The sequence below is a fragment of the Oryx dammah genome, unplaced genomic scaffold, assembly GCF_014754425.2.
Source record: "Oryx dammah isolate SB20612 unplaced genomic scaffold, SCBI_Odam_1.1 HiC_scaffold_11, whole genome shotgun sequence".
Classification (NCBI taxonomy): Eukaryota; Metazoa; Chordata; class Mammalia; order Artiodactyla; family Bovidae; genus Oryx; species Oryx dammah.
In genome coordinates, this window is record NW_024070195.1 from 33,041,636 (window position 1) to 33,092,666 (window position 51,031).

General features: G+C 54.0%; 3 protein-coding genes across 6 annotated transcripts; 2 read left to right on the top strand and 1 right to left on the bottom strand.

Moving 5' to 3' along the window:
• Positions 1-10,249: 10,249 nt before the first annotated feature.
• On the top strand, positions 10,250-21,728 carry AARS2 (alanyl-tRNA synthetase 2, mitochondrial). Of its 3 annotated transcripts, XM_040249552.1 has the most exons (22): positions 10,250-10,491; positions 11,155-11,346; positions 11,861-12,006; positions 12,234-12,401; positions 13,186-13,330; positions 13,912-14,057; positions 14,237-14,345; positions 14,706-14,744; positions 14,846-14,957; positions 15,373-15,506; positions 15,897-16,041; positions 16,258-16,430; positions 16,589-16,702; positions 16,804-16,944; positions 17,634-17,771; positions 17,863-17,972; positions 18,125-18,233; positions 18,526-18,648; positions 18,854-18,964; positions 19,535-19,618; positions 19,722-19,832; positions 20,269-21,728. In XM_040249552.1, exons 1-22 carry the CDS (start codon positions 10,255-10,257, stop codon positions 20,431-20,433), a joined length of 2,952 nt encoding a protein of 983 aa, XP_040105486.1. In that variant the 5' UTR covers positions 10,250-10,254; the 3' UTR covers positions 20,434-21,728. The 3 variants fall into 3 exon arrangements, with proteins under 3 accessions (XP_040105486.1, XP_040105484.1, XP_040105485.1); XM_040249550.1 differs by having other exon boundaries at positions 18,526-18,964; XM_040249551.1 differs by having other exon boundaries at positions 19,535-19,832.
• Positions 21,729-23,294: 1,566 nt separating this feature from the next.
• Positions 23,295-40,300, top strand: TCTE1 (t-complex-associated-testis-expressed 1). Of its 2 annotated transcripts, none has more exons than XM_040249554.1 (5): positions 23,295-23,327; positions 32,220-32,595; positions 34,179-34,747; positions 36,761-37,210; positions 38,745-40,300. In XM_040249554.1, the coding sequence occupies exons 2-5, from the start codon at positions 32,316-32,318 to the stop codon at positions 38,952-38,954; spliced, it is 1,509 nt and encodes a 502-aa protein (XP_040105488.1). In that variant the 5' UTR covers positions 23,295-23,327; positions 32,220-32,315; the 3' UTR covers positions 38,955-40,300. The 2 variants fall into 2 exon arrangements, with proteins under 2 accessions (XP_040105488.1, XP_040105489.1); XM_040249555.1 differs by lacking the exon at positions 23,295-23,327 and adding an exon at positions 29,524-29,893.
• Positions 39,618-46,665, bottom strand: TMEM151B (transmembrane protein 151B). Its single transcript, XM_040249553.1, has 3 exons — positions 46,540-46,665; positions 44,002-44,442; positions 39,618-43,585 (listed from the first exon to the last, which is right to left on the bottom strand). The coding sequence occupies exons 1-3, from the start codon at positions 46,663-46,665 to the stop codon at positions 42,449-42,451; spliced, it is 1,704 nt and encodes a 567-aa protein (XP_040105487.1). The 3' UTR covers positions 39,618-42,448.
• Between the last annotated feature and the right edge of the window lie 4,366 nt (positions 46,666-51,031).

Below are 51,031 nucleotides of genomic sequence, written 5' to 3' on the forward strand. Positions count from 1 at the left end.
TCGACCCAGGGATTGAACCTGCATCTCTATGTCTCCTGCGTTGGCAGGCAGGTTCTTTGCCACTAGCCATCACCTGAGAAGCCTGTAATAAATTGTGCTTTTTTAAAAAATCAGTGTCTTATTGATGGTGTTCTGTTACACATGACCTGCAACTTTTGAGTCCTTTTCCCCACTGTCTAAAATAAATGCCTTTAAAGTCATTCTTTTTTTATTTTTTGCCAGGCTTCACAGTTTACTGGATCTTATTTCCCCGACCAGCAATTGAACCCATGTCCTCAGCAGTGAAAGCATGGAGTCCTAACCACTGGACCACCAGGGAATTCCCTCATCCTATTTCTGATGCATTTCACAGTCAGTTGCAGATATCAGAACACTTTACCCCAACAGTTCAGTATTCATATCAACTAGATTCAAATTGCTTTAGTTTTTTTTATTATAAACCATACAATTTTTAACTGAAGCATAGTTAAATCGATATAAAATGTTGTGCTAATTCCTGCTCTACAGCAGAGTGATTCAGTTGTACATATATATATTCTTTTTCATATTCTTTTCCATGACAGTTTATCACAGGATGCTGAATATAGTTCCCTGTGCTATACAGTAGGAGCATGTAGTTTATCCATTCTCTATACAGTAGTTGGCCTCTGCCAATTCCAACCTCCCCAACCCATCCCTTCCCTAATCCCCTCCCTCTTTGCAACCACAAGTCTGTTCTCTGTACCTGTGAGTCTGTTTCTGTTCACCATGAAATGTTTTGACATGAGTCTCGACAAACACTTACAATACCTCAGTACACCAAGATAGTGATGTTGTGCTCTTTCTACCTGCCAATCAGGTAAAGACTGCTCTGCTAGGGGCTGCAGCTGAGAGGATGAGCGAAGAGCCCAGAAGACTCAACGTTAGAGGTCCTGCTTCCACTTAAGGATGCACTGTAGGACAGAGTGCACAGGAAAATGCCATGCCCCGAGCTATCAAAAGTCCAGCTGGGAAGGGCAAATGGGAGACATGACAAACTCACAGGATTAAAACCCAAACAGACCCACAGAGACCAGAAACCCTGAAAAGGGTCTGAATTAAAGTCTGAGTGCTTAACTGGCTGTTTACCTCTATCATCACCTTTTCTGCTTTCTTAGTACCTCCTGCCCCCAATCACAGGTCATTTTATGTACCTCTGACTCTTGCTACAGGTGGCATGCAAAGGTGTGGCTAAGAAGTCATGGAAGGGCTTCCCTGGTAGCTCAGTGGTGAAGAATCTGTCTGCCAGTGCAGGAGACACGGGTTTGATCCCTGGTCAGGGAAGATCCCAGATGCTGCAGAGCAGCTAAGCCCCTGTGCCACAACTTCTGAGCCCATGTGCCCTAGATCCGATGCGCTGCAACAAGAGAAGCCACTTCAATGAGAAGCCTCAGCACCAAACTAGAGAGTAACCCCTGCTCGCTGCAACTTGAGAAAAGCCTGTGCAGCAACAAAAACCCAGCACAGCCAAAAATAAATAATTTTTTTAAAAAATAGGAAGTCATGGAAAATAGCCATGGGAAAACTGACTCGAGATGTCGCAACCTAATTCATTGTGTCATGTGAAGAAAAGATCTGTCAGCAGAAGACGCATGGAGTCTAAAAGCATGGGGTCCGCAAAGGAGAAGACCAAGGACCAAGAACGCAAGAGTGTGTCTTCAGCCCTTTCCAGGGGAGAGTATATGCTAAGTCTGGCCAAGGTGAATATTCCAGTTGGATTTGCAGGCATGCATCTGCCACCCTAAGTCAGTGATGTCAGCCATGCACTCCCCTTGTTACCTTCTTCTGCTCATCAAAGACGCTTCAAAGACATTTATTTCTCATGATCCTGGGAGACAGGATGCAACGGCTGAGTGTCTGATCCATCTGGCACTTTCAAGTCTCCTCATTCTGGTTTGTGTACTAATCACCTGTGAAGAGGGCTAGCATGATCTGGGCACAGTGGGCCACTCATATTTACTTATTTTTATGATGTTTATTGATTTATGGCTGCACTGGCTCTTCATTATCGTGCACAGGCTTTCTCTAGATGCGGCGACTGGGGGCTACTCTCTGCTACTCTCGTCCAGGCTTCTCGTTGCAGTGGCTTCTCTTGTTGTGGAGCACGGGCTCGAGGGAGTGTGGGCTTCAGCAGTTGGGCTATTCCCAGACCAGGAATGCACCCCATGTCCCCTGCATTGGCAGGTAGATTCTTAACCACTGGACTACCAAGGAAGTTATTTATTTATGTATTATTTTTGGCCAAACCACATGGCTTTTGGGATCTCAGTTTGACCAAGGATCAAGTCTGACAGTTAAAGTGTCAAGTCCTAACTACTGGACCACCAGGGAATTCCCACACTCTCTTTTTGTCTTTATCCTTAGAAGATATTTACTTGAAGTACTGTTCCATCAAAAAAAGAAAAAAGGTTTTTACTGGTTGGATATGGAATTCTGGGCTGACAAGGTGTTTTGTTTTGTTTTTTAACTTTAAAAATGCCTTTCCACTGTCTTCTGGCTTCTATTGTAGCTATCTAATATAATTTTAAAATATTATAGACACCGACTCAATGGATATGAATTTGAGCAAACTCCAGGAAATAGTGGAGAACAGAGGAGCCTGGCATGCTACAGACCATGGGGTCACAAAAAGTCGGACATGACTTAGCAACTGAAAAACAGCAAGCTAAACTTGTCTCTTTTCTCCACCTTAAAACATCAAGCTTCCAAAGGAGGGAGGGAGGGGGGCCACATATATATATCAATATGTTTTTGTTTAAGGTTTGTGTTTTAAGATTTGAGACATGAGACTAACTAAGACTATTAGATGAGATAAGGGCCTAGATGGATTGCCTTTAGAGCTCAAATACAGCCCAAGTTTCAGGATTTCAACCATTTCCCTGCAAATGACCTTACTCACGCCAGCCCCCTCCCTCCATCGCACTCAGACAGCAGAATCCCAGCCCTAACTACACCCAGCAATCTACGGGCTCTGTGCATGCACCTGAGCAGCTAAGCATGGATGGAGAAAATCCCATTGTGCTGATCAGTCTCAGTTTAAATCAAAGACCTCAAATCTTAAATGAGCCGCCAACTCTGCCATCTAATCCTACCACACTTCCTTAGTAAATCTTCTCTCTTTCCAGGTGGCAATTTCACCTCTTCACCTCACTGCATACTGACGAGGAAATAGTTGTCTGAGGATGAGTCCTCTCTGGATTTTCCAGCCCTAGATCCACTGACCTACTGCGTTTGTATCCACATTCCTCCTCTTACTGTAACGGAAGGAGTGTCCTTGCTTGTGGCTACACTGTGTACTGAACTTTTCAATCCCCTCAAGTACTTAAAAACTTGGCTACTACAATAATACTCTCATTCTCTTGCTTTGTCAGTTTCTTCTCGGTACTGGATCACACCGATGTGCATACAAAGACTCAATGTTGCTGTTCTTAAAAATAAATACATTTCCTAGAGCCCATAGCCCCTTCCAGACTCTTTTTTCCCTGCTTCTCTTTTTCTGCAAACTCACTCCCAAGTTGTCTCTATTTCCTTTCTCTGCCTTCTCATCTCCCCTTCTCACTCACTCCAATTGGCCTTTCCATCCCTCCATCCCACTGAAAGTTCTCCCACTTTGCCCAATCCATTCATTAGGTCTCTGCTCTCATCTTGCTCAGCCATCAGCAGCACTTGATGCAACCCGCCACTCCCTCCTACCGGAATATCATCTTCTCTTCTCCAGGCTTTGGTAACGCCTCACTTCTTCCAGTTTTCCTCCTGACTGTCATCACTTTCTCAAGTTTCCCTCCAGCACCTCAGAATACCAGGCCAGGACAGAACTCTCGCCTCTTCTCTTCCATCCTGCTCTTCCAATAGGTGATCTTAACTTATCCAGGAGCACCCGTGTACTAGCTAAGTCACTTCAGTCGTGTCCGACTCTGTGCAACCCCATAGACGGCAGCCCACCAGGCTCCGCCGTCCCTAGGATTCTCCAGGCAAGAACACTGGAGTGGGTTGCCATTTCCTTCTCCTAGTGACTCCCAAATCTATAGCCACAGCCCCGATCTTCTTCTGCGCTTTTGACTTTTATATCCACTGAGTGACGTCTCTACTTGGATGTCTAAAGTTAAATTTATTATGTCCAAAGCTAACTCTTGACTTCCCTTCCACAGACCTGCTTCTTCCTCAGGCTTTCGGAGGTCAGTGAATTGGCAACACTAGCTATCTAGCGGCAGGTCAGAAACTTAGAAGTCAGTCTTTTCTTTCCCTGGTGGCTCAGTGGGGAAGATCCCCTGGAGAAGAAAATAGCAACCAACTCCAGTATTCTTGCCTGGGAAGTCTCATGGATGGAGGAGCCTGGCAGTGACTTAGTGACTAAACAACAACATACATATATATATATATATATATATGTAAAATCTCCACGTTTAGCCTGAATCCAACCACTTTTGAGCTCCTGTCCATCACTTCTTTCCTGAACAACAAGGTTCTAACAGGTATTCCTGCTTCCCCTTTTGCCCCCACAGTTCATTCTCTCCCATTACAATGATCTTTCAAAAGTGTAAACCAGGGAGTTCCCTGCTGGTCCAGTTGTTGAGAGTCCACCTTGCAGCACAGGGAACCCAGGTTCGATTCCTGGTGCGGGAACTAAGATACCACATGCTGCAGGGCAACTAAGCCAGCCGAGCAACAACCAGAGTCCGAGCAAAACCACGAAGTTCCCACATGACTCAATGAAGATGCCTTGTGCCCCACCTAAGACCCTACACATCCAAATAATTTTTTTAAGTGTGAATTAGATGTTGCTCCTCTGCTTAAAAACTGTCTCACGGAACATTTTATCTGTACATATATATATATTCTCCCCATCTCTGGCCTCTATAAAAACCGAGAAACAAAGATCAACCCAGTAGCAATGAGCATCCCCAGCACCTAATTAGTAGTGCTGAACTATCATTTCTCACTAAAAGTAACTATGATTTTTCGAAGTGGCTGATTACAAGACTGGGGTAAGAAATGTCTGGGATCGGCAAACTTTTTTCAAAGAGCCAGGCAGTCTTTTAGATTTTGCTGGCCAAGAGGCAAAATCAAGGAGATTATGGAGGTCCTTACGTTACCATCTAAAACGTAACCATTTGAAAATACACAAGGACAAACGCGAGCATTTGGACGCCACTAAAGCTTGGATTCCCCATCCCAGGCGGCTCCGACCCTTCCAGCCCCGCCATCAGCGACCCCAGCCCTAGCCAGCTCCCCAGAGCTTTGAGTGGCCGCTGGGATCCGCAGCCTCTGGTCCGCGCAGCCTCCGCGTCTCCTAGCAACAGGCAGACACAACTTCATCCCCGCTAGGACTCCCGGAAGGCAGCTGGGAGCGAGCATGTATGCGCACACGGAGCTGCCAGCCTCACACACCCCACTTTGGAAGAAAGGGGGGATCCCCGGAACGCCCAGTCCCAAGCAAGTCTGTCCTCGCTATTCCCACAAGTCCTCTCCCACACCCCTGTTACTCGACCTGTGGTCCAGGAGACCATGAGTAGCAACAGCACTACTTAGGAACCTGTCGGAAACACAGAATTTCAACGTCATCGTAGACCTACCTAATCATTGTCTACAGGTTGAACAAGATCCCAGGAGATCCCTACGCATATTAACACTTGACAGTGTAGCTTTCACAATCCAGATAAGGCAAAGCCATAAAAAAAAAATCAACATAGGAACACCTCTTATAAATTGAACTTTTAACCTAGACACTAAAACACAGCCTTTACGATTTACAGGCAGAAGTTCCCAGAGCCGAGTTCCTTCTGCTTAGTAAGGGTGAAAATCCCCTCCTGTCTCCTCTGACCATCGGTCTAGGATGGACTGCATCACTGACCTCAGGTTCCTGCTCTCGGAGTCAATGGAGGAATCGGGAAGGACAATTTCCATTCCCAGAATAAGGGCGTTGCTTCTCATGAATAAGGCGGAAAGAGAAGGTTCAAACATAGGCGCCCTTGGCCTTGCCGAGGTCAGTCAGACAGCAACATAGGGCAATCCCTTCCCCAGGGAAGACCTTGCCCAAACCCAGCTAAAGAGCTCCCAGGAGACAGACATCGTTTGTATTCTAAACCTGAAGTGAAATTCCTATGAGTATTAAGGCAGTGGATGAGAACTCCTGAGAGAAGTTCCAGGGCCAGTAACGTCCCAGTCTGGCACATTCTCTCCTGTATTCATCTATCCTGAGAAACTGCAGACCATAAATTTAACTTCCTCATCTGACGACAGGGGCAAGTCAGAATAAGCACAGCCCAATCCTACAAGAACCACGTGGCTTGACTGGGAAATATTAAAAAGAGACTGATTTACCAGAGGATATGATATTCAAAAAAAGCACTTTCAATGGCAAGGACAAAACAATAAGATGGGGAGAAAACCGTTTTTCAAACAGAAAACAACCCAAAATAAAATCCATGATACATACTACCACATGGATAAGCCTTGAAAACATTATGCTAAGTGAAAGAAGTCAGTCACAAAGACCATATATTTTGTATGATTCAGTTTATAGGAAATGTTCAGAATAGGCAAATCGTTAGCGACAGAAAGTAGTGATTGCCTAGGGCTGGGAGGGATGGGGTAACTGGGGGTTAACAGGTAAAAGGTATGGGGTTCCTTTCGGAAGTGATGAAAATGATCTAGATAGTCTAAAATATAAACAGCTAACAACTCTGTGAATGTACTAAAAGCCATTTGAATTGTACCCTTTAAGTAGGTGAATTGTGTGGTATGTGAACTATATCTCATTAAAGCTGTTTGGGAAAAAAAAATTCGTGGCTCCACTCTAGATCCACAATAGTCTAAAAATAAGGAGTTCCTACTATAACGCAGACTTTCTGGGCAAAATCTGAAGGGAAAAAAAAAAGTTGACGTCAGTCCTGAGGAGCAGCCCTAGCTAGATTTCTCTAGCAAAATACTCCCATTTCAATTTGAGGAAGAATTTCACAGGTTTGTCTCAAGACCATGAATCTCACAGAAATCCCCATCTGGCTTTAGGTTCCTGTTCCAAAAACACTGGAAAAACAACATAGGCAAAACACACTTTCAAAACAACACCTTTCATCTGCGTGGGCAAGGAGACAGGGAGCAAGGAAAGAAACAGGATGTCTTGGGTTCCGTCAGAATACAAAGCTGAGAACTCAGTGTCACTATAGAAACTCAAGTCCAAAAAAAGACCACACATTTCCCAAGGCTAACTCTCTTCAAAGTCCCTAAATAACATAACTCACAAAGAATGGAGGCCAGAAGAACCTACTGGTTAGCTGAAGCCTTGGAGACGATCACATTAACCTCAGTGCTGTTTAGTCTTTAACTGAGGCAAATTCTCTTCTTGACTTGGTTAATTTCCCAAACCAAGAGCAGAGGGAATCAGGAGAAGCCTGGTGAAGACCCTAGTTCTACCTACAAGTGCCCGTGTTGGCCTCATAGTCCAAGTTGTTACCATGGAAAGACAGAAAGGGAGGCGGAAAGGGTATCTCTCCTATCCTGATGCAAAAACACACAAAAGCCTAGGGCACTGGGAGACTGAGAGAAAGAGAAATCTCAGCAGCTATCAGCCAACAGCTTCATCCTGCCCTGACAACTCGGATTCCCTCTAATCCCCAGGCAAATTAAAAGACCAAATGTTATTAAGCAATTAATAATGGAACAGCTGCTGCTTGGCTTCTGTGCCTCCACTAAACTTCTGCTTCAACCCCTAAGAACAAAATGACCATTTCCAATGCCAAGGGCAAAGGAAAATGAGAAGTTCCCAGCACAGTGCCTGACACATACTATTTAGGTATCAATAAATAGTTGTTAGGGCTTCCCTGGTAGCTCAGATGGTAAAGTGTGTGCCTACAATGTGGGAGACCCGGGTTCAATCCCTGGATTGGGAAGATCCCCTGGAGAAGGAAATGGCAACCCACTCCAGTATTTTTTCCGGGAAAATCCCATGGACTGAGGAGCCGGGTAGGCTACAGTCCATGAGGTCAAGAAGAGTCGGACACAACTGAGCGACTTCACTTTCTTTTCTTTTCACTTTCAAGTATCTGTTGAATGACTATTGAATGAATGTTCACCTCCCTTAGCCATCTCTGCCTTCTTCTCTCAGCCTGGAAATACACACAGGTAGACACCAGGGCTTCCCACGTGGCTCAGTGATAAAGAATCCACTTGTCAATGTAGGAGGCATAGGAGATGGGGGTTGATCCCTGGGTCAGGAAGATCCCCTGGCGGAGGAAATGGCAACCCACTCCAGTGTTCCTGCCGGGAACATTCTATGGACAGAGGAGGGTGGCCAGCTACACCGCATGAGGTAACAAAGATTCGGACATGATCCAGGGACTGAGCACGCACACACACACACCACACAGAATCCACACCTGTTCTCTACAACTCCATTTGTGACCTTGCAAAATCAATGAACGTAAGAATTACTAGTATAACACAGATTTCTAGAGGGTAGGGACTATTTAAATTTTTTTTTTCTTAGCTGCGGGGCATGGCAGGTAGGAGTTCAGTTCTCTCACCAGGGATGGAACCCAGGCCCCCTACATTGGAAGCACAAAGTCTGAACCACTGGACCACCAGGAAAGTCCCCAGAGGTCTGGGATTTTTGTCAGTTTCATTACTGATGTACCTTAAGCACCTAAAAAATGCCTGGCACACAACAGGCTCTCAATGAATATTTGTTGAATCCCAGAATTAAGGGCCTACTAGGTCAGTTTTCATTCCAATCCCAAAGAAAGGCAATGCCAAAGAATGCTCAAACTACCACACAATTGCACTCATCTCACACACTAGTAAAGCAATGCTCAAAATTCTCCAAGCTAGGCTTCAGCAATACGTGAACTGTGAACTTCCAGATGTTCAAGCTGGTTTTAGAAAAGGCAGAGGAACCAGAGATCAAATTGTCAACATCCTCTGAATCATGGAAAAAGCAAGAGAGTTCCAGAAAAACATCTATTTCTGCTTTATTGACTAAAGCCAAAGCCTTTAACTGTGTGGATCACAATAAACTGTGAAAAATTCTGAAAGAGATGGGCATACCAGACTACCTGACCTGCCTCTTGAGAAACCTATTTGCAGGTCAGGAAGCAACAGTTAGAACTGGACATGGAACAACAGACTGGTTCCAAACAGGAAAATGAGTACATCAAGGCTGTACATTGTCACCCTGCTTATTTAACTTATATGCAGAGTACATCATGAGAAATGCTGGGCTAGAAGAAGCACAAGCTGGAATCAAGATTGCCGGGAGAAATATCAATAACCTCAGATATGCAGATGACACCACCCTTATGGCAGAAAGTGAAGAGGAACTAAAAAGCCTCTTGATGAAAGTGAAAGAGGAAAGTGAGAAAGTTGGCTTAAAGCTCAACATTCAGAAAACGAAGATCATGGCATGCGGTCCCATCACTTCATGGGAAATACATGGGTTAACAGTGGAAACAGTGTCAGACTTTATTTTGGGGGGCTCCAAAATCACTGCAGATGGTGACTGCAAGCCATGAAATTAAAAGATGCTTACTCCTTGGAAGGAAAGTTATGAGCAACCGAGATAGCATGTTCAAAAGCAGAGACATTACTTTGCCAACAAAGGTCCGTCTAGTCAAGGCTAGTTTTTCCAGTGGTCATGTATGGATGTGAGAGTTGGACTGTGAAGAAGGCTGAGTGCCGAAGAATTGATACTTTTGAACAGTGGTGTTGGAGAAGACTCTTGAGAGTCCCTTGGACTGCAAGGAGATCCAACCAGTCCATTCTAAAGGAGATCAGCCCTGGGTGTTCTTTGGAAGGAATGATGCTAAAGCTGAAACTTCAGTACTTTGGCCACCTCATGCAAAGAGTTGACTCATTGGAAAAGACTCTGATGCTGCGAGGGATTGGGGGCAGGAGGAGAAGGGGACCACAGAGGATGAGATGGCTGGATGGCATCACCGACTCGATAGACATGAGTTTGTGTTGGTGATGGACAGGGAGGCCTGGCGTGCGGCAATTCATGGGATCGCAAAGAGTCGGACACGACTGAGCGACTGAACTGAACTGAACGCGCCAGGCCGCTTGTGTTATTAAGTTAGGTGGACTCCTGCAGGCGCCTTCTTGCCAATCACTTCTACCGTGAGCCAGAAGCGGTCCTGAGTCCTCCTGCCGCCAGGGGTCGCTGTAGGAAACGCCGGGGCCTCCTCTCGTTACTTCTATCCCTGCGATACCCTTTGACCTCGTGAAGTATTGCCCCCAGTTAAGATGGCGGCGTCGGTGGCAGCCGCAGCGGGGCGACTTCGGCGGGCCATTCGAAGGTCGCCCTCATGGCGGGGCCTTCGGGCGCTCTCATCGGAGGTCCCTCCAACCCAGGCCGCGGCCGTGCGGGACGCCTTCCTGAGCTTCTTTCGGGACCGCCATGGCCACCGCTTGGTGCCCTCCGCATCCGTGAGGCCCCGCGGCGACCCCAGTTTGCTTTTCGTCAATGCAGGCATGAACCAGGTAGAGGCTGAACCACGCAGGTCTGGGCGGAGTTTGCAGTTTTTTTCTTAGAGAAAGGCGTTGCGGGATTGGGCAAGAGACGCAAAGGGCGGAGCTCCTACCTTTCGGGGAAAGAGAGCTTGTGCGTGATTGGGCAGAGTTTGGGGTGCAAATTAGGGCTTGGGGAGAACTCATTCGGAAACTTCTGAGTTAAGGTTGAGTTTTAGTTCCAGGAATGGCGGGTGAAGGTTGACTTTTAGTTCCTGGAATGGCAAGTGTGGAGTCCCATGGGGGCAGACTGGTGGGGGAAGTCTGGCTTCATTTATGTTTTTTTTTTAAATAAAGGTATCATTCATTAAAATAAATGTTTGTTGAGTACATGCTACTGTGCTAGCCTGTGTGCTCTAAGCTTTCGACTTTGAGCACCACTTACCCTCTGTAGACTGGCCCTGTTTCTAGCCACCAACACATTCGTTCTCATTTTACTAGCAGAGTCTTTCATGATTTGTCTGCTCAGACACCACCAGAGATGGGTGCTCCCAAGTTGCCCCCCCGCCCCCGGCCAAGACTTCACTGTACTCTCAGGGGCCATGGACAGCCCTCAATCCGAATCACCATTTCTATGCCCACTCCCTACGTTTCCCTTCTATTAGGATATCTCTCTCTCCCTTCCTGTGTTTCCAGTTCAAGCCAATCTTCCTGGGCACTGTGGATCCACGAAGCGAGATGGCAGGCTTCCGGCGGGTAGCCAACAGCCAGAAATGTGTGAGGGCTGGAGGACGCCACAGCGACCTGGAGGATGTGGGCCGAGACCTTTCCCATCATACTTTCTTTGAGATGCTGGGCAATTGGGCCTTTGGGGGTGAATATTTTAAGGTGAGTCCCCAGGAAGCCCTGGAGCTAGGAAAGGGTCAGTGGTCAGCCAAGAAAGGAGTCAAGGTTAATCCTGTCTCTACTGTTAGAGTTGGCTTAAGCAGGGCCTTATACCAGACACAGTACTCAATGGACACATATAATAGAAATGTGTCTCGCTTTCTTGGTTGGGCTGTAAATTCCTTGAGGACCAGGACTATGCCTCATGCCTAATGGCTGAATAATAATTATTGTAAATAAATGGTCCAAATGCAGGAGTTAAAAGTCCTCTCAGGCTGAGGTGGGTAGGGGATTTCATGGAGAAGGTGGTGCCTGAAAGAAAATTGGATTTAGAAGCAAGGACACTGTCTATGGAGGAAAATCTCAGAAGCAGAAAGAGTCATGGCTTGTTCTGGAAACCAGGTGGGCAGTGGAAATGGTCTTGTCTTAAGCTGAGGGTGGAACTCTTATGGCTTGATGGGCACGTCAGTGGGGCCTTCTCACCTGTCTTCCTTTTCCCACTGGATTTCCACTACAGGAGGAGGCTTGCAGCATGGCCTGGGAGCTGCTGACTCAGGTCTATGGGATCCCTGAGGACAGGCTCTGGGTCTCCTACTTTGGTGGTGACCCCAAGGCTGGGCTGGGCCCAGACTTGGAGAGCAGGGACATCTGGCTCAACTTAGGGTGAGTCCACCCCCACTTATGTCCCACTCCTGGAGCACAAGAAAACTGGAAAATAACCAACACCGGACCTCAGAGTCTTAGTGTATCCTGTGATACTGTAGGGTCAGCCCTGTTCCTCCTCCTGCTGAGCTTAATGGAAGGGCTCTCCTGGCAGATAGCAGGGGTGGTGTAGGGGAGTCCCCGGCTTCTGCCTTTGTCTCCCACTATCCATCTGGCTTTCTTCTCAGGGTGCCTGCCAGTCACGTGCTCTCCTTTGGGCCTGAGGAGAATTTCTGGGAGATGGGGGATACTGGGCCTTGTGGGCCCTGCACTGAGATACACTATGACCTGGCTGGTGGGGCTGGGGCCCCCCAGCTGGTGGAGCTTTGGAATCTGGTCTTCATGCAACACAACAGGTAATGGGTTGCTGGAGGAGGAGGGAAATCCCTGACTGAAAGTGAAAAAGTTGGCAGTCAGGAGACTTTGATCCATTTATGGATCAAATTTATGAAAACAAATACTTAAACGGCATTTGCAGTGTGCCAGGCCTATTTCTGGGGGCTTTCCTGGTGGCTCAGATTGTAAAGAATCTGCCTATAATGCAGGAGACCTGGGTTCATTCCCTGAGTCAGGAAGATCCCCTGGAGAAGGGAATGGCTACCCACTCCAGTATTCTGGCCTGAAGAATTCCATGGACAGAGGAGCCTGGCGGGCTACAGTCCATGGGGTGACAAAGAGTCAGACATGAGTGAGCGACTAACACTTTCAGTTTCAGGCATATTTCTAAACTCTTTTCAGATAGTAACCAATTGAGTCCTCTTCTTTGCCCATGACATTGCAACTAGACACTGTGGGTCTTTGGACTCTGCTCTCTTATCATAAGATGGAGTTGAATTTGATAATCTCTTAAGATTTTTTATACCAGCTTTGACATGCCTCTTTATAAAGCAAAGAATTGTGTCCCAGAAAGTGGAGGTCTGGGTCCAGGCGACGGCCCAGTCACCCTTTATGAGAAAGGAGAGGACCCAAGGCTATCATCGTCTGCTTTGGGGGATGAGGGGGGTGAGGTGATACTGCCCACTGGTTCCTCTTGCTGTCGGCCCCCTGAATCCCCTCCTCATCCCTTTATGCCACTTGAGCATCATGCCTGCAGTCCTGTGGGGGCCTCACCTTGCACACCTTTTCCGTACACCTGGCCAGAGAGGCAGACGGAAGCCTGCAGCCCCTGCCCCAGCGGCACGTGGACACGGGAATGGGCCTGGAAAGGCTGGTGGCCGTGCTGCAAGGCAGGCTCTCCACCTACGACACCGACCTCTTTTCCCCGCTGCTCAACGCCATACACCAGGTAAACTCGCCTCTTCCCTTCCAGAAGCCACTCTGACCTGCGGTCCTCAGGGCTCACCACCACTGGTTTCTCCCTTTATTGAGAACTCAAGAGTATTCCCGCTGCGGGGACAGTGAGCAGCCAAGAATGTGAGGCTCCAGTTCACGTTTACAGCCTGATACTGCGCCTCACTCTTTGCTCAGTAGTTGCGGTGCACGTACTTAGTGTGGCATGTGGGATCTTAGTTCCTCAACCAGGGATCGAACCCAGGCCCCTATATTGACCAGGGAATTCCCTGATTGTCACTTTTAAAAGACATTCCTGTTGCTGTGCGGAGGATGCGCTGGAGGGCAACTGGAGTAGAAGCTGAGAAATTGGGAGGCTGTTTCATAGTTCAGATAAGACAAGGTGTGGCTTAGGCTGGTAGCAGAGGAAGTGGAGAAAAGTAGATGGATTTGAAAGATCTCTGGAAGTAGATGCAAAAGCCCCTACTGATGGATTAGATGCTGAGAGCAGAGCCAAGTCAAGGCTGGCCCCCAGGTTCTTGACTTGACTAATGTGAATGGCAGGGCCAGCAGCCATGTCTCTTCTCCTGCTTCCAGGGTTGCGGGGCACCCCCTTACTCGGGCCGCGTTGGGGCAGCAGATGAGGGGCGCATAGACACAGCATACCGCGTGGTGGCTGATCACATCCGCACACTCAGTGTCTGCATCGCTGACGGTGTCTCCCCTGGGATGTCAGGCGCCCCGTGAGTCTAGAAGGGCTACAGTGAACGGCAGGGGTTGCTGCGGGCTGCAGGGGAGAGGAGGGAGGGGATGGCAGGCGGAGGAGAAAGGGAGCATACACTCTGTGTCTTGCCCTCCCTTTTCCCCTCCCTGCTGACCCAGGGCTTCTGGGGGCTCATATCTGGGCTCTGACCCCTTCTAGGCTAGTACTTCGTCGGATCCTCCGTCGAGCTGTGCGGTTCTCTACTGAGGTGTTGCAGGCACCACCTGGCTTCCTGGGCAGCCTGGTGCCTGTAGTGGTGGAGACACTGGTAAGGGCAGAGCTTCATCGCTTCCCTGGGCCTCCCAGGGGACTTGGAGAGCCTGTCACTGAACCCAGTGACCCTACCCTGGTTCCCCACCCTAAGTGTCTAACCCAGAGTCTTCTCAGTGGGCTTTCAGAAAGCAGGGAGCCTCCTTGCCCAGGCTGCTGAGCCTTTGACCTCAGGACCCCCTTCTGCCTGTATCATGCCCACCCCTCCCTAAAAAAGCTGATTACCCATTTGGACCTTCCGCCATCCATCAGCCTCTCTGAGCCCCCAAGGCAGGTGTCCCCAGAGAGGGCCAGGTTGGAGGTACACAGTGGGCCCTGTTGCCTCTGACACTGCCTCGGGCCTCTGTACTGTCCCCAGGGAGATGCTTATCCGGAATTGCGGAGGAGCTCAGCCCAGGTACTGGACTCGGGTGGGAGAGGGAAGGGCTGACGAGAGTGGTGGGGAGAGGCTCTTCCTCTTAGGAGGCCCGGCTGCAGCCCTGCCCTGCCCCTGTTCAGATAGCCAGCCTGGTGTCGGAGGATGAGGTGGCCTTCCTGGCCTCCCTGCAGCGTGGTCGGCGGGTCATCGAGAGGACCCTGAAGCGCCTGGGGCCTTCTGATGTGTTCCCAGGTGAGCAGGACGCCTGGCCGTGGTTTGAGGGCCCCACTTAGATGAGCCAAGCCCAGGCTTCACGTCCCCGGCCCGACATCTCTCTCCCCTACTCTCTCCACCACCGCCCTGCTTCTCCTCACTTCCCTACTGCCCAGGCTGGCCCCGCCTCTGGTCTCTGCTTTCCAAGGCTGGCTGCAGGCTGCGAATGCACTGCCCTCCTCTGAAATGACATTTGCCAAGGGAGGACCCTGGGCTACCCCCAGCTCTTGCTTTGGAGCCTGAAGGTGACCCTCTTCTGGGGCCTGCCCAGCGCAGGGAGAGGGCCCGTGTGCTTGGCACCTGGTAGCTTCTGTGGGCGGAAAAGCCCTGGCCCGTACTTCTCCCCACTCCCTCCCTCAATAGCCCTGATGACCATCGTCTTCCTCCCTCAAAGCCGAAGTGGCCTGGTCCCTGTCACTGTCTGGGAACCTGGGGCTCCCCCTGGACCTGGTGGAGCTGATGCTGGAGGAGAAGGGGGTACAGCTGGACACTGCTGGACTGGAGCGGCTGGCCCAGGAGGAGGCCCAGGTACTGGCTGGGCCGCCCCACCGGTTCTGTTGGGTCACAGCCCCTCCCCCAGTCCTGGGATCTTGTGGGAAGAGGGAAACAGGAGGCTGAGGTAGGGTCTGGCCCCTCGCTCAGCCCCCACCCGGAGCCCGCAGAGAGGAAGGCCAGTGCAGGGGGCACACAGAGGAGCAGAAGGGGAGAGGCTGGCACAAGTCCTCAGAGCGGCCATCAGGGGCCGCAGGGGTCCTGGTCCTGAGACCCCTGCATGAGGGAAGGTTCACCAGCCAGCCCAGGGCCTCCAGCAGCCAGCCCAGCCCGAGGGCTTATTCCAGAGGGGGTGCAGGGTGCACAAGCTGTGTCGCGGAGGCAGGTCTCCACACAACCCCTCCTGCATGCATGCCTGTCCCACAGCACCGGGCACTGCAGGCCGAGCCGGTTCAGGAGCAGGGACTGCGACTCAACGTCCACGCCCTGGGGGAGCTGCAGCGCCGAGGGGTGCCCCCAACCGATGACAGCCCCAAGTACAGCTACTCCCTGCGACCGGGCGGCGGTTACGGTGAGAGCCTGGCCTGAGGCGGGTGGCCACAGACTTGCCTGACCGCGATTGGGAGGACAGAGAGGCCACCAGGCCTGTGCCTTCCCCAGGGGAGCCGCCAGGGGTCGCTGTGGGTCCCGGCTGGAAGTGCCCCCCCCTGCCCCTGCAGACTGGCTTCAAGGGAGGCGTGGGCCCAAGCCCCTGCCTGGCACTGATAAGCAGTCTCGGCCCTGGCAGAGTTCGGCACCTGTGAGGCCCAGGTGCTCCAGCTGTATACAGAAGATGGGACAGCTGTGGCCTCCGTGGGGGACGGCCAGCGCTGTGGCCTCCTCTTGGACAAAACCAACTTCTACGCTGAACAGGGAGGCCAGGCTTCCGACCGAGGCTACCTGGTGCTGGTGGGCCAGCAGGTGAGCCCCCGCCGACCACCACCTCCCCCAACACCTGCCACAGACACACACATACACAGACACACCCACACACAGAATCCCCAGTTCTCCTGAGCCAGAAGGAGCCAGGGGAGGGAGAGGCGGCAGGCACTCAGTGCCTCGGCCCTGCCCTTCCCCAGGACGTGCTCTTCCCAGTGGCCCGAGCCCAGGTCTGCGGAGGCTTCATCCTGCATGAGGTGGCGGCCCCTGAGCGCCTCAGGGTGGGGGACCAGGTGCAGCTGCACGTAGACGAGGTGAGGACGCCACCCCCGCTGTTTGTCCTCCGCGTCCTGCAGCCCCTCCTCTCTCCCCACCCCACCCGCACCCAGGGCCCTGGGTGACAGAAGCGTTTCAGGCCTGGCGTCTGAGCTGCATGGAGAAGCACACGGCCATCCACCTGCTCAACTGGGCGCTGCGGGAGGCCCTGGGCCCCGGCACAGAGCAGCGAGGCTCCCACCTCAGTCCCGAGCGGCTGCGCTTCGACGTGGCCACGCAGGTGAGCTGGGCACGGAGAGGCAGCCTTCACACGAGGCGACTGGCTTAGAGTCTGGTGGTGTGGGAGTTTGACCAGTAAGAGGGCCGGATTCCCCTCGCTCAGTCTCTGGGGGACCTTGGGTGGGGGCGCTTCCCATCAGGCTGCTCCTGCGCCAGTGAGGGTCAGGCAAGCCGGTGTCTGGAGTCCTCTCTTGGCCTCCAGCCACCCGGCTTCCTTGTCCCTGCTGTTACCCAGGCCGCTCTTGCACAAGCTGAGCTGCCCTCTTCCTTATCTGTCATCCTGTCTCCATGTCCATCTGGGTCAAATCCTGCAGGAGGTGCGCACTGACTGAATCCCATTCTGCCTGATGACTCCCTCCTTGCTCCTGCATCTCCACCATGCTGTATTTCTCTTCCCCTGGCCACCCTCTGTTGTAAGCTCCTGAAGTACAGAGCCTCTGTCTTCTGTTTCTTTATCAACTTTCAGTGTCTAGTGAAAGGCCTGCTGCTTCCAATAGGCCCAGTTCCCGGGTAGCTTTCTAAGGAAAAGAACTGTCAGCTCCACAAACGTATTGAGTACGTGTTATGTACTAGGCACTGTTCACTAGCCCAGCCTGGGGCTAGTTCAGTGAACACTGACTGCTTCTTCATGCATCGCTCCCAGGCACGGGGCTGACTGCCTGTCGGTCTATTTCCCCCACAACCCCCCAGGCCCCATTGACCCCAGAGCAGCTCCGGGCAGTGGAGGTCACTGTGCAGAAGGCCGTGGGGCGGGATGAGGCCGTGTACATGGAGGAGGTGGCCCTGGCACGCACTGCCCACATCCCCGGGCTGCGCTCCCTGGATGAGGTGAGTTGGGGGGCCCCGTTGGTGGAGATCGTGTGAGTGACCACAGCCCCACTCACGGGCCTGTTAACAGACCTGTGCCTCTCGCTGTCAGGTATACCCAGACCCTGTGCGGGTGGTATCCGTGGGCGTGCCCGTAGCCCATGCGCTGGACCCCGCCTCCCGGGCCGCGCTGCACACCTCTGTGGAGCTATGCTGTGGGACGTGAGTCACTCCTCTCTGCCCACCCCCGCCTGGGGCCCTGGACCTCCTCCCTTCCCTCGTCCCTGGAGCCACCAGCCCCTGGTTTGGAGCTCTAGCTGCTCTTCTCTCTCCAATCATCACCCAGACTTCCTCCTCCCTCCCTCTGCCCCCAGGCACCTGCTTCGCACAGGGGCTATAAGAGACCTGGTCGTCATCGGAGAGCGCCAGCTCGTCAAGGGCGTCACCCGCCTGCTGGCCGTCACTGGGGAGCAGGCCCAGCAGGTCAGCACACCAGCGGGGCCGGGAAGCTTCTCTGGGTATGGATGGGTCAGGGAGCACACAGCTGATGCTCTCGGACCAGGGAATGCCCAGCAGCAGAACCGGGATTCATACCTGTGCACTAAGCCATACAGGCTGCTGGCAGCTGGCATCTGTTGTCATCATTCAATACCTTGATGAGTCTTGATTGTTAAATGTTTCTAACTTGTCCCTGCCCAGCAATAGGTCAAGAACCCCTGCCTTGGGGAGGGCAGGTATGCCACACTGCCCTGACCATCCTGTGCCCTCCCTACAGGCCCGAGAGGTGGGCCAGAGCCTGGCCCAGGATGTGGAAGCAGCCGCAGCTCGGCTCAGTCAGGGCAGCCAGCATGTGGCAGAGGCGCATCGGCTGTCCAAGGACATGGGGCGACTCACCGACGTGAGGGCCACCCTCCCCATGGAGCTGCCCCCTCCGCCTGGCCCTGTTCCCCTCCCCGACCCTGCCCGTCTCCCCCCAGCATCCCCAGCCCAGATGTTTGTTGTTTGTCTGGGGGGGTGTGACCTCTTCCCCGGCCCTGCTGGTCCCTGCCTCAGGGACCATGACTCAGTGGGGCCAGGGAGTGACATGCTGCTTCGGACCACAGGCCGTGGACACCGCCATGATGCCCCAGTGGCAGCGGCGGGAGCTTCAGGCCACACTGAAGGCGCTGCAGCGGCGTGCCAACACTGCCGTCCGGAAACTGGAAACGGGGCAGGTGAGGGGGGTGCGGTTGCACCCCACGGGGCAGAGGGCAGGCACACCTGGTGAGCATCAGAGATGCTCTAGCACGCACGCGGAGACACCCCAGGCCTGGCGGGGAGTGGGGGTGGGTGGCAGTTGCTGCCTCTCCTGCCACCTGGGTGCCATCACCAGGTCATTCCCACACTTCTCTCTGCCAAACTGGGTCTCTCCCCCAACTCCCAAGCCTGGCTGAGACTCTCCCTCCAGGAAGCTAACTTGATTACACCATTCAGCCCTAATTGCTCCTTGACTGTGGCTCCTCCTCCCTCCGCCCGCCCTCGCCCATCTGTGCTGCAGCCTTAGTCCCTTCACCTTCAGCGGCCCAAGTGTAGGGCCCTGGAGCTATAACGAAAAGGAGGAGAGAGGCAGGAGAGGAAGGACACAGAGGGGACCCAAAACAAGGCGGCCATTCTCGGCAGAGCCGCTGGCACCTTTGCTGGGGGACGGAGGGCGTGGGAGGGGATTTCTGGACTGGGGCTCAGTTCAGAAGTGGGGGCTGATTGCTTCCCAGCCCGACCCCTGCAGTGTTCTTCCTGCCTCCTAGGCTGCACAGAAAACCCAGGAGCTGCTCCAGCGGCACACGGAGGGCCCCCTGATTGTGGACACAGTTTCCACAGAGTCCCTCTCTGTAAGCGTTGGGTGTGGGGTGGGCCCAGGCTGTGGAGAGGGGAAAGTCCTGGCGGGGAGGAAGCTGGGAGCTGCGAGGTTGCCATCTGCCCTCCTCCACGCAGATGCTGGTGAAGGTGGTCCGACAGCTGTGCAAGCAGGCGCCCAGCACATCTGTGCTGCTCCTCAGCCCCCAGCCTCTGGGACAGGTGCTGTGTGCCTGTCAGGTGGCCCAGGTGAGTGCGGGGAGGGCAGCCCCCACCCCACTCATCTCGTAGTCCAGCTTGCTGATCCCTTGTCTTTTATTCCTCCCACCCGAGAGCCACGGCTGGGTAGAGGTGATCTCTGAGGATACCCCAGGATGGGGACAGGGCCACCTCCTTGTCCCTAACCCACGCCCTCCCACCCCACCCTCAAAGGATTCCCTCAGTTCCCACCACCCCACCCTCCAGGCTACATATTTCTTGCAAATAGGTAGCAGCCATTCATCAACCTCTATACATGCATTCCCAGCCCATCCGTCTCCTGTCTCCGCACGCACTTACCCACCCCCACCATGTGCCAGCTTGCAAGAGGGCTCTGCTCACCGTGACTCCACTCTCCAGGGTTCACTGAGTGGGAGGGGCAGGGAGGGCTGCTCTGCCTCACTGCCCCTTCTGTTTCTGTCCCCAGAGTGCCACGCCAGCCTTCACAGCAGAGGCTTGGGCGGTGGCCGTGTGCAGCCACATGGGGGGTAAAGCCTGGGGCTCTCGAGTGGTGGCCCAGGGCACTGGAAGCACTGCTGACCTGGAAGCTGCCCTCAGCGCAGCCCGAGCCTATGCCCTCAACCAGCTCTGAGCAGGCTCACGCAGGGGCTCACACACGCTGAAGAGACTGCGGCCAGGGCAGTGCCTGCAGCCCTGAAGGAGCCAGCAGAACCTCCCCGGAGGCTCAGCAGAGGACTCAAGTCTGGAGGCCAAGCAGCTGAGCCAAGAGGGTGCCCTGGGCTGGGACCTGCACAGACGCGAGAAGGGGCTGGGGAAGGCAGAAGTGAGCCTGAACATAGACCCGGCGAGGTGAAGGTGAAGACGTACATGACTGTTCTGGCTGCAATTGTTCATTAAAAAGTATTTCACAGGATAGGAAGCTCCAGAGGGCTTCCTAGGTAGCGCTAATGGTAAAGAACTCACCTGCCAACGCAGGAGATGTAAGAGGCCGAGGTTTGATCCCTGGGTCGGGAAGATCCCTAGAGAAGGGAATGGCTCTCCACTCCAGTATTCTTGCCTGGAGAATCACATGGGCGGAGCCTGGTGGGCTCTGGTCCATAGGGTTGCAAAGAGCCAGACACGACTGAAGCAACTTAGCACACACACACAGGAATCTCCAGGACATTCTTTCACCTAAAAAAAAAGCAACCTTTCCCGTCTCAGCCACCTGACATGGCTGCCCATCCCCAATTTGACCCTTCACACTGGACTGAAAGGCCACCTGGCATCCAGATCTGAACTCCCCTCATCACCACCACAAGCACTTGGCCAAGCCCGCTGTGCCAGCCTGTTCTGAGCACCCACAAAGGCCTCCCTAGCCAAGATTGAAAAGTGTCATGTGAAAGGCCTGAGAGCTGGGCAGATCCTTTCTGGTGTCACTTATTTCATTAACAATTTCTCATTTTAATGAAGGCTCTGATGATTTGTTGATAAAATGAGCCAACAGGGACTTCCCTGATGGGGCTGAGACTCCAAGCTCCCAATGCAAAGGGCTTAAGTTTGATCCCTGATCGGGGAACTACGATCCCACATGCCACACTATAAACTGAAGAACCTGCATGCTGCAACGAAGACCCTGCAGAGCCAAACAAACAACCCAACAAGGGCTGATCAGTTGCTGAGACTATGGCAAGAAACAAACAGAACTTCCTGCTCTTGTGGTGCTTTCTTCCCTTGGGGAAACAGCAATGAAGAGAAAGAAGAAGGTATCAGATGGGGATGAGGTCTATGGAGAGAGCAGACTGGGGTTGGGAGGGTGTAAGCCCCATGGACATCTGAGGGCAGAGTCAGTGCAGAGGCCTGAGGGGCAGGTGCAGGTCTTGGGGTCAGAAGGGAACAGAGCCAAAGCAAGCCTACTCTTTTTTAAACACATTTTTTAAAATGTTTTATTTATTGTTGGTTGTGCTGGGTTGTCATTGCTGCCTGCAGGCTTTCTAGTTGGGGCGAGTGGGGGCTACTCTCTGTTGCAGTGCACAGGTTTCTCATTGCGGTGGCTTCTCTTGTGGACCACGGGCTCTGGGGCACCAGGGCTTCAGTGTTGCAGAATGTGGGCTCACTCGTGGCACGCGGGCTTAGTTCTGTGATGTGTAGACCCTTCCCGGACCAGGGATTCAATCCATGCATTGGCAGGTGGATTCTCACCCACTGTACCACCAGAGCAGTCCCAAGCCTTCTCTTTTAAAACGACTTGCAAAGCACCTGCCCCAAACCTGAGCTGAAGCTGGGATTGGCAGCTCAGAGCAGGAGGAAGGTGTGGAATGAAGGGCAGTTGTCTTTCCCTCCCAAAGTGAATCCACCCAGGACCAAGCCAGACACCTGAGCTCCACCTCTGTTCGAAGATCTCTGTTGCTGGATGAAGGAAGGGGAACTCAGGGGACCCATCCCCAAGTCAGAGCCTCCCTGGCTGCGAAGTTCTGGGGGCATTTAGTCAAAATTTTAGAGCAGAGCAGGTCTTCCTGATAGCATTTCTTGCGTGATTGCTCATTCTAATTGAGGCAGTGATGATTAGTTGGTAAATCACTGATGAGGGCTTGAAAGGGGCCTGGAGCCCCTGCCCTCTGCTTGCAGTCCTGAGAGGTCGCAACTGTGGATCTTAGCTACTGTGGCAGGGGCCACTGTTCAGTACACTGACTGAAAGCCTGGATCTTAACACATAGTCACCACAGTGAGGACACTGGGGCAGGGGGGTGGGGGTGGGTGTTGATGAGTTAACTGAGCTTCTAGGGCGGTAACTTATCCAGGGTAACCCAGCTAGTAATCATCAGAACTGAAATTTAAGTTCTGCTTCTAGTGAAACTTCCAACCACCCTTGGTTGCTCTTCCCCTCTTGAAGAACAATTTCCTTTTCTATGAAAGCTAGTCATTTCACGGAAGCTGGTGATTCCTGGTGTCGGGCTTAGGGCTGTGGAGGGAGCGCTGTGGAGGCCTGGGGTCTTCCTGCCTGGTGCCAGCTCAGCCTTGCTGACAGCCTGGGGAAAGGCCGAGGGTGGCTCCAAAGGGATGCTGCAGCCGGTGGTCAGCCGAGGGCCTCAGGGGGGTTCCAAGAACTGCACGTGCCCTTCCATCGTCCTCTTCCGGAAGGGAATGGCCACTGGTGCTTTTCCTGGACCGTCTTCCCACTCGCCATCCCCACCTCCATTTCCACACAAAAGGCCCGGAGAAGGAAGAGCCCCGTAGCAGTCCAGGAGCCCTGCCGCATCCGCAGCTCCCTGCCTTTCCCTGCAGAAACCCACTGCTCCTAAACATGTCCACACGACGCATAAAGCATGTCCCGCGGCCAGAGTTCTCACCGTCCCTCTGTATTTGCATCGATCCTGGGCCAAGGCGCGTGGCGACAACCATCGAAGTCCGGCAGCCCTGCCCTCGCACAGCACATTGCAGTCAACCAGCTTGCGGGAGAACGCATGCGCACCCGCCCTTGAGGGCCCGCCCCCTAGCGACGCACGGCGTCCCTAACAACCTGCGTTCGTGGGGACCTGCGGGAAGGTGAGAGCCCAGGTCTCGGGAGCGGTGAGGTAACCTCTGGAGAGAGAACACCCGGCCCCGGTCTCCCCTAGCGGGCTGAGCTCTCTGCACCACTTCCTCCACAGGGCATGGGAGCACCCCCCGGAGTCAGCCCACTCGGCCGAAGTCTGCAGGTGACCTTGGCTCCCGTGAGAAGGAAGGGCCGGCCTGTACCTATGGGAGGCCCCCACCCCCATATGAAGTTGACCGTGCCTCCTTCCTCCCTACCTGCACTGCAAACTGGCTCTTCGAGTCAGGGGAGGGTCACCCGAGATGGAGAAGGGGAAAGTGGAATGAGAGTCGGTCATGGGAGAGAGCAGTCCCTAGTTCCGGGGCCCAAGCCTTCCTGGAAAGACAGACCTCTATTCCCAGCTCCTGGGGCTGCAGTCCTTCCCGCAGGTCTAGACGCTTCTACACCTCCCACCCTCCCATGACAAAGCTGGTTATCCCTGGTCACCAAGAAGGAGGGCCCCTTCACCCCAGGCGGGTTAGGGGAGGGGCTTGCTGGCATTTGGAGCTGAGCTTCCCTGGTGGGGTGTCTGAATCAAAGGTAGGGATGAGGGTGGAGTTCTTTTTTAAGACCACAGACCTAAGTGCGCAGTTGGGAGGAAAGCCTGGCCCAGGGGTGTGATAAGTGTGCAGACTGTCTCACCAGCAAAAGATCAGGGGTGCTGGGCCAGAACTCTGTCAGGGAAACTTTTTTGCCCCCCTTTTGTGATTCCACAAACTCTGAATTCCCAAATGGGAATGACTTGGCCTGAGGTGGAGTCTGACACAGTAGGCAAGATAGGGATTGGGGAAATGTAGACAAAAGCCAGGGCCCTGAGGAACAGCTGACTGAGAAAGCAGGAAGCACCATCAGAGAAGCTGGGGGATATGGGACGTCAAAGCCCAGCCCCCAAGAAGGGATGTCCAAGGCCACAGAGGTCCTCACAGAACCTAAGGAAGGCCTGGCACTTCTGCTTCTCAGTTCAGGGAAAGAGATGAGGACCAGGGGTGTGGTGAGCAGAAAGGAGAGAGGACTTCCCCTCCCCTAGCATCTTCAACTTTCCCATTTAGGCAGGCAGGTGGAGCCTCTGCCCAAAGTGTTTGGATTTAACTAGGCACTTGAGAAAGATGGAGGAGGTCTGAGACGTTTCTGAGAGGAGGGAAGGTGCGGGAGACTCGAGCACTGAACCGTAGGTCTGGAAGGAACATGGAGGGCCCAAAGTGGGCCACGGGGCAGGAGAGCACAGCTCCGCGGTATCTCTTGGATCCTCGTGGGGCCTCAAAGGCTGAAGTGATCATCAGTTCTGCAGAAGGGCCCTGTGACTGAAAGGGACAGGGAGTGAGGGAGCCTGGGCTTTTCAGGTCAGCACCAATGAGGGTGACCCCAGGCTCCCACTGGAGAGAGTGGGAGGCCCACTGGAAAAGTGCTATGACCACTAAGTCTGGGCAATTTAGGAAGCAATTCCAACATCCCGTGATTTGTCTCTGCTTTAGTGCAGGGAAGTGAGGAACAGCTTTGGACAGACATTGGTTCAGAGTTCAGCTTCTCCATTTACTATGTGATGCTTAGCAAGTTACTTAAGTTCTCTAAGCCTGTTTTCCTGTTTGTGAAATGAGGATAATGGTGTTGTAATAACAATATTTGTCAATAATAAGTCTGAAGATTTCATAGGCTTATATAGGTACAGCATCTAACATCTTTGTCATGATATCTAACACCTACCTTGAGTTTTGGCTCTGGACCCAACACTGTACAGAATGTCTCACACATGTTTCCTGGTGGCTCAGACAGCAAAGAAGCTGCCTGCAATGCGGGAGACGCAGGAGACGCAGGTTCAGTCCTTAGGTTGGGAATATCCACTGGAGAAGGGCATGGCAACCCACTCCAGTTTTCTTGCCAAGGGAATTCCATGGACAGAGGAGCCTGGTGGGCTGTCGTCCATGGGCTCACCAAGAATCAGTCATGACTGAGTGACTGACACTTTCACTTTAGGGATTCCCAAGTGGCACGAACGGTAAAGAACCTGACTGCCAGCACAGAAGACACAAGAGATGCAGTTTCAATCCCTGGGCTGGGAAGATCCCTGGAAGAGGAGATGGCAACCCACTCCAGTATTCTTGCCTGGAGAATTCCATGGACTGAAGAGCTTGGCGGGCTACAGTGCATGGGATTGCAAAGAGTCAGGCAGGACTGAAGCGACTTAGCACGCAAGCATGCACACACATTAGCTCCTTTAATCCTCTAGATAATCTTATGAAGTAGGAACCCCAGGTACTATCCCATATTACAGATAAAGGGATGGAGGCTTAATGGGGTTGCATGACTTGCCAGGTTCTCCCAGATGTTGGGGACAGAGTGGAGATCGGACCTCAGGTGGCGTAACTCCTGAATCCCGAGCTAGCTGTTATGCTGCCTCCTCCTGTGCACACACTGCTGAGGGCCTGCCCTGCTGCTGCGTGCGTGCATGCTCAGTCACGTCCAACTCTGTGCGACCCCATGGACTGTAGCCCACCAGGCTCCTCTGTCCGTGGAATTCTCCAGGCAAGAATACTGGAGTGGGTTGCCATGCCCTTCTCCAGGAGATCTTCCTGACCCAGGGATCTAACCTGTGTCTTCTACATTGGCATGTAGGTTCTTTACCACTGAGCCACTTGGCCTAGAATACAATAACTCAGAGCTATGTATAGACAAGGAGGCGGTTCACGGAACACTTGTCCACCATCAAAAATGAGGACAACTCTGCCCAAACTAGGACATCTCGTCCCTCTCTATTGCCTGTGTTTGGGCATGTAGAGAGCAGACCCTGACACTTAACCCTGTGAGTTAAGAAGTGAATGTTATTTCAGGACCTGGATGCTGGTCCCGAGGACACAGCTGGGACCGGGGTAGGGGGAGGAGGAGTCACCTTTCCTCAGGGGTTGTGGCTGGGTTGATGTTGGCGACATAGAATGTGAGGCCCCATAGGTCCATGACCTACAGGTGTCAGGAGATGAAGGGTCACTGGTTGCCCCCACTTATCCCATCTGAGGGCAGGGTGTGCCCTTCGAGGGGCATGCCTGATGATGGCACAGGAGGCACTCATTCGGGAATTCCCTGGCAGTCCACTGGTTAGAATTCAACCCTTTCACAGCTGTGGCCTGGCTTCAACCCCTTGGTTCCCTCAGTCAGGAAGCTAAGATCCCATAAGCCACGCTGTGCAACCACAAAATAAGTAAATAGCAGTGCAAGGCTCACATAGGGATGTGTACACACATATACGGACTGTTAAGATTTCGTTTCGTTAGGGCGGAAATGCATTTTACCATAACAGGCATGTCTTTTGTCGGGGGCCTGAAATTCCCGTCGTGGGGCACCACAGACCTAGTCGCTCTTCCAGCCTGGGGAGACCCTCCCTGACACATCCTCTCTGCAGTGAAGACAGGATGCCTGCTTCCCTGGGAACAAGAACAGGCTTTTTTCTTTTCTAGTGGAAGGTGGAAAAGTGGCTGGGAGAGCAGGGCACTGTGGTTAGGGCAGCCAAGCTCCTGATCCGGCCCCAGCCCTCCTATATATCCAGGGGCCAGTTATTTCCCGGTCTGGTCTTCAGCTTCTTCATCCATAGAATGGGGTTGAGAAGCCTGCCCTAACTCCAGTGTAGAATAAGACTCTTAACAAGAGAAACGTTCTTAAAGGCGCTTGTAACTTTTTTTTTTTAATATTTATTTGTCTGGCTGCATCCAGCTCATGGGCTTAGCTGCTCTGTAGCATGTGGGATCCTAGTTCCCTGACCAGGGGTCGAACCCATGTCCCCTGCATTGCAGGACATATTCTTAACCACTGGCTCAACAGGAAAGTCCCAGAAGCTTGTAACTTTTAAGTGCTGAGCCGTTGTACGTTGATGATGCTGTCAGCAAAGAGATGGGAGGTGGGTTTGGAGGCTCGGGTGGTCAGGAGAGGAACAGGCCACCAGAGGTAGACATCAGGAACAGCCAGACAACATCTGGCCATCCTGTTGAACTAGTTCATCTACGGATTTGGGATTGCTCCCATAATTTCATTCACAAAACAGTAAGCTTACCCACATAGTGTGGACCTTTTGGTCACAAAGGGGCAGAAACCCAATTCTTTGCTTCAGCAAGAGAGACTTGCTAGAAGGCCATCAAGTCAGCCTCAGAACTGAAGGAGGCTGTCAGAGGGCCTTCAGCAATGAGGGCTGGGGACAGGAGGTGCCCGGTGCCCTCTGTCCCCCTCCCTCTCCTGCTGGTCTCGGCCAGGCGGCACTTCCTCCTGCTGCCGCAGACCGGCCTTTTCCGTGTGAAGGGAAACAGCTTCCAGCAGCAGGAGATCTGTATCCTTCAAGGACGTGTGTCCTTCTGTCTACCTCCACTTGGACAAATCCCAGGGAGGACTCTGATTGGCTGATATCAGGTGCACCCCTGAACCAATACAGGGCACTCCTATTGGCCAAAATCTGTGATCAGAGGGAGGTGGGGCAGCCCAGAAGGCCAGCTGCCTCCCTGGCAGACCTGACACCAGGTTAGGGATTAGAGAGAAAAAAACTAGTAAGAAAGAGAACTTCCCTGGCGGTCCAGTGGCTAAGACTCCACGCTCCCAACGCAGGGGGCCTGGGTTCCATCCCTACCTGGGGAACTAAGATCCCACATGCCACATGGTGCAGCCCAAAAGAATAGAAATAGTCCCCACACCTGGAGGAGCTCACAGTCCAGTGTGGGTGTGAGGAGAGGGTTGTTAGTCCACTGAAGCGACACAGGTACCAGGGATCTGACAAAGGGAAGGGGGAGACAAGAAAAGCCGAAGGCTCCAGGGGGAAATGGTGCTTGAGTTCAGGCTCAAAATACCAGTGCTGGTCTGCTTCCCCAGGCAGAGACTGCAGGAAAGGCCTTCCAGGCAAAAAGAGTGGCTTGAGCAAAGGCTAGGTGGCACAGATTAGCCTGCTGTATTCAATGCAGAGAGGGGTTTATTTCAAACACAGCATCCAGCTACAGAGGGCCTTCTGCACTGAGTTGAGGAGCCAGGGGCTTACCCAGAGGCCTGCCAGGACAGCTGTGACAAGGCTGGGTGCTGGATGACACACCCAGGTGCGGGGCAGCTGCAGCTACAAGGACAATGGACAATGAGGCCCTGAGCTGAGGCCACAGCAGGAAGGGAGAGGAGGGACCGTAGGAGAGGGAGTCAGAACTGAGGGGAAACTGCAGTGACCAGGTGGGGGGGCACTGAAGGAGAAAGGTGAGTCCCCAGTTTCTGGATTCACACACCTGGGTGGCTCCTGGTACCTCTGGCCAAGGCAAGCAGCCAGGAGGAGGAGAGCCTTGATGGAGGCACTGAGTGCTCTTGGGGGGCAGCCTGAGTCTACAGGCGCCTCGAGGTGGCCAGTGGCCATGAGTCTGGAGCTCAGAGGGGATGGGGGAGCTGCAGCCCAGCAAGAGGAGAAACAGGGCAGGCAAGGCTCAACCCTGAGGGGTGGGCAGAGTCAGAGGAGCCTGTGTTGGAAGCCTTTGGAGAATGTCCGAGAGGCTGGGGGAAGAGTTGAGAGAGCGGCAGCCCAGCAGTGGTTGAGGAGAACAGGTTTGGGCACGTGACTTGATGCCATATTTGTAACATTAGTAACTGGCAGGAAAAGAGTTCATCATGCTCATTATCCTTCGAAACATACTCTGTTTTATATTTGATTGATTCTTTTAGGTATATATATATAAAAAATTGGAACTAAAAGCCTTCTTAGAAGAATCCTCTGTCTGGTAACAATTGGCTTGCCAAAAATATTTCTGTGGTGTTAAGTTTCTTAAAAAAAATCAAGACATGATAAGTGAAAACTACCAATCTGACCTTATTATGAGGTTAACATTATCAACATTTGCCTTTAAAATGACATCAGACCTCGGGGTATGGAGGTCTCTGTGAATGTTGCGGGACAGTAGGGGCTCTTGTTTACACCACCCAAGCACGTGGAGCACGTGCAGGGCCACCCTGTCCCCTCCTCCTGAGGCGATGGCTCAGGGCCCTGGACCAAGCCCCAGGCAGGTCATGCAACGTCCTACCAGAGAAGGCTGCGGGCTCCAAACAGCGCCCAGGCAGTTAGGACCAGACCTGCGGAGCCAGGTCCTAAGACAGTGAGGCATTAGACGGTGAGAACAGGGCCACCCTGTTCCAGGGAGTACCCTGCTAGGTCCCAGGAGCGGTCTCCCAACATGTGGCTTCCCGGGAAGAAGAAGGGACCACTGAGCAGGATGGTGAAGCCAGGTAGTTCTGTGAGAAAGGCCTGGAGAGCCACGCTAGGTTCTGCTCCCACAGGCATGGCCCAAAGGCTGTCCAGGGTTGCATCTGGGACCAAGGGGAACCCCAGAATGTGTGAGACCAGAACAGTGGAGGGAGCCCCAGGCGTCCAGACGCAGAGCTGGCGGGAGCAGGGCTAGCGTGTTGTCCCTACCCTCCTCCTCTGGCCCAGACTGCCAGCCCTCCACCCCCACCCTGTCCTGTCCAGACCTGAACACCACCACCACCTTGCCCTCACGTGTCCCCTGGATGAAGGGAAGCACCTCACTCAAAGACACCATCTCAGGTTAGTACTCAGAAGCAAGTCTCTAGGGCTTTACCTCCCCAGCCCAAACCGCTGTCCCTCAGAATGCCTGCATCCACACACCCACTCCAGTACTCCTGCCAAATACTTTAAAAAATTTATTCAGAACACAGTACCTTCGTTGCCTCCTGCAGGATCTTGCGTTGCGGCACACGGACTCTGGTTTTTTGTGGTTTCACGGGCTTAGTTGCTCCAGAGCACATGGGATCTTAGTTCCCCGACCAGGGATCAAACCCGTGTCCCCTGCATTGCAAGGCGGATTCTTAACCACTGGAACACCAGGGAAGTCCCACTCTTGTCAAGTATTATGAATATGATTCAAGTATTATCTCAGGGGAATCTCCGCAACGCCTGCAGAGGAAGATATTACTGTGCCCTTTGATGGATAAGGAAACTGGCACTCAGACCGAGTAACTTGGCCAAGGTCACACAGCAAGTGCCTGGCAGAGCCAGAAATGCAAAGTCATCCGGGGCCTCCAAGCAGCATCCCCTTCCAGCCACACCCTCGGAGGGACCAAGAGTCAAAAAGCACCAGCTGCTTGTCCCACAATGCATGGACCCAATCTGTTTGTCAATTTGCATTTGATTTGCATAAGTGTGTCATCAAAATACATAGATATCTTCCTTACACTGCCCCCTCCTGCTTCTCTCTCTCTCTCTCTCCCCCTCCCTTCCTCTCTCTCTCTCTCTCTCTCTCTCTCTCTGTCTCACACACACACATTCACACAGCCAGGCTCTTCCTCCTTGAGATGCCTGGAGGACTGGGGAGCACCATCTGGTCCCCTCCATCTGCCAAGGACACCTTTGTTGGTTCACAGTGTTCCTGCCCACCGGCCACTACCCAGCGCATGGAGTCGGGGAGCTCCGTGCTGGGCTGAGCAGACCCTATTCTTCCCAAGGTCCTGGGGAGGGGACACTGCAGCACAGGTGCAGGAATGGACAAACAGGGTGACGGCTCACCCGGATATATCCTCTGTCTTCAGCCCCAGATTTAGCTGCCTTGTAGCCTCCTACACTTTCCCGCTGCTGCTGTCTGGAATGCCCAGAGCCTAGGAGAAATAGGAAGACTGGGATGGGGAGATTGAGGGAGGGGCAAGCTAAAGCCCACTGAGGGAAGAGGAGAAGGTGCTGATGCCCTGGGCAGGGTATGGGCCCGGTTTCCCTAGCCTTCCCTTCTGGCCTGCACTGCCCAAAACAGTAGCCACTAGCCATCAGATTTTGAAGGTTTAAATACATATACCTAATACTTATATATATATATAATAATTTTTATATTGAGTACATATTTAAATATTTTGGACATACTGGGTTAAACACAAAGTTAATTTCACTTGTTTTCTCTTTCCTTTCTTAGTGTCTATAGGAGAAATTTTTAAATAGCCTATGTGGCTTGCATTTTGGCAGCCATTCTATTTCTATTTCTATACTTCAATTGGCCAGTACTGTTCTTCATCCCCTCCTCCTGGTTAGGCAGTTGTTTTTCTGTAAAATGCTTAGTGGCAGGGAGCTGTTTTGAACTAAATGTTTATCATACCTCAGCCTTTTGGCTGAACTTGATAGACTGAGTTGTTGTTGTTGTTGTTATTTATGTACCAATTTTTGGCTGTATGGGGTCTTTGTTTCTGTATGGGGTCTTTGGGGTTTTCTCTAGCTATGGAGAGTGGGCACACGGGCTTAGCTGCCCTGTGGAATGTGGGATCTTCCCCAACCAAGGATAGAACCCATATCCCTTGCATTGGCAGCCAGATTCTTAACCAGGGACCAGCAAGGAAGTCCCAATAGACTGAGTTTTAATCCACCTTTGTTATATATAAGCTGTGTAACTTTAGGCAACTCAGTTAACCTCTCTGAGCTTCAGTTTCACATCAGAAAAAAGTTAGTCCATCAGTGCCTATCTCAAAAAGGCTTCTGTGAGAATCAAATGAGCTGATATACATAAAAAACTAAAAAAAGGGACAGCATACAGCAATTGCTTGTAATTACTGCATAGCTATTATTGTCTGAAATGTGGTTCTGCTGCTTGCTACAGCTTCGTGTGTCATAGAAAGCTATGCTTCTTCGGATGCATTATTTTAGTCACTCTTCCCAATCATCTTATTGGTAACTGCTATCCTCATTTCACAGGGGAAGCATCTGAAACTCAAAAAGCTTCAATAACCAGCCCAAGGCCACCCAGCTGGTGGGGTTTGCACCTGGACCTGCTCTAGTCCAGAGACTGCCCCTTCAGAACCACCCTGTGCTATGTCTGTTGGTAAATGCCCACTGAAACCTTCCAAAATAACAACTCTCCCTGCTCCTCTTTCTCCAGGTTCCCGCCAGCACCCAAGATCTGCCTGTCTGAGAAGCTCCCTATCACAAGGCCATCACCAAGGGGTCACCTGTCCCTGTGTTGCCAGCCCCCAGCATGCAGGAGACCCAGACAACAGAGTCACCGTCGATCCCCAGCCGGTCCTCAACCTCCACCCAGGACCGGTCTTCCACTGTGGGCCAAACTTCGAGCACAGCCCCACAGCCCTCAAAGCCCACCCCGATTATCCCACCCCTGGCCAAGTCCACGGGCCCAGGCTCTGGGTCTGTGGTCCGGCGGATGCGCAGGATCATCGCTGAGGATGCTGAGTGGTCGCTGGCCATCGTGCCCCTCCTCACAGAGCTCTGCATTCAGCACATTGTCAAGAACTTCCAGAGTGAGTCTGTCCCCTCCTCGCTTGGGAGAGAGAAGGCCAGGAGGGGGTCAGGGTGGGAGGGACTGCCTGGAGGCCAGGCCTCAGAGCTGGGTCTGGGGGCAGCCCCTGCCCTCTCCTACAATGTTCTCTCATCTTGTTCAGTCCCTCAGTCATGTCCAAATCTTTGCAAACCCATGAACTGCAGCACGCCAGGTTTCCCTGTCCTTCACCATCTCCCAGAGCTTGCTCAAATGCATGTCCATCGAGTTGGTGATGCTGTCCAACCATCTCGCCCTCTGTCCTCCCCTTCTCCTGCCTTCAATCTTTGCCAGCATCAGGGTCTTTTCTAATGAGTCAGCTCTTTGCATCAGGTGGCCAAAGTATTGGAGCTTCAGCTTCAGCATCAGTCCTTCCAATGAATATTCAGGGCTGATTTCCTTTAGGAAAATGTCCTCACCCCCACTCACCTCCTCCCTTCCGCCTACCCTGAGGCCAAGTCAGTTTCTCCAGCCATCCCCACTCCAGGGCCCACCAGACACCTCCCCCATCCTGCTCTGTGCCCTCTACATCTAGGCCCTCTCCTTACTTTTCCCACTCTGTCCAGCAAAGCCTGGCCCAAACCACATCTACCTCCTCCACTAGAAAGCCCTCCCTGTTTGACCATCCTCCACTCTCTTGCAGTCTTCGATGGGCATGCATAGATCCTTGGTTTGTCCTGTACGTTAGTCTCTGCTAATGTTCATCCTTTTCAAAGATGAGTCACCAACCTCTCCTACCAGAGGGGGGCTCTCTGAGGACAGGGCCATCATGTTGTCTATGGCACCTGTCACCACCAGGCCTACAATATACTCATTTGACTTGTTCACAGTCTGCCTCCGCTAGTAAGATGGAGCGCTTCCCTCTGTTTAGTTCACGCTTGTATCCTCAGCACTCAGGATGCAAGGATAGTACTTGGTACATAGTGTGTACGTGTATGCTCAGTCACTTCAGTCGTGTCTGACCCCTTGTGACCCTATGGACTGTAGCACTCCAGGCTCCTCTGTCTGTGGGATTCTCCAGGCAAGAATGCTGGAGTGGGTTGCCAAGCCCTCCTCCAAGGAATCTTCCTGACCCGGGAATCAAACCCACGTCTCTGCCTCTTTTATACTGCCTGCATTGGCAGGCAGGTTCTTTATCACTAGCACCAACGAGGAAGCCTGTGATACATAATAGGTGCTCAATAAAAAAAAAAAGTTTTTGTTTTTAAATGAATGAATCAAATCACATTGGGAGCCTCTGAAGTCAGGAGTTACCTCCTCTGCTAGATTAAGGAAAAACTGAGGGCTGGACCTGGGATTCTGTCTCAGACAGAGAGCTCCCTGAGACCAGATGCTAAGATGTCCACCTTCAACGAGGACCACCCCAGAGTCAGAGATGGTGTGTCCCTTCTCAGATCGAGCCTCCCTGAGAATGAAGGCTATCTCTTCTCACAGACGGGCTCCCTGAAGGCAGAGGAGGGTCTTCCCCTTTCCTGGGTGCCCCTAGACAGACAGGCTGAGCCCAGGGTACCACAGTGCTGTGTTACCAACACTGTGCCTCCTATTTGCCTATTTTTGCTCCCAAAGACAACCCCATCCTGAAGCAGCTGCTCCCAGAGCATCAGAAGAAGGTCCTGAACCACCTGTCTCCTGACCTGCCGCTGGCTGTGACCGCCAACCTGATCGATGATGAGAGCTACTGGCGCCGCTGCTGCACGCAGCGGTGGCCCGTGTGCCACGTGGACAATCACGGCGGCAGCTGGAAGCGCATGTTCTTTGAGCTGCACCTGGAGAACCTGCTGAAACACTTCATCCCGAACACCACCGACCCTGCGGTGATCCTCAACCTGCTGCCGCTCTGCAGGAACTACGTGCGCGCCATCCGGGTGGATCAGTTCCTTCCGCCTGTGCAGCTCCCGGCCCCGCCCCGCGGCGGGGATCAATCCGATTCCGGCAGCGAAGGGGAGATGGAGGAACCGGCCATGGACCACTACCAACTGGACAACCTGGTGGCTGGCCTGAGCCATCTGGAGGAGCTGGACCTGGTATACGGTGTGAAGGACTGTGGCATGAACTTCGAGTGGAACCTCTTCCTCTTCACTTACCGCGACTGCCACTCCCTGGCAGCCACCGTCAAGGCCTGCCACACCCTCAAGGTACCACCTACTCCCAGCCTCCCCCTACCTCCCATTCTCAGGATCTCTCTGAGTCCCTCTCCCCTCCCCCTCCTCCTCCATCACCGCCTTCTTGCTCCTATTTCCTTCTCGCTCGTTGACCAAGTGTCCTTGGTGGCCCTGGACCAAGGTGGGTTCTGGGAATGCAGAAACGCACAAGGTTCTGCCGGGCCCATTCACCAGCTATTAATCCAACACTCAACTGCACCCCGGGCCCTGTCCTAGGTGCTGAAGACTCCACGGTGAGCACAATTAGAGCATATGTGCCCTCCAGCTGACAGTCTGGTGGGGATAAAAGGCACTAATCAGCAATCATATAAATGCGAAATTGCAACTCAAATAGGGTTGCCAGATTTACCAATAAAAATACGGGATGTCCAGTTAAATCTGAATTTCAGATACACAACAAAAATTTTTTTTTTTTAGGTTAAGTATGTCCCAAATATTCTGGTTGGAAGAAGGAGAGCATGCCAAGAATCAGAGGAGGAGGAAAAGTAGGACATGGCATTGTATCATAGAGTCCAGGGAGGGAGGCGTTTCAAGAAGAGGGGTGAGCAGCAGTGGGGTGGGATGGAGCTGAGGACCAGATGTAGCAAACTTGGAGGTCACTGAGGGGAAGCTGTGTCAGTGGAGTGCCAGGAGCAGAGTCCAGATCAGAGGCATTTGTGGAAAGAGTGAGAGGTGAGGAGACAAATCAGCTTTTTCAAGAATTTGGCTGTGAAAGGAGAGAAAGGTAGAGCAGTAACAGATGAGGGGTTTGGGTTTCCTTAAGAAGAAACTTGCATGTGTTTCAAACCAATGTATAAAAACAAAAACAAATGGATCCTAATCAAATGCATACGCTTTTGCACAGCAAAAGAAACCATAAAACAAAGAAACAACCTTCAGACTGGGAAAAATATTTGCAAACAATGCAACAGACAAGGGCTTAATTTCCATAACATACAAGCAGCTCACACAACTCAGTAACAACAACAAAACAACCCAATCCAAAAATGTCCAGAAGACTGACACATTTCTCCAAAGATGGCCAACAGGCACTTGAAAAGATGCTCAACTTAGCTAATTGTTAGAGAAATGCAAATCAAAACTAGAGTAGGTATCACCTCACAAAAGTCTAGGAGGGTGCAGCGAAGGGCTGACTCATCCAACAGACCTGGATTCAAAACCTGCCTCCACGGCTTAATCACCGTGTGACTCTGGGCAAATGAGGTTTCCACTCAAAGCCTCCATTTTCTCCTGTAAAATGCAGAGGACTTGTTCGATCTCACTAGGATGCCGAGGGTTAGAGATCATGGCTATGGAATGTTGCAGCAGCATGCCCAGCACGTAGTAATTACTCAATAAGTGGTAGTTTTTTCCCTACCAGTTGCCACCAATTCTGCACCACTGTCATACTGGGTAGACCTGCCCTGCCCAAAAGCCAGCTAGGTGGTCGAATCCTTTATCCCTTACTGTTCCACCTCTCTCCCTCTTCCCAGCCAAGTTCTTCTCTCTCTCTTTTTACTATTTATTTATTTGGGTGGGTCCCATATGCAGCATGGGCTTCCCTGATGACTCAAGCAGTAAGGATCCTGCAGTGCAGGAGACGCAGGAGATGTGGGTTCGATCCCTGGCTCGGGAGAATGCCCTGGAGGAGGGCATGGCAACCCACTGCAGTATTCTTGCCTGGAGAATCCCGCGGACAGAGAAGCCTGGTGAAGTACACGTCATAGGGTCGCAAAGAGTTGGACACGACTGAAGGGACTGAGCACACACACAGCTGCAGCATGCGGGATCGTCTATCTTTACTGCAGCATGCGGGATCCACCTCCCATACCAGGGATCTAATCTAAGCCCCCTGCACTGGGAGCTCGGAACCCCAGCCACCGGACAGCCAGGGAAGACTTCCCCCTAGCCAGGTTCTTGAAAGAGCAGAACCTCCGGCGTTCCTGGGGCTCCCTCCTCTACCTGGGGGAGGTATGTAGGCAGGCACATTCTTCCTGCTGCCCACAGATCTTCAGGCTGACCCGAAGCAAGGTGGATGACGACAAGGCACGCATCCTAATCCGCAGCCTCCTGGACCACCCGGCCCTGGAAGAGCTGGACCTGTCGCACAACCTCATCGGGGACCGGGGCGCGCGCGCCGCCGCCAAGCTGCTGAGCCACAGCCGCCTGCGCGTGCTCAACCTCGCCAACAACCAGGTGCGTGCGCCCGGCGCCCATTCGCTGGCTCACGCCCTGGGGCACAACAGTAACCTCATCTCCCTCAACCTGCGCCTCAACTGCATCGAGGATGAGGGCGGCCAGGCGCTCGCCCACGCCCTGCATACCAACAAGTGCCTCACCACGCTGCACCTCGGGGGCAACGAACTGTCCGAGCCCACCGCGACCCTCCTGTCCCAAGTGCTCACCATCAACACCACGCTCACCAGCATCAACCTGTCCTGCAACCACATCGGGCTGGTGAGCCACGGCTTCTGGGGCACGCAGGGCCAAGGGGAAGCCCTGGGGCTTTGGGCGGAGGGCTTGGAATCTGACTGCCGCCGGTACTTACCAGGAAATTGCTAGGACCACAGGCTTTACCCAGTTCTCACCCCAGCTCTGCCATTTAGCACTTGGTTACAGTTACTTAACCTTTGGGACCGCCATTTCCCCATCTGTAAAATGCAAATAGAAATAGCATCTTCCTCTAAGTATTGTTAATGGGAGGATTAAACAAGTTATAACTGTAAAGCAATTAACCATTGCAGATACTGGCTAGGTCCTCAATATTTACTAGTTGTTTCTACTACTCGGGATTCTATACTATGCTAGGCACCCAGTATCTGTTAGTTTTTCTTTAGCCCTCAACTTATCTAGTAAAATAGCCCCCACTTGATAGACAGAAAATAGTCTCAGAGAGGTTAGTGTGTTGCCCAAGAGCATCCAGTCAGGTTGAGAGCCTGGGTCCTTCCCAACAGACAGTGTCTTTCAAATCTTGACCAAATCTCAGAGTAAGAAATGCAATTTGCATGAGCACCTAGTGAACACATACATCGATATAACATAATTGAAATTTAACTTGCACTGCTTGTGATATATGCTGATATTTTCCTGTATAATGTCTGCTATTTTTAAAAAAAATGCTTCAGTTACCCATTGAATTGACTTTGCAACATACTGTTGGGTCACAACCATAGAAAACCAGCATTCTGCCTCCCAACAGGAAATTTTTCTAACTGGGAGAGGGCCACCTAACCCAGAAGGGTCTGGAACTATGAGACCTAGAGAAGAGGGCCCTCCATGCACTCCAGTTAGGGCCCTGCACCCTCTACCAAGCCTCCCCAGAGGACAGTCTGGCTCACAGACACTGACTCCAGAGAGAGTGCTCTTGGCTACAAGTAACAGAAAGCTTAAATGGGAAATGGCTTAAACAAGAGGAATGTTCACTGTGTCCCATGATCAGAAGCCCCGGAGAAGGGGGTTTTGGGGTTGGTGAGTTCCTTGGCTCAGTGCTTCTGAGCCACCTCTGCTCTGGCTACCCAGCCCCATGGCCGTGGGCCCACTCTCATGGGCCCAAGATGGCAGCTGTACTTCCCACAGGGCTACACTCAGAGGCAAAGAAAAGGAGACCACTCCTCTCTTTTCTTCCCTTTTACGAGAAAAAGCTTCCCAGATGCCACTCCCTCCAAACTTCTTCCTTATATCTCACGAGCCAGATTTGTCTCACGTGCTCGTGGCTGAACCAGAAGAATGGAATCATTGTCACCGCACAGCACCACGTTTTTCAAACCACTGGGGTTGAAAAGTCAATGTAGTGAATCTCAAGCACCATTTTTCTCAGAGAATAAGGTGGAACAGGATAGAAAATGCTACACAAAGTAGGAATTGTGTTGTGAAGTTGTTGTTCCCGTCACGTCTGTATATCAGTATGTGTACGTGTGTACACATCTGCCCATGTTTGTGTGGTCCTGAGTCGTGGTGGAAAGTGACTCTTTCCTTTGTATTCCTGACCCAGGATGGTGGGAAGCAGCTCCTGGAAGGCATGTCAGACAACAAGACCCTGCTGGAGTTTGATCTGCGCCTGTCAGACATCGCCCAGGAGAGCGAGTACCTCATCGGCCAGGCCCTCTGTGCCAACCGTGAAGCAGCCCGCCAGCGGGCCCTGAATCCCAGCCACTTCATGTCCCCAGTCACTGCCAAGGGCCCTGAGAACCCTGTGGGATAAGATGGGAACAGGGCTGGGGCAGTGGCCAGACCTGGGTCACTGCCCCAGCCCCAACCCTCATTTCATGCCCCTGCCATGCCTGCTCTTGAGGGTCACCCTGGTTCCGAGGGATGGGGAGGGGAGACCAAGACTATCCTTGGGGTGAGTGATTGAGGTTCTGCAGGGATCTGTGAGGAGAGGAAGGAGCCTGGGATAGAGGTAGGAAGTGGGACTTACCCCTGGTACCTAGGGAGAGGATATGAACGGACTCACTGAAGTGACTGACTTCTTCCAAGAATATGGAAAGTCAACTCTTCAAGACTGTGAGGCCCAGACTCTCCCCCACGAGCCGCCCATCTCCCCAGCCACCCTCCTCCCCACCATTGTTCTCTCTACCAAACAGATCCTTGATATCTTGACCTTCAAACACACACTCTCTCCTCCACCCCAGGCTTCAGCAGAGCTCTGCCTGGCTCTTCCACCCTCACCTCTGCAGATGCCACCTCCCTCTTACTTGACTCTGCTTAAGTCTTCCAGTTCTGCAGGTCATGCCACCCCTAGTCCACCCCCAACCTGAGAAGGAGGAAACAGAGGTGGCGGGAGGGGCTCAGACCCGTCAGCCTCCCCAAAGAGCTGCTCAGAGAATTGGGAGATGGTGAGAGAGGTGTGACCCTGGGAGGGAAGTCAGTGAGTCATCCGCAGCTTTATTACCCGCCAGTTTGGTTCATACAATCTTTGCGCTTGGAAATCCACGACAGAAAGGCCACAGTGTGATGCACCCAGTTGACAGAGACCTGTCTTCTCCCCAGCCAGGCCCAGCCCACCCCACAAGCCCTTGTCCCAGGACACATGAAGCTTTCCAGGCACCCTCCACGAGTCCCCATCACTCTATGACCACCCGCCCTGGGGCCACACCCACAGGAATCACATCTCCCCATGAGGCCATGAGAGGATCTCCTGATGGATTCAGGCTGAGCCCCAGGGCCCATGCTCCGCAGACTGAACCCCCAGCCCCGTTTCCAAAGGGTGGGTCACAGGCTGCAATCAGAGCCTAGGAGCGCTTTCCAGGGACTCCTTCCAACAAGCAGGCACGGAGCAGAGCACCAAAGGGGGCTTGGGAGTGACCGCACGTGTGTGCCTGTCTGGGCAACTTCGAGTCTGTCTGTGCCTGACACCCTCTGACAGTTCCGGAGTGCAAACTTATAGGTGTGAGGGTGTGTGTGAGTGTGTGAGTGTACATAGCCACAGCTGCTAGCAGAGGTTCTAATTAGAGAAACAAGAACATTCAGTGTAAAGTTTAATTTTAGAGATTAATTTTTCTGGTATTCGTTTTCCCTGGCAATCAATAAAGCTACCAAGAAAATAGACCAAAGACTTGGTTTCTCTCTAAGTCTGTGCATATGTGGGAGGTGTGAGGCTGTGTGAGAAGACCTAGGCAGAAATGGTCAATACAGGCAAAAATAATCACAGCCCCTCCCCTCTCTCCTCCTCCCAGCTCAGGCTCTGTCTCAGGCATCTGCCTGAGGCAGGGAGCTGAGCCTCCCTTCCCTAGAGCCATGAGGTGGCCAGGATGCCCCAGACAAGGGTGTGACATCTGGGTGCCAGCTGGCCAAGAACTGGCTACCAAGGCCACAGCTCACCACCTGTACCTCACAGACATCCATTCAAAGGAAAGAGGGGCGCTCCAACCCCCAGACCCCTGAAGAGCACAGTGCTGACAGCTAGGTGGGCACTGCTGCCCAGGGAAACCTAGTGGGCAGCTGTCCCCTCCTGCCCAAGCCTCCCCTTCTCCGGCCTCCTCCCCTTCCCACCCAGCCATCTCCACCTGAAAGTTAAGCTCAACCCCAATGTGCCACAGGCCATGGTGTCCCCACAATCTGTGCCCTCCCCCCAACTCCCCAGGGAAGGGGATCAGGGGAGCCAGAGGTGATGTTGCATAGGTGGAGGCCACGCCCCAGGTGGTGCAAGCCTGGCCAGGCTGGAGGAAGAGGGGAGAAGAGCAGCTCTGATGGTTCAGATGAAGTGAGAAGAATCAGGGGCGAGCCTCAAGGCCTAGGGTTATCCTCTCCGGCTGCAAATGTGAGCTCACTCCCTGGGTGCTAAGTCAGCTGGGAAAACGTTAGCCAGGGGAGCTGGGCGGGCAGGGGTTTTGTACACAGACATGCACACGGAAGTACATCAGGGTAGGAGTGATGGGGGACAGCACATGGGGCCAGCACCCTGGCGTGGTGACGGCATGCCCCTTTGAAGACCCTGGGACACACAGCAGGGCTTCAACTCACAGGCTAGGGGAGGACAGAGGGATTGGGCAAGATTTAGAGAATTCCTGCCTCTGACCCCGCCACTGGAACGGAGCTTCCAGCTGGGCTCGAGACAAGGTCTTCAGCCCCGCAGAGGCTCAGCTTGCGGACGACCACTATCCACTCCTCCCCACCAACACGGGGAAACCAAGGGGTGGCCCCCACGGACACCCCCACCTTTGAGGGTCTTTTCGTGACCCTCTCCTCTTCGACCCCCACTTGCTTCCTGAGTTCTCTGTTGTCACCCAGGCCTGCCTCCTAGTCTCCCCGCTGAGTTGTATGCCTTGGTCAGCTTGAAGGAATGCCGCCCGAAGGAGGTGCCCTCCCAGAACCTAGGCAAGGAGGCTGAAGTTTAAACGACTGAGGTGCACTGCCCTCCACAGTTTGCCTTCCTCCTCACCCTGGCAACAGCTCTTCAGAGCCAGGGAGCAGGCTGGGGAAGGAGAGCTGTGGTGAGTACGGTCCCCCCAGGACCCAACCTCCTGGGGGCCCAGGGAGATAAAACAACAGCGGTGGGAGTGGCGGAAAGGAAACCCCGATCTTCGGATCTTGTCGGGGCCAGCGCCAAGAAGAGGAGAGCAACATCTCCAGGGCTTTGAGATGGAGTACCACGGCTGACACCTGGGCCTGGCCTCAGACCCACTGAATTCATTAGCTTGGCTGGAAGCCAGCCCTGCTGTTCTCCGAACCACTGCCCCCTTGGTAGAGAGAGGCCCCGGCAGGATCAGGTTGCGGCGAGGAAAGAAAGCCGGGCGGCCCTTCCCCCCGCGGCCTCCAAACCTCCCCAGCTGCACAGCGAGGGCCTCTCCTTGGAGACGGAGCCCAAGGCGGGTCCCAGGGCGCAGTCGCCACGTAACAGTCATTGGATCCATTGAAAGGCGGGACAGGGGATCTCCAACGTGCGAGTGTGTGTGTCGGAAAGGGAGGTGACCCGCTAGGAACTCAGGGGCGGGCAGGCCTGGAAGAGACGGCTCTGCCGGGGTGGGATTGTCTCCCTTCCCCCCAGCTGTCTCTTTTTGTACGGGAAGGTAGGGGGTGGTGTCGGATCGGCCGCATCTGAGTCTGGCCCACGCCCCCTCGCCTCCCACCTCCCCACCCCCACCGTTCCCAGCACGGCCTCGGCCACACTCGTGACTCCCCCTGCTCCACCCGCGGGACGCGCCGTCCGGCAAGGGGCAGGGAAGGAGACCGTCGGGCCGGTCCCGGGACCCGGGGTCACAGTGAAGTCTCTACGCAGGAGCCGTGGCGGTGCAGCGGCCGGTGGCTGTGGCCCAGACACCCCTCCTGACGGTGCACGATGAGCACCGGAAAGTAGAGGGCGTCGTGGTAGGGCGGCGGCGGCCCGGCCTCCTCCTCGTCGTCGTCCTCCTCGTCGTCCCCCATGCTGGCCTGGCTGGACAGTCGCGTCTGCTCGGTAGGGCAGCTCGCCTCGTTGACGCTCCCGCTCCGGCTGCGCCACAGGCAGCTGCGCCGGGAGCCGTAGAGGCGGCCGAGAGAGAAGCGGCTGCCTCCGCAGCCCGCCCCGACTCCTCCGGGCCCGGGGGCGGCCCGCGGGCTGGCGCAGATGCTCAGGGCGCTGCGCGAGAAGATGGACGAGCTACTGACCGCGCGCTGGCAGTGCTCGCAGCTGCGCCGGTACGGGGCCAGGCCCGCCGCTCCCGGTCCACCCACCCCGCCGTAGCGGCAGGTGGGCGCGTAGCCCCCGGCCGCGCCCCCAGGGCATCGCGCGCCCAGCCCCGCCAGGTCCATGAGCACCGCCTCCGAGTAGCTGGGCACCAGCTGCTGGTTGGAGCGGATGTGCCACTCGAGCTCCGTGCTGTCCACCGTGTTGACCCGCGGCAGGCGGTGCGTGAGCGGCGGCAGCAGCTCGTCGCTGGGACTGAGGCCGCCGCCAGCGCTGCCACCTGCAGAGCCCGGGCCCTCTAGGCCAAAGAGCTTCTCTACGTGGTAGTGCGCGTAGGCTGTGCGGTACTCGGCCAGCACGCGCAGCGGCCACGACAGCGTGAGCAGCGCCGCGGCCCAGAAGGCGGACGAGCAGGCGTACCAGGGCGGCCTGGCCGGGTCGGGGAAGGCCACCATGAACTCGCGGAAGTCCACGTTCTTGAGATGCATGCCCTCGCGCGCCTCCATGTAGTCGTCCAGGCCCTCGTTCTCGGCGAAGAAGCGCGCGCGCTGGCACAGGTACGCGTTCTCGGCCTCCACGCTGGCGAAACTGAAGCACTTGGTGAAGCGCAGCCGCGTGGCCGGCGCGCCCTCCAGCCCCACCAGCGCCTTGGACACGTCGCGGACGCCACAGCGCGCGTAGTCGAACTCAGCCTCGGCCACGTGCGTGTTCACGCGCTCATGGTAGACCTGCGGCGCCGGGGAAGGCGGCGAGGGTCGCTTCAGTCCGCTCACCCTCGTCCGCCCCATGGCGGCTCTCGGCGCCCGATCGAACCCTCAGCCTGTCCTGGCTTAGCTCCCGGTTGGAGCCAGGTTAGGATCTTATCACCTCCAGAGACACAGACCCTGGAGTCAAGACTGCCGGGCTTCGAGTCCCAGCTCCACCATACACTAGCTGTTTGACTTTGATATTGGTAAAGTACTTAGAGCAGAACCTGTCTGCTAGTGTTTGCTGTTATTATTATGGTGGTGGTTACTGCTCTCCTGTGGCGGTGCCCACAAAAGCTCACTGCTGGCTGTGCTCCCCCTGGGGACAGTCGGGCAGGGTCCCAGCAACCCCCCCCACCACCATCTGGACCAGCCTGTGCTCCCCTTCAGCTCCTCACCTGGGTGGTGGTGTAGGCGTCTCCATTGCGGTATCGGGTGACTTGGCGCGTGCGGCGGACGTAGTGGTAGCTGATGGCCTTCCACCAGATACAGGGCGTGGCCTGCTGCATGCGGCCCACGCGCTCTCGCACGCTGCTCACGTCCACCCGGTGCTGCAGCTCGTGGCGGGCTTGGCAATGCCAGCACTCCACCAGGTAGACGGCATACAGCATGAGCAGGAAGGCCAGGGGGATGTAGACATAGCCGTTGGAGCAGGGGCTGTCGTGGTACATGAGGCTGTTGCCCTGGTAGGCGCTGCTGAAGGTGAGGCGGGTCACCGTGGTGACGTGGCACCAGGCCACCGCCCCCAGGCAGCCGTACATGAGCAGCGAGAGCAGCAGGCACTTCCAGTGGGACTCACGGCAGAGGGACTTGGTGAAAGAGGGCTGGATGGGACGCTGCTGCTCAGATGGGCAGGCAAAGGGCCGAGATGATTGGGGAGTGAGACAGAGTGGCAAGGACCCAGTACAGAGATGAATGCGGGAAGGGAGGGCCGGAGGCCAGCACCCGAGATGACAGGCAGAGACAGACAGGGATGTGGAGAGGAGTCAGACCAAGATGGGAGGCCAGGACCAGAGATAAACACAGAAGTGACCCAGAGTGAGACATAAGGACAGGAAAAAGGAACGGAATGCCAGTTTGGGGAAATGCAGAGAGAGATACCCCAAGAGGCAGAGGGATCAAAGCCAGGGGTGGAGGGAGAAGGCCCAGGTAGCAAAGAAGACACAGATGGATAGAATGGCACCCAGAGGAGTAGTCCAAAGACAGATAAAAAGATGACAGTGAAACAGGAGAAAGTGTGGGTAGGGAAGACAGGAGGACAGACAGGCATCAGCGAAGGCAGGTCCCCAGCCCAGACCCCTTCCAGGTATTCTAGGAAAGGAGGGAGGGGCCCACTGACATCCCCTTCCCACTTCACAGATGGGGCCCTTCCTTCTTCCAGAACCTAGGAGGAGCCACTTCCTCGGACCCATCCACCTCCCTCATACCTCCCAGGAAACCCCAAGTGCTGTCTCCTCCCCCCCACTCCCCAAGTCCCTAGCAAGTCTCCCTAACATCCTACCCCTGTTCTAAGATGGAAACCAGTGGGTTTGTGTCCCTGAGCAGCAGGTGGTCCAGGAGGAAATATCCAGATGGGCAGAGGCATATGGCTGGGGAGAGGGGATGGGAGACAGGAGTGGGGGTGGGAGGCAAGGAGGAAGATGTTTGCAGCCCAGCCCTTTGTCAAGAGAAAACAGTTCTCAGTACCCAGCCTTGTTAAAGTACTAAATCATGTTCTGCCCTGCGGTGCTCCCTGTGAGTTGTTTATGTGTCTGGCTCCTCCACTAGACTGGGTGCTCCTGAAAGCAGGGCCTCATTCTCTTTGCATTCTGGGTGCTGGCACCCACAGCCACTCAAGGACAAGTATACTGAGTCAGATGTCTGGTGGTGGCCTGGGCTTTCCCTCTGCTCCCCGCACCATCTAGCTTTAGGAACCCTCCACACACCCTCCTGCTGAGATCCTGACTTATTCTTTCCATTCCCTTGCCTGGACCTGGAGGCTCCCCAGGGGAAGGGAGAGAAGATGGAGAGAGGAAAGGCACAATAACAGGCAGTGGGCCCTGGACTGGTGTGAAATCCAAGGAAAGATCTGGAAGTACAGATAGGTGGCTGGGTTAGGAAACAGTACTCAGCACATGCAGACAAGATTAGGGTGCATGTGCCTTTGTGGGAGCCTCACCCTTGGGGAGTACGTATGTGCCCCTTTTCATGCCCACTTGAGTGTGTGCCTGCCCCAGTGAGAGTGCGTGTGAAAGGGGCCCTCCCTGCAGGTCCTGCTTGTGTGCTTCTGCCCTAGTGTGCAGTGTGTGCAGGAGCGTGCATGGGAGATTGGGGAGCCCCTGGTACTTTCTTTCATCGCTTTGTCTCCAGGTTTAGTATGCCCCCAACGAGGGGTAGGTATGCTTGGTACCAACACCTGGAAGGATTCCTGGGAGTCCCCTGGAGGGGGATGCTACACGGACCTTGGATGAGAGAGGCACGTCCCCCACACAAACAGTCCCAGTGACCTCAGGGGGGCCGGCTTCTGCACACGTTTGACCTTCTTAGGACCCCAGCTCAGGTAACACCACCGTTTCCTCCGTGGACCTGGCAGGTACTCTCCTGCCTCCCGCAGCCCCTCCAAGTCACCCTTCCTGGCCTTCTAGAGAGTATCTCCCTCCGCGAGATAGGATCCCGGCTACCGTCCCCACCCCCACTCACCCGGGGTCCACGAGGCTCCGCCCCTAGGCCCCTCCCCCTGCCCGGGACCCCCGAGCCCCGCCCCCGGCGCGGCCCCTTCCCCGACACCGCGGACAGCTCCGGCCGCCGGGCGGGGGCAGCGGCGCGGGACTGCGGCTGCGGCGGCCGGCTCGGGGTGCGGGGCGCCGGGCGCGCTGCGGCGGAACCGGCGGGGGAAGGGGCGCCACGCCCGGGGAAGGGACGACCGCGCCCGGGGAAGGGGCGCCACCGGCTCTCACCTCCTCTCGGGCGGGGCCCTCGTCCGTAGTCGCCGCCGCCGTGGGCTCCTCCGGGACCCCGGGGCCGCCACCGCCGCCGCCGCCGCCGCCGCCGCTCTCTCCCGCGGCCGAGCCAGGGGGGGACATGGCGTAGAGGGGGCGCGTCGAGCTCAGGGCCTCCCGGGGGGCTGCCGGGGGCCGGGGGCATCCTGCGCCGGCCCTGGGGAGGGGAGGGGGCGGGGCCCTCGCTGCTCCCCACCCCCCGCCGGGGGGAGGGGGCCTGGAAAGGGCACCACGGGTAAGGGGCTTGGGGATGGGGATGGGGAGGCGGGCTGGGGGGCCGGGCTGGGGGGGCCGGGGCCGGGGGCGGGTGTCACCTTGAGGCCCTCGCGGCGCCGCTCCGCCTCCCGCCCGCTCCCGCCGCCGCCTTTTGTCTGAGCGGAGCTGGAGCCAGCGCGCCCCCCCTCTTCCTCCCAGCACAGGAGCCCCGCCCCCAGCCCCCCAAACTCCGCCTTCCCCAAGCCTATCTAACAGCCACCCCAAAGGGGACAAGCAACAGGGTCTCCCGGCACCCCTTCCTCTCTCCCAGCCCCGCTCACTACCCGCACCCCCGCCATCCTTCTTCCGAGGAGGAGAAACTAAGCCCAAACTCCTCTCCGTCTATTCGCGGAGGGGGCGCCAGCGGCCAACTAACATCCCTCCCCACCGTTGGTTCTCGCAAGTTCCCAGGGCTGAGGGTGGGGAGAGGAAATTGAGTTTGGGAACCCTAGGCAAGATCCTCATTCCCAGTTGGATGGTAAAGGGTTAAGGCAGGAGCCAGACTTCAGAGGCCAGACCCAGCTGAACAAGGTTGGGAAAGGCTGAAAAGGAACAGATCGGAGCTGGATGTGAGGAAGGACTAGCAAAGGGCAGAAAAGAGGGTATTGAAACCAGCCTTCACTGAACTAGCTCTCTATCCCAGAAGAAAAGCCCCAGAGAAGCAATGAAGTGTGTACATTGCCCTAGACTGGAGATCAGGAAACCTGAGAAGAGATTCTTAATCCTGGCTCTGTCATTAGCTGTGTAACCTTGGGCAAATGCCTTCCCCTCTCTGAGCCTTAGTTTCCCCTTTTGTGCAGTGAGAAAGTTGACTGAACAATCTCTAAAGCTCTGACTTTGGGTGTAGGAGGCCAAGTCATAGGTCACAGGCCAGGCTGAGTGACTGCAGGTCGCCTGTCCCTTCATGTCATCCACCCACAGTGCTCTTTCCCACCCCAGTTAGGGGCAGAAAGAAAGCTGCCATTCATTCATTCCTGAATGCATCCATTCAATAAAAAAGTATTAAGAACCTACTGTGCCCCATATAGAAAGGCAAAATGCAATTTCCCATCTTCAAGGAACACAAAGTCTAATGGGGAAGAAGGACATGGAAGCCTGTCACTGTGAAAGAATAAGATGAAGGCTATGCTTGATCTGTCTGTGTGTGCACAGCCACAAAGGAAGGCTGTTGTGTGTCATATGCCACATTAGTCTTTGACATAGAGTGACTTTCTCCATTTACCCACAAGGAACCAAGGCAGAGAGGAGGTGAGGAGCTTACTCAAGGTCACCTGCTGGTACTCACAGAATGGTCCTAGAATCCAGACCTTTCCCATTCAAAAGTCCATGGGGATCTTCAGGGGTCAGAGGTCACCTTGAGGCAAAACCTGGATATCTGATCTTTGGGAATAGAGGACAAGCCCACTGCTCTGCTGACAGTCCTGCCCCTCATTTGGGGCAGAAGAGCCTCTGCCTTCACCCACACACCCACGCCCCTACTCTTGGTCCTGTCTCCATGTTGCTACTCTTCTCTTTTCAGGGAAGGTGAAGGGGACTCTCAGTCTGCCTGTCACTTCAGTACTACCCAGCCTGTGTGATCCTCCCCAGGTCAGTGAGTCCATCCTCCCTGCCCAAACCAAGGGAGAGTATGGTCCCAAAAGGCATGGTTCTCCTTCATCCCCATGACAGAGGAGGAATCTCACTTGCTGGCTCATTCCAATGTCTCTCTCCTACCCATAATTTTTGAGGAGTCCTGCCCACAGTTAATTCTAACTCCTCTTCTGGTTTCAGTTCAGTTCACCTAATTCCGTACTTACTGCAGATAGAAAGCAGAGGTCCTAATCCTGGCCTTTCCTAACCCAGATAGGATCTTCACACTCCCCATTTAGTTGTTCTAATCTTCCTCCTGTCCTCCAGTCCCACTGCCTTCCTGGCTCCACTTCAGGGGGCTTTGGAAGAGAGATAGCTCAACTTCTTTTGGCCAACCCCAGAGCTTTCAAGAGATAAAAGACCACCTCCCCTTTCTCCATACACATGCATTACCCGTCCTTGGAAGCCCAGAGAAAAAAGGGGGCTGTGGAAGGAGCCAGCTGACCAGCTGGTCACCATGGCAACTGGGCCTGTTTCCTGAAGATGAGTCTGGCTGGAGTGGGCAGAGATGGGGAGTGGGAGCGTGACAAAGGGAACCAGAAAACAAGAGAGAGAAGAGGACCTTGTAGAAGACTGGGTGGGACTGAGGGAATGAAGTCAGGACCCGGATCATGCTGTGACTTGAGTCAAAGTCCCCAGGTCATCTTTCCAGATGACACTGCCATCCATGGTCCTTGTCCCCATTCCTAAATTGTACTGAGAAGGGCTTCCTATTGGAGTGCAGACTAGGTGTTGGAAGCAGTCAGTGACTCAATGCTGACCTCATGTGGCCAGAAAAGGGGCTGCCACATACCTGTTAGGGTTTAGAGCCAGACACGGGTAGGTTTCTGGCTAGGTTAATGGGGTAGGTTTTTCCTTAAAATCAGCCTGTGGGTATAACACAGGTGCTCACCGCACACCCTTGAGTTCTTGTGTCCTTGCAAAAGGCTCAGATGCCCCCAACTTCTTAGACCTTCATGAAGGAAAGAAAGTCATTGAAAACATTGTTTGTTTGTTTTTATTTGGCTGCACCTGCACCGGGGCTTAATTGTGGCATGCAGGATCTAGTTCCTTGACAAGGAATCGAACTTGAGCCCCCTGAACTGGCAGCTCAAAGTCTTAACCCTTGGACTACCAGGGAAGTCCCTCACTGAAAACATTTTTAAAGTTTTGTACCGGGAACAGGAAAACACAGCTCTACACTTTCAGATTGTTTGACCTTGGGCAAGTCAACTCACTGGGCCTCAGCTTCCCAGCTTTAAAATGGAGATGATTTTTGAAGTGGTTAAGGTCTGTATTTTTGCTCCAGCCTTTGAGATTGGTAGAGGAACGGGTCGGGGGAGGAAGTTGAGGATGTCTTAAGTCACAATGACCCCAAGGGAAGGAGATGCCTCATTTTCCTTGGGCTTTCCCCTCATGGCTCCTCACCCTCTCATGCTCAAAACATCCTCCCCACTCCAGCCTTCGGAGGGGGGGGTGGAGACCAGTGGGTCACCTCCTCCCAACTGTCCTCCCCTCTCCTTTCTCCCTCCACTCACCCCCTTCCCAGAGACTAGGTACTTCTTCCCAGCCCTCTTCCCTTCTTATTTCCAGTTCAAATGGAACCTCCTCTACCGCTCACCCCATTGGGTAGTTGGCCCCATGTTGTACCCCTCCAGCGTCCTGTTCTCACTCCTGTCTTAGCCCAATCACTCGGTGTTGTAACTGCTGAGGGGTTTTGAAGGATGGAACCATGGGACAGTTTTTTCTGTTTGTTTGAGGGGGGATGGTAGTTGTTGGTTATTACTGTTACTGTGAGCCTCAATTTTGCTTCCAACAAAGAGAACAATGTCAGGCATATAGAAGAAGCTCCTTACATGTCTATCAAATGGATGAATAAAATGAGGTTTCATAGGGAGGGTGGGAGGGAAACTGGTTAGTAGCTGCATGTTCACACCCTAGCTTCCTTCCTTCAAAGCCAGAGTTGGGAAAGGGAGATGTTTTCTTGGGGGGGATTTTTCTAAGAGCATTTCTGGAACTTGGGGTAGGGGATAAATCTTGGGCAGCTGATTTGGGGCTCACCACGTGGGTGGGATTTGCCTACAGCCTCCTGAGGCTAGGCTCAGGGAAAATAGGGATGGGGAAGGGGGAAAGATGTGCTGGTATTAGGGCTGAGGCTGCCAAGGGGACCTCGGCAGAGTGCTGCCCAGAATGTCTGGGGCCTCCCCATCCTGGCCCCACCATGAGGAACTACACTTCCCCAACCAGATGCTGTTACTGTCTGAGACCAGTATTTTATCCCTGTGAGGAATGACCACTCTGCTTTTTTAGACCACAGTCTTTTCAACAGAAAAACCACCTGCCAAAAGCACATCCTCATGTCCAATTCTATGTGATCTGAAAAACTGACACAGGAGACTCTGTCTCCAGAACCCAAAGGGAGAACTCCTTTAAAGACATGGGTGTCCCCTTTGTCTCTGGGAAAAGCAAGAGAAATTGAGAGTAGTGGGCCGGGGACAGGTAGCAACGCTTCCCCGTCTCATCTCCCACGTGCCCTCCCCAGAAGACGCCCAGCTTGTGCAGACGATTAACATATATTCCTCTTAAA

Coding starts and splice junctions, on each gene's coding strand:
- TMEM151B (XM_040249553.1), bottom strand. CDS start 46,665: ATGTCCCCCCCTGGCTCGGCCGCGGGAGAGAGCGGCGGCGGCGGCGGC. Junction 44,443..46,539: donor AGGGCCCCGCCCGAGAGGAG/GTGAGAGCCGGT, acceptor CCATCTGAGCAG/CAGCGTCCCATCCAGCCCTC. Junction 43,586..44,001: donor ACGCCTACACCACCACCCAG/GTGAGGAGCTGA, acceptor CCGGCGCCGCAG/GTCTACCATGAGCGCGTGAA.
- AARS2 (XM_040249550.1), top strand. CDS start 10,255: ATGGCGGCGTCGGTGGCAGCCGCAGCGGGGCGACTTCGGCGGGCCATT. Junction 16,945..17,633: donor GCTTCGACGTGGCCACGCAG/GTGAGCTGGGCA, acceptor ACAACCCCCCAG/GCCCCATTGACCCCAGAGCA. Junction 18,965..19,534: donor GGAAACTGGAAACGGGGCAG/GTGAGGGGGGTG, acceptor CCTGCCTCCTAG/GCTGCACAGAAAACCCAGGA.
- TCTE1 (XM_040249554.1), top strand. CDS start 32,316: ATGCAGGAGACCCAGACAACAGAGTCACCGTCGATCCCCAGCCGGTCC. Junction 34,748..36,760: donor AGGCCTGCCACACCCTCAAG/GTACCACCTACT, acceptor TGCTGCCCACAG/ATCTTCAGGCTGACCCGAAG. Junction 37,211..38,744: donor CCTGCAACCACATCGGGCTG/GTGAGCCACGGC, acceptor TTCCTGACCCAG/GATGGTGGGAAGCAGCTCCT.